The following is a 72,089-nucleotide window of genomic DNA, read 5'->3' on the forward strand; positions in this document are numbered from 1 at the left end:
GACACAGATCGGAAACAGGCTCCAGGCTCCGAGCCATCAGCCCGGAGCCTGACGCGGGGCTCAAACTCGCGGACCGCAAGATCGTGACCTGGCTGAAGTCGGACGCTTAACCGACTCTGCGCCACCCAGGCGCCCCCTAGAATCCCTTTCTGAAGAGATAGAAGAAGTAAAACCTACTCAGGATGAAATTAAAAATGCTATAACTGAGCTGCAATCTCAAGTAATGCCACAGTGGCAAGGACAGATGAGGCAGAGAAGTGAATCAGTGATACAGAGGACAAATTATGGAGAATAACAAAGCAGAAAAAAAGGGAGACTAAGACAGAAGAGCACAATTTAAGAATTAGAGAAATCAGGTGACTCATTAAAAGGAACAACATCAGAATCATAGGGGTCCCAAAAAGGAAGACAGACAAAAAAGGTAGAAATGTATGTGAGCAAATCATAGCAGAAGAAAACTTCCTACCTGGGGAAACATACATACATACAAAATCCAGGAAGCACAGAGGATTCCATTAGATTCAATAACAACCGACCATCAACAAGGCATATTCATAGTCAAATTTACAAAATACTCAGGCAAGGAAAGGACTTATGAAAGCAGACGGGAAAAAAAGTCCTTAACCTACAAGGGGAAGACAGATCAGGGTTGCAGCAGACCTATGCACAGAACATGGCAGGCCAGAAAGGAGTGGCAGGATATATTCAATGTGCTGAATCAGTAAAACATGCAGCCAAGAATTCTTATCCAGCAAGGCTGTCATTCAAAATAGAAGGAGAGATAAGTTTCCCAGACAAACAAAAATTAAAGGGATGCTATGACCACTAAACCAGCCCAGCAAGCGATTGTAAGAGGGACTCTCTGAGGGGAGAAAAGATGAACCTTCCCCCAAAAAAGACCCAAAAACAACAAGGACTTAGAAGGACCACCAGAACACCACCAGAATACTCCAACTTTACAGGCGACATAATGGCAATAAATTCATGTCTTTCAGTACTCACTCTAAACATCAATGGACTCAATGATCCAATCAAATGACCTAGGGTAACAGAATGGATAAGAAAACAAGATCCATCTATATGCTGTTTCAAGAGGCCCACTTTAGACCTAAAGACACCTTCAGATTGAAAGTAAGGGGATGGCGAACCATCTATCATGCTAATGGTCACCAAAAGAAAAGCCAGAGTAGCCATACTTAGGTCAGACAATCTAGACTTTAAAATAAAGACTGTATCAAGAGATGAAGAAGGGCATTATATCATAATTAAGGGGTCTATCCACCAAGAGGACCTAACAATTGTAACATTTATGCTCCAACATGAGCACCCAAATATATAAATCAGTTAATCACAAACATAAAGAAACTCATTGATAATAATACCATAATAGAAGGGAACTTCAACACCCCCACTTATAGCAATGGACAATCTAAACAGAAAATCAACAAGGAAACAATGGTTTTGAATGACACACTGGACCAGATGGACCTAACAGATATATTCAGAACATTTCCTCCTAAAGCAGCAGAATACACATTCTTCTCGAGTGCACATGATACATTCTCCAGAATAGGTCACATTACTGGGACACAAATCGGCCCTCAACAAGTACAAAAAGATCAAGATCATACCGTGCATATTTTCAGATCACAATGCTATGAAACCTGAAATAAACCACAAGAAAAAATGTGGAAAATAACAAATACTTGGAGACTAAAGACCATCCTACTAAAGAATGAATGGGCTAACCAGAAATTAAAGAGGAAATTAAAGAGTACATGGAAGCCAATGAAATGAAAACACACAGCCCAAAACCCTGGGATGCAGCAAAGGCAGTCATAAAGGATAGATATAGCAATCCAGGCCTTCTAAAGAAGGAAACAAGTTCTCAGATACCCAACCTAACCTTTCATCTCAAAGAGCTGGAAAGAAAAGAACAGCAAATAAAACCCAATAACAGCAGAAGACAGGAAATAATAAAGATTAGAGCAGAAATCAATGCTATCGAAAACAAAAAACAAAAAAACAAGTGGAACAGATCTGTAAAACATAGAGCTGGTTCTTTGAAAGAATTAACAAAATTGTCAACCCATAGCCAGTTGATCAAAGAAGAAGGAACGGACCCAAATAAATAAAATCAAGAATGAAAGAGCATCCAACACTGCGGAAATACAAAAAATAATAAGAGAACATTATGAGCAATTATTGCAATACAACTCGGCAATCTGGAAGAAATGGACTAATCCTAGGAACATACAAACTACCAAACTGAACAGGAAGAAATAGAAAATTTGACACTGACCCATAAAAGGAAAGAAATAGAATTTAGTAATCAAAAATCTCCCCCCCAAAAAGAGTCCAGGGCCAGATGGCTTTCCAGGGGAATTCTACCAAACACTGAAAGAGGAGTTAACACGTGTTTCTCTGAAGTTGTTTCAAAAAACATAATGGAAGGAAAACTTCCAAAACTCTTTCTAGGAAGCCAGCATTAACTTGATTCCAAACCAGACAGAAGGACCCCACTAAAAAGGAGAAATATAGACAATTTCCCTGATGAACATGGATGCAAAAATCCCCAACAAGCTACTAGCCAACCAGATCTAACGATATATTAAAAGAATTATTCACCACAACCAAGTGGATTTATACCTGGGATGCAGGGCTGGTCAATATCCATGAAACAATCAATGTGATACATCACATCAATAAAGAACGGACAAGAACCACATGATCCTCTCATCGATGCAGAAAAAACATTTGACAAAATACAGCATCCTTCTTGATAAAACACTCATGAAAGTAGGGATAGAAGGATCATACCACGAGATCATAAAAGCCATATATGAATGACCCACTGCTAACATCATCCTCAGTGGCAAAACTGAGAGCTTTCCCCCTAAGGTCAGGAACAAGACAGGGATGTCCACTCTCGTCACTGTTATTCACATAGTATGGAAGTCTTAGCCTCAGCAATCAGACAACACAAAGGAATATAAAGGCATCCAAATCAGCAAGGAGGAGGTCAAACTTCCATTCTTCACAGATGATATGATACTCTATATGGAAAACCCAAAGATTCCACCAAAAAACTGCTAGAACTTATCCATGAATTCAGTCAAGTGGCAGGATATAAAATCAATGCACAGAAATCAGTTGCATTCCTATACACCAACAATGAAGCAACAGAAAGAGAAATCAAGGAATCAATTCCCATTTACAATTGCTCCAAAAACCATAAAATACCTAGGAATAAACATAACCAAAGAGGTGAAAAATCTATACACTGAAAACTATAGAAAGCTTAAGACAGAATTTGAAGAAGACACAAAAAAATGGAAAAAACATTCCATGCTCCTGGATTGGAAAGAAAAACACTGTTAAATATTTATACTACCCAAAGCAATCTACATATTCAATGCAATCCCTATCAAAATAACACCAGCATTCTTCACAGAGCTAGACCAAACAATCCTAAAATTTGTATGGAACCAGAAAAGATCCCGAATAGCCAAAGCAATCTTAAAAAAAAAAAAAAAAAAAAAACAAACAAACAAACAAACAAACAAAAAAACCAAAAACACGACGCTGGAGGCATCACAATCCTAGACTTCAAGACTTATTACAAAGCTGTAATCATCAACACAGTATGGTACTGGCACAAAAAAGGACACTCAGATAAATGGAACAGCATAGAGAACCCAGAAATGGACCCACACATGTATGACCAACTAATCTTTGACAAAGCAGGAAAGAATATCCAAATGAATAAAGACAGTCTCTTCAGCAAATGGTGCTGGGAAAACTGAACAGTGACATGCAGAAGAATGCACCTGGACCACTTTCTTACATCATACACAAAAAAACTCAAATGGGTAAAAGACCTAAATGCAAGACAGTAAGCCACCAAAATCCTTCAGGATAAAGCAGGCAAAAACCTCTTTGACCTTGGCTGCAGCAACTTCTTACCCAGCACATCTCTGGAGGCAAGGGAAACAAAAGCAAAAATGAACTATTGGGACCTCATCAAGATAAAAAGCTTCTGCACAGCAAAGGAAACAATCAGCAAAACTAAAAGGCAACCGACAGAATGGGAGAAGATATTTTCAAATGACATATCAGATAAAAGGTTAGTATCCAAAATCTATATAGAACTTATCAAACTCAACACTCAAAAAACAAATAATCCAGTGAAGAAATGAGCAAAAGACATGAATAGACACTTCTCGAAAGAAGACATCCAGATGGCAAACAGACACAGAAAAAATACTCAGCATCACTCATCATCAGGGAAATACAAATCAAAACCACAATGAGATACCACCTCACACCTGTCAGAATGGCCAACATTAACAACTCAGGCAACAACAATGTGGCGAGGATGCGGAGAAAGAGGATCTCTTTTGCACTGCTGGTGGGAATGCAAACTGGTACAGCCACCCTGGAAAACAGTATGGAGGTTCCTCAAAAAAATAAAAATAGGGGCACCTGTGTGGGTCAGTCAGTTAAGCGTTCCGACTTCAGCTCAAGTCATGATCTTGTGGTCCACGAGTTTGAGCCTTCCATCAGGTTCTGTGCTGACCATTCAGAACCTGGAGCTTGCTTCCAGATTCGTGTCTCTGTCTTCTCTGCCCACTCCCCTGCAAGCACTCTGTCCCTCTCTCCTCAAAAATAAGTAAATGTTTAAAAACTTTTTTAAATAAAAATAGAACTACTGTACAACCTACCAATTGCACTACTAGGTATTTATCCAAGGGATACAGGTGTGCTGTTTCAATGGGGCACATGCACCTCAATATTTATATTAGTCCTATCAACAATAGCCAAAGTCTGGAAAGAGCCCAATGTCCATCAACGGATGAATAGATAAAGAAGATGTGGTGTATGTGGGGTGCCTGGGTAGCTCAGTCAGTTGAGCATCTGACTTCAGCTCAGGTCATGATCTTGCTGTCCGTGAGTTTAAGCCCCACATCAGGCTCTGTGCTGACAGCTCAGAGCCTGGAGCCTGTTTCAGATTCTGTGTCTCCCTCTCTCTCTACCCCTCCCCCACTCGTGCTCTGTCTGTCTCTCTCTGTCAAAAAATAAATAAACATTAAAAAAATTAAAAAAATGGGTATATATATACAATGGAGTATTACTTGGCAGTCAAAAGAATGAAATCTTGCCATTTGCAACTACGTGGATGGAACTAGAGGGTATTTTTCTAAGTGAAATTGTCAGTCAGAGAAAGACAAATTTCATATGACTTCACTCATATGAGGAGTTTAAGATACAAAACAGTATGAACATAAGGGAAGAGAAGCAAAGATATATAAAAACAGGGAGGGGACAAAACATAAGATGACACTTAAATATGGAGAACAAACAGAGGGTTGCTGGAGAGGTTGTGGGAGGGGGGATGGCCTAAAATGGATAAGGGGTACTAAGGAATCTACTCCTGAGATCATTGCTGCACCATATGCTGACTTGGATGTAAGTTAAACAATAAATTAATTAAAAATAAAACATAATACTTTGAACTAAAAAAACATCCCGTTAAGTTTCCAAGAATCCTTGACCACTGACCATCTGGAGAGAAGTTAGATATAAGGAATTTTTCCGGACTACAGGATTAAGGTGGGTATCCAGCAGCCAGAGAGGCATAGCTATAAGGAAAAGATTCACAGTCACCTGAAGAGCATTTTGGATCAAAATTCTCTCTTCCCAGTTGATGGCTTCACAATTGCCCAACTGCTAGAGTTCAGTGTTCCCGTGATGGAACACATCACCAAGATCGATCCCTGCTTTTCTGCTAGTCATATAACTGAGATTTCTCCCAGGTGGTTTGCCTTTCCCTGAAAATCTAAATGAGATTGTTTTGAGCCCTCATTCCACTTTGGGTAAGTCTACTTCCCACTCCAAGATTTCTCATAATCTTACATTCTCATGCCCTCTTCAGATTTCAACTCCCTGCCCAATACTGAAGCCTTGTCCTCTGCTCTGCCCTTCCAGAGCTGTTTCTTCCTCCCCTCAAGTATCAACCCAAATATGGAACTCAGCCCTCAGACGTTTATTTTTTAGAGCAGTTTAGGTGCACAACCAATACGGAAGGGAAAGCACAGAGAGTTCCCACATACTTCCCACCACCACATGTGCCAAGCCTCCCCCACTACGACGTCCAGCACCAGAGTGGTACATCAATGAACCTACACTGACACATCATTATCGCCCAGAGCCATCATTTACATTAGCATACATTCTCGGTGTTATACATTTATGGACTTCATAAGTATCATGACATGTGTCCACCCATTGTAGTATCATACAGGACAGTTTCACTGCCTTAAATCTTCTGTGCTCCTTCGATTAATCCTCTCAGAGCCCTGAGTTCCTTACAATCAATGGGTATTTTTTGCTGCCTCCATAGTTTTGCCTTTTTCATATAGTTGGAATCATACAGCATGTACTCTTTTCAGATTGGCTTTCTTGCACATAATACTGTGCATTTAGGTTGCTCCGTGTCTTTTCATGGGCTTATAGATCATTTCTTTGAGCACGGATAATATTCCACTGTCTGGCTATCCCAGTTTATTTATCCATTGACCTAATGAAAAAATCTTGGTTACTTTCAAGTTTGGACAATTACAAAGAGGCTTTTATAAACATGTGGTGCAGGTTTTGTGTGGACATGTTTTCAACTCCTTTGGGTAAATACCAAGGAGCACAATTGCTGGATCGTATGCTAAGAGTATGTATTGTAAGAAATTGCCAAACTGTCTTCCAAAGTGCCTGGACCATTTGCATTTCCACCAGCGACGAATGAGAGTTCCTGTTGCTCCACATCCTCATCAGAACTGGGTACAAGTGTTTGGATTTTAGCCATTCTAATGGGTATGTAGTAGTACTTGTTGTTTTAATTTGTAATTCCTTAGTGACATAAGATGTTGAGCGTCTTTTCATATGCTAGTTATCTGTGTATTTTCTTTGATGAGGTACTGTTCAGATATTTTGCTTATGTTTTAATCAGGACTGCTTGTTTTCTTATTGTTGAATTTTAAGAGGCGTTAGTGTAATTTGGAGAAGAGTCCTTTATCCAAGTATTTTTTTGGATATAAAACGTTTCTTTGCAAGTATTTTCCCTTGCAAATACTTTCGCTCTGTCTGTGACTTGTCTTCTCCTTGTTTTTGAGGTTGATCGCTATTTTTATTCTCAATTTTTCAAGATATAATTCTGTCATCTTCTGGTTTCTATTGTTGCAATTGATATAATGACTGTAATTCCTTTCTTTCAGTTTTTTAAGGTTTTTTCTCTTTATCTTTTGTACTATGCAATACTACAATGCACCCAGATGTTGATTTGTTTTATTTACCTTTTGTGGCACTATTGGACATCCTCATGTGGATTTAATGCTTTCATCCACTCTAGAAACTTCTTAGGCAATAGCTTATCAAATATAGTCTTTCTCTTATTCTCTTTTTCTCTTGCTCTGGAACTCCTATTACATATGTTGGTGCTTCTCATTCTATCTTCCATGTTTCTTACTGTTGTTCATGTTTTCTATCTCTTTATTTCTGTCTACATGTTGCATAATTTTCTCACTTCTATGTTTTAGTTCTACTTAATTTATTGAATTAAACCAGCAGTGATACTTGGGAAAAAGCCTCACAGATGAAGCCCTTTCATCTCCGAGTATTTTGAGGCATGACCAACCTGCAGGCCCTTCCAGGCAGTGCCCTCTGCCTCCGCACCTGCTTTACCCTCTACAGAGGGGAACCTGGCTAATCAGGAAAAGAAACTCCCTCTGAAGGTAAACGGGAGTAGAGTGTACATATGGTGGAAAACAAATGGTTCTTGAGTACCATGTTGTGGAAATTATCTCACTTGGGTAGATAAAGGAGAAGGGCGAGCTCGGGTGGCACTGTTGAGTCCCTCCTCCATACATGCCCCTTTCATGACGTGTGCACCAGTCTCTCCGAGGAAAACTCCATCCCTACATCCTGCACTCTCAGAACCGGGGTGTCCCTCTGTCGTGTGGTGCTCTGTGTCAACACTGCACCCCCTCATGGCCCGTGACTGCCTGCCAGGGCTTGGGATTCATAGTCTCACTGATTGGGATGCAGGCTCATCGCTGCCACCTGCATGACCAGTGGAGCACCCAGGACTTGTACAACAACCCGGTGACTGCTGTATTCAACTACAAGGGCTGTGGCGATCCTGTGTCCGAGAGAGCTCTGGCTTCACTGAGTGCCGGGGCTACTTCACCCTGCTGGGGCTGCCAGGTAGGACTGGGTGCCAGCCGCCTGCCAGGGAGACTGAGGCCACTGGCTGAGGCACCACAGAGGGACCACTGGGGAATGAGAGGCAACAGCTACCACCACCAGAGTCAGAACAGGAGCTCAGGAAGCTTAGGGAGAGAAGGTTTTGAGTGGTCAGGCCTCCTGTTCTCTAACTGGATGGTGCCCACTTTTCCCCAAGGGCTACACCTTTTCAATAACTCTTATGTGAGCAATGGCATTGGGACTCCATTACATACAGGAACAAGACTAAAGAGGCCCATACTTTAGCCCCTTTATTCCTTTAGCCCCAAGATTCCCCCTCCCTGAATTGGGGACTGTGAATCTTATAAACGGAGTTTCATCTCCAGGCCCTTTGGTGCCTGGGTCTAGCTTCCAGGGAAGTCTAAGCCCGATAGCAGCAACAGAAAGGGTCAGAGGAAGGAGATAGAGGAAAGAAAAAAAACTGAGTGCTGTGTTTCTCTGGGGTATGTCGGATGGGCCTCTTCTCTGTGGCTCTACACTCCTGACCTCCAGAAAATATTGGCTACATGGAATCAGATTCAGGGTGCTCTCTTGCAGAGACCTGTTTGGGGCAAGTGAGCTCTGCCATGCAGGCGAGGTATGTGGGCATTACAGCCCATCTCCCAGATTGGAGTATTAGCCATGCAAAGATTGTGCATTTGTTTGCCTAGTAGATTGGTAATTTTAACTTGAAGAAAATTCAAGTCTCAAGAGTACATTGTAAAAGTATATCAAAAAAAGAGTAAATGTTAAAAGTGTCTTTCACTCACATGGCAGAATAAGACAATGAATAAACTTATCATTTTTATTTTGTAATTTTTTATTCCTTCCCATAATATACATCAAAGTCTCGAGAGGGACATTGATCCAGATGGGCATTGTAGGGAGCACCAGAAACAGAAAATGGGGCTTTGCCCTCCATCAGCTTGCCATCTGACTGCAGGGCCAAGACTTAGACACACAGAGAAGGTGCTAAGTGAAGACTTAAGACACACATAGAATGGGGAGCTCATGTAACCTCAGGGCCTCTTGGGGCTAGCACCCTAAAAACTATGCAAGTGCACCCCAGGCTGGGTAGGACAGGACCACCAAGAGAGGCCAGAGGGCCAGTGCTGCAGAGGTGAGATGAGGATGAACTGCTCGGGAAAGGCTCCACTAAGAAGGAAAAAACCATAAATGACCTTTGAATGTCAGGTAGGGTTTGGAAAAGGGCAGCAACATAGAACAAAAACAGCATGAGCAAAAGCATGAGTCCTCGTTGGGAAAATCAAAGAGTGACCTTGGCTGGAGGAGAGGATTTGTGTGGGCATGGTGTGAAGGGGCATTGAATGCCAACCTTTGAGAGGTAGGGACTGGGTGTAACAAGGACATGAGCCAGTTCAGTGGGTGACCAGCTGCGGATTCAGTGGCGTCTCCCTCCACTAGAGACTGGAGGAAGAGAGCCAGCTACTCCCACGTCCCTGTATCCTGCTGACTCAACCTTAGTCTAACCATCTGCCCTTGGGATTCTCCTTCACCTCAATGCAAAAGCTCAAGATCTCCCAGAGGCTAGGACCTGGGCCCATGCAGAGCTAGAGGATTTGATGGAAGGAATCAGCCTAGAGCTGACCTCCGGCCACACAGAGGACCCTTGTGACATCTGAGGAGTTCATGCTGCTTCACAAAGGGCGGATACATGGTGGATCCTACACTAGAACTTGACTAAACAATTGGCTTGCAACATTTTGTGTAACCTCTGCAAACTGCCTGTGAGCTTGGTGCTCTTATTATCACCTTTTTAGAAACCAGGAAAGATTGAGTAACTTGCCCAAAGCCACATACAGATGGAGTCAGGGCTCATGCCCTGTCCTGCCTTCACCTAAGCCCTAGCTCATTGCTCTAATGTGGAGCCTGAGACCTCTCGGACTCGAAACAGAAATCTCTCCTGACCCAAAGCACAAATCCCCAGTGCAGAGGGCCTTCTTAGCCTCACCTCTTACCTAAGTCTGGTGCCCCAGCCCCACACAGACTTCTTCTTGGATGGGGGTGGGGGGGGGAATGTCCTGGAGTAACAACAGCTGTCAACATAACCCACACTTATTTTATAGACAGAGACTCAGAGGGGCAGAGCAACTCGCCCAAGCTCACAGAGTTCAAATTGTGCCAGACTAAAACTGTTAAGCTTTCTCTCAGAACGTTTGTAGTGTTGTGTGTGTGTGTATGTGTGTGTGTTTGTGTGTGTGTGTGTGTAAATCCTGTCACTAGATAGTTTGGAGAAGTATTTTTTAAAAAGAATTTTGTAGGAATCCCTTTTAAAGGAAAAAACCCTCTTATACCATCAATGTTGATTTAAATTGTACTTATTAACAGACAGAGATACAGCCTCAAGCCCAGTTTTGCATTTTACCTCTTTTGGTGTTTTGACTTCAATATTATTAACACAGATTCTCTACTTGCATAGGTTTGTTTTACAAAATGGTATTAATAAGTTTGAGGTACTCACATCTCACACTGAGCCACAACTCTGCCATGTCTGTGGTAAGGAGGTTTCTGTGGCTCGATAGCTCTTTGCAGTGGTCTTGTTCGTTTGAGGTAAGGTTGTACTGAAATGTAGCTATAAGGTTATCAACCCTATTGTTTCTGGAATTGGGGAGAGAACGTTCTCTGCTGTATACTTACTGCCACTAACTGTTGAAATCAGGTATGTGTAAAGACAAGACAGTGCAATGCTTGCTGGTGAAGGTCAAGTGGTGTTGCCCCCAAGGTACAGGTGCCTTAGCTTGGAGTGTCAGTACCACCAAGTGGGAAGAAATTCCCCTGACCTCGTTTTCTGTTTGAGAAAGAATGAACCCTTTGTTCATATAGCAGTTGAGAATATGACTTCACTGTCCTCTAGTATAAACATGATCCTTAACACCAACACAAACATGAACCATAAGAGGCCAGCCTGAGGATCTGATCCACACTTGTTTTAACTTCCCTTCCATTGTCATTGAAATGAAAGTATAGTTTTTAAATTTCCATTGAGAAGATACACACTCCCGAAAAACCCAAGCACAGACTCTCAGGCTCAGAGGGAAAAAGTCAGGCACAATCAAACCCTCCACAGAAACTCTAGGCATAGGGCTGGCAGTCAGCCTTCCTAGATAAAATCATTTCACTAGGCGCAACCTGTCCTGGGCTGACCCAGTTTGGACAAGGTCCCCTCAAAAAAAAGGTCTTCGGTCCTCTCCCACACCCGGAAATAATAGGAAAATAAATAACACAGCAATTGTGGTATTCGAAGGAACACTTATTTATTCAACAAACGCTTGTTGAGCACCTACTATGTCCCAGGCTATCTGCACATGGGGAACATAGTTATCACAAATCTAGAAAGAGACAAAGAGCAAACAGACCAATGCCATGCAACATTTCTCGGCCTCAGCATTATTGACATTCTGGGCCATATAATTCTTTTTTGTAGGGTACTGTTCTATGCATGATAGGATAGGTAGCAGCATTTCTAGTCTCCACCAACCAAAGGGAGTGGCAGCACCCTTTCCTACCCCAGTCAGGACAAACATGTCTCCAGATATTGCCCCATTTCATGTGAGGGCAAAATCAGAACCAAGGCTTCCTAAAGGAAATGAGAGCTGGGCTGAGCTACTAAGGACATGTATGAGTTACCCAAGAAGACAAAGAGCTAAAGGGTATTCCAGAAAGAGAGAACATCATCTGGAAAAGACACAGTGGCATGAGAGAGCATAACGTGTTAACAGAAATAAAGTACCTTAGTTTGTTTTTGTGATACGTGCTGAAGAGGGGGCAATACAGTACAATGATATGCATTAAACACTTAGGAATAATATCTTTAAATATTTGGCAACAATCGGGGCACCTGGGTGGCTCAGTTGGCTAAGTGTCCCACTTTGGCTCAGGTCATGATCTCACGGTTCGTGGGTTAGGGCCCCAGCAACGGGCTCTGTGCTGACAGCTCAGAGCCTGGAGCCTGCTTTGGATTCTGTGTCTCCCTCTCTCTCTCTCTGCCCCTCCCCTGCTTGTGTTCTCTTTCTCTCTCTCTCTCAAAAACAAAGATTAAAATTTTTTAAATTTTAAATATTTGCAAGAATCAAAATGAAAAAGAAGCTTTACTAAGAAAAAGTTGTCCTAAGTGGAATATATACTACAGATTCCTAGACAGTAATCTTATAAAGATGGGAATTTATGAAGATGTGAATTTGTCCCTAATTAATGTATAACAATAAATATGATTTAATTATTTTTATTATAATTATTACTAACAAAATTTATTGAGATTTTACTATGTGCTAGGTATTAGTTTAATAAATTAACATATAATAATATGCATAATTTATATAATTATATATTCATTTACATAAATTACCTATGCATACTTTAATTTTCACAATGACTTTATGAGGTAAGTAGTAGTATTATCTCCATTTTGTAGATGAGGAAACTGAAGCACAGAAAGATTAAAGAATTTGCCTAAGGACACTATAGTAGTCAAGGGGCAGGGGATTCAAACCTAGGCAGACTTTCTCTAGAACCTATGCTACATACCAAAATTCTAATCAAAATACCAGTGAGAGTTTTTCCTTCAGGAATTTGACAAAGTTGTTTATCTATAAGAAGCAGCAAATGAAATTAACTTTTAATAGTTTTTTTAAGAATAAAATAAAAATTGGGATACCTGGGTGGCTTAGTTGGTTGGGTGTCCCACTCTTGATCTCAGCGCAGGTCTTGATCTCAGGGTCATGAGCTCAAGCCCCACTTTGGGCTCTGTACTGGGGGTAGAGCTGACTTTAAAAAAAGAAAAAAGAATAAAATAAAAATAGTGGTCTAACTGCCAGATATTTAACCAAACTCTAAAGCTATGGTAATTAGGGGCACCTGGGTGGCTCAGTCAGTTGGGCATCCAACTTCGGTTCAGGCCATGATCTCATCATGGTTTATGGGTTCGAGCCCCACGTCGGGCTCTGTGCTGGCAACTTGGAACCTGGAGCCTGCTTCAGATTCTCTGTCTCCTTCTCTCTCTGCCCCATCCCCGCTCACTCTCTGTCTCTGTCTCTCTCAAAAATAAACATTACAAAATTTTTAAATAAAATAAATAAAGCTATGGTAATTAAAAGTGTGCTTTGGCCCAAAGATGGACAGACAGGTCAATGGAACAAAGTCTAAAATTAGAAAGACATATATGTGAATTTAATGTAAATAGAGGAGGTTTTACAAAAGCATTGAGAAAGAAAAGATTATTCAATAAGAAATTGCCAAAACTACACATAATATTAATTAGCTTTCTTGAAAGAAAAAAAGAATTATAGTAGCAGTCAACATATATATCAAAATAGATTCCAGATTAATTAAATGTAAAAATATATAAAATACTTTTCAGTCTTCTAAAATTCTAAAATAATTCTAACATTGCTTTTATCTCCTAACTGGAAAATAAATTTCTAAGCATAGAAATGATGGAGGAAACACAAAAGTAAACTCATTTGACTACATCATTCAGCAACCATTTATTAAGCATATATTATGCACCAGGTATGCTCATCATACGATTATGTGAAGCACATAAATGGAATACATAAGACCATGCAAAAATTTAAAAAGCAAATAATCAATGAGAAAAGATATTTTTGGTAATTACAACAGTATATTAAGATATTTAACAATAAATTATTTATATAAGTTGATAGGCAAAATGCGAAAATTCTAGTATATAAATGAGGAAGAAGTACAAACTGACAATTCAGGAAAAGGAAAAAAAACAAATGCTTCATAAGTATTTGTTTTTTATTTTTAAAAAACCTTTTAATGTTTTATTATCCATATTTGAGACACAGGGAGACAGAGCATGAGCAGGGGAGGGGCAGAAAAGAGAGGAGACACAGAATTCGAAGCAGGCTCCAACCGTGAGATCATGACCTGAGTCGAAGTCGGACGCTTAACCGACTGCGCCACCCAGGCGCCCTCATAAATATTTGCTTTTTAAAAAAAGTTTCAGGGGCGCCTGGGTGGCGCAGTCGGTTACAGCGTCCGACTTCAGCCAGGTCACGATCTCGTGGTCTGTGAGTTCGAGCCCCGCGTCCGGCTGGGCTGATGGCTCGGAGCCTGGAGCCTGTTTCCAATTCTGTGTCTCCCTCTCTCTCTGCCCTCCCCAGTTCATGCTCTGTCTCTCTCTGTCCCAAAATAAATAAACGTTGAAAAAAAAATAAAAACAAAAAAAAAAGTTTCAAACTCATTAGTAATCAAAGCAACGCAAATTAAAACAAATGATCATATATAACTTACCAAATTCAATAACTAGATAAGGGTGCAGTGAAACAAGGTCTTTCAAATATTGCTGCTGGAATAATATTCATGGGGGAAAAAGTCCAGTTCTATATAAAAAAGATTTTTTAAAACTTCACACCCTTTGTTTGACATCTTAATTCTACTCTTAGGAATCTATCCTGAGTTAACAGAAATGCCGGCAAATAGTTTTACAAAAAATCTTCATCATACCGTTGTTTTCACACACTCACACACACACACACACACACACACACACACGCAACTGGGGGAAGGGTATGATCCAAATTTATAAGAATAGATGCTGTTTAGGTGAACCTTTATGTAATGGAATACTAATATGCTAGCATTAAAATACTAATTTGTTCATAACAAATTAAATGTTTAATATTAAACATATTAAATGATGTTTACAAGGAGATTTAATTATGTATGCAATTAAGTAAAAAGTGCAAAACATCAAGTTATATAATCTCTTAATCATGTGAAAATATATATACAAAGAAAGGATAAAAAGGAAATATACCAAATATTTTGTCTAGGATTTGAAATTATGAGTGATTTGTTAAAATTTTCTCTACCTCCAAATTTTCTCTTTTTTAAATTTGTTTTAATGTTTATTCATTTTTGAGAGATGGAGAGCATAAGCAGGGTGGGGCAGAGAGAGAGGGAGACACAGAATCCGAAGCAGGCTCCAGGCCCTGTGCTGTCAGCACAGAGCCCCGTGCGGGGCTCAAACTCACAGATGGTGAGATCATGACCTGAGCCAAAGTCGGTCGCTCAACCGACTGAGCCACCCTGGTGCCCTTGTACCTCCAAATTTTCTATTAGAGTACCAAAAGGAGGAATCAGAAATTAGGGACATACAGTGTGGTAATACTTTGAGAGAAAGAAATTAATAGATGTATCAATTATTTGTCTCACTAGTCTACTCGTTTTATTGCTATTTGACCACCATTTTTGCCTAATTACCATAGAAGGTTTTATACATATTAATGTTCCTAAAAAGGTGTAAAGAAAAGGTGAGAAAATTTTTTTCTCCAATATCAGTAAAATAATATAAGCTTCTAAACATTTATAACCTGAAATGGTACTGCCAGAACCATATTTAAATGTGAACATAAGGATGATTTCCCCAAAGAAACCAGCAAAACATTTTGCTCCACTTTAACGGTTTTAAACAAAGCTATATCAACCCCATTATTGTTAAACAAAATCAGACCATGAATAACAATAATGATTATTATAAATAGTTATATAATGATATGATTATAATTATAATTATAATAAAAATAATAAATATTATTATATATTGTTATAGTCAGACCATAAATTATTATTATTATTATTAGAGACACATTTAATGTATTTTGACAAAGCCTCTTACATGAACGAAGAAGCCAGAATTTCCTCTGTGGACCCCCCATTCACTCTTTGGCAGTGACACTTAAAAAGCAGCGGTCCAGGAGCGCCTGGGTGGCTCAGTCGGTTAAGCGTCCAGCTTCAGCTCAGGTCATGATCTCACAGTCCGTGAGTTAGAGCCCCACATCAGGCTCTGGGCTGATGGCTCAGAGCCTGGAGCCTGCTTCTGATTCTGTGTCTCCCTCTCTCTCTGCCCCTCTCCTGTTCATGCTCTGTCTCTCTCTGTCTCAAAAATAAATAAACGTTAAAAAAAAATTTTTTTTAAAGCAGTGGTCCACTTTATAGCACAGAAAACCCACCAGAAAATGACAAATTACATCTTCCAAATGTTTTTAAACCTAGCAATATTTATTTCACATTTAAAAAGTATGTAGACTTACATTTTCTCTCTACTCATTCAGTATTCTACTAGGTAGAAGCACCTTCAGTTTATCCTTTAAAATTAACTTTTCTTGGGGCTCCTGGTTAAGGTCTGACTTGGGCTCAGGTCATGATTTCAAACCATGTGTTGGGCTCTGTGCTGACAGCTTGGAGTCTGGAGCCTGCTTCAGATTCTGTGTCTCAGTCTCTCTCTGCCCCTCCCCAATCATGCTCATCTCTCTCTCTCTCTCTCTCTCTCTCTCTCTCTCTCAAAAATAATAAATGTAAAAGAAAATTTTTCTAATTAAAAAAAAATAAATTGACCCTCTCTTCTCCCAAAAAATAAAATCACTGTCACCATTCCAAACAAGAAAGAAAGCTAATTCATTATTACAGAATAACTTTTTTTCCCTGTCTTGAAATCTCGCGTAAAAATATTCCATAGGGAAGGGGAGAGGAAAAACTGCCATGTGAGAGTAGATAACTTGTAATAACCTATTTTTTTTTTATTTTTCCATTTTCTTTTTTTTTTTTTTTTCCAACGTTTATTTGTTTTTGGGACAGAGAGAGACAGAGCATGAACGGGGGAGGGGCAGAGAGAGAGGGAGACACAGAATCGGAAACAGGCTCCAGGCTCTGAGCCATCAGCCCAGAGCCCGACGCGGGGCTCGAACTCACGGACCGCGAGATCGTGACCTGGCTGAAGTCGGACGCTTAACCGACTGCGCCACCCAGGCGCCCCTAAATTTTTTTTTTCAACGTTTATTTGTATTTTTCCATTTTCAATCGACTATTTCAGTGGTACTGTAGTCAAGGTATGGAGTGGGTGTTAGACAAATGTCATAAAATGAACATAAATGTTCCAACATAAATGTTGGAAACCAAACATCTACAGATCTCTTTATGAATAAAAAGCCGGCCTCTTGGTTGAAATAAGAACAAAATGGACTCTGTCCACAGAAACTGTGGCAGAATCATTCCAGAACTATTCCAATATTTTCCGATCTAATCCCCCTCCAGCAGCAAAGATCAGAATCACTTTTTCTGGCTGTTCCCTCCCCACCTTTTGGACTTGGCCTTGTAACTCAGCTTAGGGAAAACAGACACACCAACACTGTTTCACCCTAAGTGATGTAACTCTGGCTTACTCTCTTCTTTTGAGTTTTCTGGCTCATGATTCACTCTCTACACTGATCACAGAACCTAAAGCAAGGGATGCACTTGAGGGGAGTATTGCCTCCATTCATACTAGGGGGAGACCTTCCATATTTGCTTTCTGTGTTTGCTGGGTAAAAAGCTGTGGGAGCAGTGGCTGGATGCACTCAAGATAACATTGAAATGTCCAGATGCACAGGCTTGTTTCCTGGAGAACCTGTACAGGTTAGACATTGGTGGGTGAGTGTGTTTCCCAGCCTGGAAACCCAGAGTTGGGGAAGCCAGAATTAAAATGGTTCCGAATTCAGACACCTGATACACATGACCCCCCAGGAAGTGGCAGGTTAATCAATTCTCGAACAAAATCGAATTGGGTAGTCAAAATGCAATGGCTAATTTCTGGCCAAGTCTCTCTTTTTCAGGATTATATAATTCCTGATATTTTGACCAACTGTAGTGAAAACTTTTCTGCCAAGTGTGGAAGACAGTGTAGGAGATCCAGGAGGGCTCTGAAGTATTCTATTTAGTCTGCAAATGGAAAAAAGTAACTGTAACCTGTAGGGGCTGAGCAGTTTGCCCCAAATCACCCAGCACAAAGCGAATTAGTAACATTGTCAGGAGCAGATCCCAGGTCTCTCTGTAACCAAATCAGGGCTTTTGGCCCAGCCAGTCCTAATCCCTTCTTTGGCCTTTCTAGAAGCTTCTGTGTCTGCCACGTGGTCTTCACGTGGTTCTTGTGGCATGAGTGAAAAGGTAAAGTGGAGGTCGGCAGGATGTCTGGCTTCCTCTCATCCTATTTCCAACACCTGTAAAATGAAAGCATTATCTCTTGGATTTGACTTCCTGTTCCCAAACGTGGGGACAACCATGCCTGCTCCTGCCTCTCCACATGGAAATAGAGAAAGAGCACCAGACTGGAAGTGGGCACTGGAGCTCCGCCTTTACTGACTTTAAAGCATCTGTGGTTCAAGGCCCTTAGACAAGTTCCTTAATCTATTGTGCCTCACTTCACTCAAAATATATGGGTGTGGGATAATAATACGTACTCCACCCATTCCTGTAAGAGTGCAAAGGAAAGACGTGCAGGAAAAGTAGTTTATGAGCTGTGGAGGAGGAAATGTGAAAGTCTGGTTGAAGATGGAGACTCCTGGGGCCTTTGTTTTAAGTGATGTCAGCCTAAGGACATTACTCTCTGCCGAGCAGAGCCTAGAAGAAAAGGCTGTGGGGGCTGCCCGCGGCGCTGGACTCGTCACCTTTCTAGCCAGGCGGTGGCCGGCGTGCTCGTGTCACAGCCAGAGCCACGGACAAGGGAGGCTGAAGGCCTTCAGAAAGGGTGTCCACTCCAACCACTCTGCTCCCACACCAGCTGGGCCTGCGCAGCTCGGCGGACAAGTGCCTCTTGGGGCCGCTTCCCTAACAAATGAAAACATAATGCCCTTGAACCAAGAGTGAAACTGAACTATCTAAGGAAAACAGAGTGAGCAAACACCAAGAGCCGAGGGAAACCATCTGATTAGGGCAGCTCCGCTCAGGAGCACAACTGGCCCACGCACACCCTGCACAGCAGGAAGGTGCAGCTAGACCTCGGGCGGCGGGTGGAGGGCGCACGGGGCCGAGGCCATGTCCACCACCACGTGCCAAGTGGTGGGCTTCCTCCTGTCCCTCCTGGGCCTGGCGGGGTGCATCGCCGCCACGGGGATGGACATGTGGAGCACCCAGGACCTGTACGACAACCCCGTCACCTCCGTGTTCCAGTACGAGGGGCTCTGGCGGAGCTGCGTGAGGCAGAGCTCAGGGTTCACTGAGTGCAGGCCCTACTTCACCATCCTGGGCCTTCCAGGTAGGCCCGGCAGCACGGGGGCCCTGAGCAGGTGAGGGCCGGGGAGGGGTGTCTGTGCTCCCTGCAGCCAGGAGGGACCTCAGAAATCACACCAGGGACTGAGCCTCGCTCCCCACCTCTGGGTATGACCCTTGCAGCTCAGAATAAAAGGTGTGAATAAGAGAAGTTGGCTCCATGACAAAGAGGGCTAATAGTTGTCCTGGAGAAAATCGGAGAATTCATACTCAAGTCAAAGGAATTGCGGGTGGTGAAAAGAATGGGATTTGTTGTAAGGGTAAGCATGCTCATGATACTAGAATAGACTAATGGTCCTCAAAGGAGAAAATTGTGTGCATGTGTGTGCATGTGACTTGCTCTTGCCTGCACATACGTGGGAGCAAGGAAGTAGGTTGTGAATTATTTTCTTCTAGCCCAAAACGCTTATGGAGAACTAATTTCATTTCATTTTCAATTCAATTCAATTTTGCTTTGAAAAGCTGGAGTCTCTGAAAGTGTCAGAAAATGTATATTGCCATTAAATTATAAATATCCTTTTTTTTGCTTTGCGTTAAGAGGTTCTAGTGTGCACTCCTAAGAAACAGTGCATGCCAGAATAAGTTATAATTATATTATAGTAATTTCATAATATAAATATAATTATAAATGTGACATCTTTTCACCCCTGAAGATGAAGTTAAACCCCTGCTTTTAATACAGATAATTATTTCAAACATGCACATAGGAACTTTGCATTCTAGATATTATGAAAGCGACTCGTATTTAAAGAAAGAGGGTGGGCAAAAAGAAAATAAAAGGTCAGTCTAATCAGTGGCTCCAGGGAGTGGCCAAGATAGGAGTTTGGTGAGGAAGGGAAGAGTGTTTGATTTGCCACTCTGAAACTAACACCTTATGAACAGGTAGATGGAAATAAACTTGCACGAAACTGTTAAGAGTCTTCGAAGCACTTGAAATTGAATGATGAAAAGCAATTCAACTAATTTATCTTCATTTTTGGAAAGAAAAAGAAGATGGGTGACAGAGCAGAACTGGGGTTTTTACTGCATTTTGGAAGCCATTCCTATTGCAGGACCAGCAGGATCACTAACTGAGACCTGCTTAGGGAAGCAAGGCAGGTGGGACCTGGCCACAGGAAGACAGCGCAGAGGGATCATGCTCTCCTGTGAAGGGAGAGGTCAGAAGGGAGGAGGTGCAAGACCATAGACTGTCGAGTCACATCTCATTTTAACTATTAAAAGAAGATAAAAGGGGCGCCTGGGTGGCTCAGTCGGTTTAGCATCCAACTTCGGCTCAGGTCATGATCTCGCAGTTCATGGGTTCGAGCCCCGCGTCGGGCTCTGTGCTGTTAGCTAAGAGCCTGGAGCCTGCTTCGGACTCTGTATCTCCCTCTCTCTCTCTGCCCCTCCCCAGCTTGTGCTCTCTTTCTCTCAAACATACATAAATGTTAAAAAAAAATTGTTTTAATGAAGGAAAAAGATTGACCTCATATTCAAAATTGAGGCATGACATCCCATAACTTCATGCTCAATAACCTCAGCTCAGGGCCAAACCACACATTACCAATCTCTTGCTGATTCTGTTTCTTTCCACACATGGGGCCCCACACCATCCTGTCTGATCAGCCCCTATTCTTCTTGTCATCTCTCCTCCTCACTTAGGCTTATATCCTCCTTTCCTACAAGATCTTATGATTCTGATCATTCTCAAGTTCTGTCTCTCCCTGGGTCACTGACAACCAAATGAAAAGAATACATTTTACTATCACCTGTCACTCTTCGTCTTTCTCAGTCCGGTTTCTATCCTTCATCTCTCTAGAGTGTTTGCTCCTTTGACTATGGCAGATCGGGTAGAATCTTCCAATCACCGACTGCCAGTTCTCAGTTCTCATCTCTCAGGCATTTTAAAACTCAAACCCTCCCATGGTTCCCCCATTTGCAGCTTAATTAGGTGTAGACATGACTGCCTGACACCCATGCCCTCCTATCTCCCTCATCTTGCCTGACTTAACTCTTACAATTCCTCTGCCCCCCAGCCTCTGCTTCTCCCTGTCCATTTACTCTACCCTGGGCTTGATCCTGGATACCCATTTCTCCCACTGCCAAGTACCCCCTCCACCACTCCACTGCCATCTCCATGAATCTTCTCATATGCAGGGTCCAGCCCAAATATGACCTCCTTTGTGAAGCCTCCTCACAGCCCTAAATTGAATAGGATCCCCCAGATCTCTGTACCAGACCCAGGCACTCTAATAACATTGGGCACATTCACTCTCGTGACACTGCTCGCAAGTTGGAAGAGCTGAAAAGCTCCAGGCAGCCATCACAGAGACATATCCCAGTCCTGCCTGTCTGAGTCAGGGGAACAGGATTCCACCAAAAGCCAGGAAAAACATTTCTTGGGCCTGAATATGCAGAAATGGAGATGCTTGAAATCACTGTTAATGTATGGCCATGGAGAACAGCATGGATTTAAGCATAGCAAGGCTTCGGGTGCTTGGGTGGCTTAGTCGGTTAAGCGTCCAACTTTGTCTCAGGTCATGATCTCGCAGTGTGTGAGTTCGAGCCCCGTGTCAGGCTCTTTGCTGACAGCTCAGAGCCTGGAGCCTGCTTCAGATTCTGTGTCTCCCCTCTCTCTGTCCCTCCCCTGCTCGTGCTCTGTCTCTCTCAATAATAAATGTTAAAAAAAAATTAAAAAAAAAAAAAGAATAGCGAGGCTTTTGTGCAGCAAAAGTGACTACAATGTAAATTGGCATCCCAAAATGCAAATATTTGTTTGGTGACTTAAGATTTGGCTGACTAATGTAGGGGACGGGTGGGAAGACTGCCAGAAGGAATAGGCTAAAAAGACCCTCAAAACCTGAAGGCAGGAACATAAGAAGACGGAGCAGCCAGAGAGAAGGCCAGAGGGTGGCCCAGAGACACTTGTAGGGCTCCGGAGGAAGCTGAAAGGGGTAACATTAACTACTCAGGACCTGGCACCTAGAAGGCATTGAAACAGCTGCTGAGAACATTTTCTTGAGCATGACAAGGGGCCGAGGGAAGAGAGACTGAAGCAGAGGAGCTGGGTGAAACATCCAGAGACAGAAATGGAAGGTTGAAAGTTTAATTTTGACCTAGAGCTCAGGGGAGTACCAGCCTGCAGCAGAGAATTAAGCTTTAAAGTTACTATAAAAGCATGAGGCAGATACCATTGTAATACTTCAGTTAACAGTCATAATAATCACTTCCAATTATTCAATTCTTCCTAAGGATAAGCTCTTTTCTTGCAAAATCTCACATACCCTTCATTCATCTGATAAAAATGTATCACGTTTAGTTGGAACTTACAGCCATAGAATAATTTAATTCCATTCGACTAGCTATATTATGTAACCTACAGATAGATTAATGAGGTAAATGGTTGTAGTAGCAGGACTATTTACCTATATATGACCAGCTCTGTATAATTTATAGCCCAAGACGCCCTCTCATTGTATTCCAAACAGTCAGAGCAGCATGTCACTCTCCAAGGACAGTGCCCAGAAATAAAACCGACCATTTCTTGAACTGCACATAGACCTACCAGTTGAACCTTCACAGCAATACAGGGTAATGTGTACCAGCTTTGTTTTTACAAAAGTGGAAACTGCGGCTCAGATATGGAGACAAGGTAAGGTGCCCAAGCTCCCATGGACAGGAGATATCAGATGCAGGAAATGAACACAAGGCTGAAATGCTTCCAAGTCTGTGTCTTTACCCTGCCCATGCTCAGGCCCTGCTTCTACATTCCAGATACAAGGAGCTGCCTTTAGAATTGAAGAGACTGGCCTGCGCTTGAGCACGCTAAGAGTAGAGGGTACATCTGCACCTTGACCCATTTATAGCCATATCGTCACAATGCACAATTAGGAGTACCGAGTTTAAAGAGTGGATGACTTGTGTGTCATTTCTTCCCACCCACCCACCCCCTGCCCTGGAGACAGTGGGGGGAGGAGAGCAGAGGGCTGTCAATGAACAGGGTGGAGAGGAGGCAGAGACCTGGCAAATTCATGTCCCTGGTCCCATGATGACATCATAGGCAAGTGATATTTTTTCTAATGTGTTTGCAAATATTTGGATTGAATTTGGTGCCATGGCAGGGCCTTACAGTTAAAGGCAGGTGAACTGGGATCAAGGGCTAGCTTGGCCAGCTAGGTCTCTCAACCTTGCTCTCCCCATCTGTGAAATGCCTCACAATAAGGCATTTGTGTGAAAGGGCTTTGCAATCCATTTAGCAGATCTGGTTCTTGGTGTCAGTCAGTCATTACTGCCCTGTCTACACCACCCAAATCTCTCAAACAGGACATTTGATCTTCCAGGGTTTTTTTCTTCTCCAAAATCAAGCATCTATTATGAATCCAAATACCCAAACCAAATATTATTTAGGGTACTCTTTTCTTCTTTCAGTCCCCCATGCTACCCGTGTTCTGGCACATCAGTGATTCCCAGCGTCTTTGCAGGCACTAAAGGTCTTGAGTTTTCTTTCATACAACTGGCCACATTGGCCCCCTTTCTCTAGCAATGTGAAAAACCAACAGCCACTGAAGACCTAAAGAGTGTCCCATCAACCTGCCAATCATATTTACACACCCAGGAATGGGCGGTTTTAGAGAAACCACATTTAACCCAGGAAACAATTCTACAAAATCTAAAGCACAAATCCATAAAGGAAAAAAAAATACCAAACTGCTTTCCAGGACCCTTTCTAAAGGAGCCACCTGGTGTGTTTCTCCTTACGATTGGCTATTTGACATTAAGTCCAGTGTTCCTGATCCTGTGAAACCAGCTTGTCTTTCCCCGATGTCTGGTGGAAGAAACTGGCCCTAAGAGGTAAAGGGGTTATAAGTTAGTGATAAACTTGAAATGAAACTGGGGGGAGCCCCTTGGTTTTTGGTCAAGCTGCTTTCCCCTTTCTTCAAGAAAGAAAGCTATTTTGGCCCAAACATACCTTTTTAAATATGTGGACAGACATCCAAATGTGTCCCCACTAACATACATCCGAAGATCCCACAGAGAACTGAGGACACATCTGCAAAGCCGGAGAGGACCTGTACCTGAGACGTAAACTGTGACCGCTTGCCCTATGCAGATGCAGGAATCAGAACACGTCCTCAGCTTGTGATTGTGGTGGCGGTTGCATTGACAAAAGGGCAGCCACACGCAAAGCATCAGGCCCTACTGTGGACTAGTCAGTGGGGGGGTCTCCATTTCTTGGTGGAGACACACATGGCCAGAGTCACATAGCTGGACCCCACCTTAGAGTCAAAAAGGAAGGACAATGAAGACGGCGCCTCACCCCTCACTGTCTCACCTGCCCCTCCTCCTCGTTGCCAGCCAGATCTTAAGTCCATTTTTCCTGATCTTCTCTCTGCCTTGGCCCAGGACTTACGCTTCCTACTCTTCTCCAATCTGCTTCCCCTCTCGCCCCTCATCCTCCCTCATGCACGGCTTTTTCAAATCCTCAACCATATTCTATCACCATGTGAGAGGATTCACGTTTATACAGTTAGTACCAGCCAAAGTCATGTGGGGTTGAAGAAAGAGAACTTCTCTTTAGGGAAGGGGAGGAAACCGACATTGGTTGAGCCTGGCTTGGTTTTATGCTGGTGCCAAGCAGCAGCTGGTCCTCACAACATCTTTGTGCAAGAGATATCTCTATCCAGCTCCAGGGTTGAGGAAATGCAGCTTCAGTGAGGTTAAAAGATTTGCCGAATGCCACCTACCTGGCATCACACCGTTCTGTAGGATTTCATGGGACACAAAGGACTTCCATATTGGTTCCCTGAGATGTCAGGAGAAGCTAGGCCCTCTCACCCTTGTTCTGAAGGGCCTTTTCTCTGAGGCCTGGCCTCAGATTTCCCTTCTCTGGGCTCCCCTCCTTTGGACTCCTCCATCAGCCTCCCCTGCCTCCAATCTGAAGCCAAGCTGTGCCTGAGGTATGGGTCCTCTCTAACCACCACCAACAAAAGCCTCAGCTCCAGGCCTTTGGCTCCTGGTGATTTGCTGTCTCATAAGCCTCACACCCACACGCCAGCTAGCTCAGGGATGTCAGCCCCTGGGAACTCTTTCCTCTCAACTCCCTGCTCTGAGCACCTCCTCCTGAGCCTCTTGAGGGTTGTTTTCCCAAATTATTCCTTGAAATTTTATGTTATTGAACAATTCAATGAAAGTCTCTAGGGGTGGAGGCAAAACATTAATATTTCTTTAAAAGCTCCCCCAAGAGATGCTAAAGTGCAAGCAGGGTTGGGAACCACACCCAAAGGCACCTTGCCTGTCAGTCCATAGCTAGTTTGGGGGAATAAGATATTTTGCAACAGGGAGGGAACACTGAGTTCCCATTTTTCTGTTTGCTTCTGTCAGCTCTGAATCCTGCCCACCCTTCAAGTCTGATAATGCCTCATTGTTCACTGGAAAGAATGCCGTAGTCACACCTTTGGTGCAGGGAATCAGTCTATAGAGCCGTTGACTCACCTGTTATCAGCTGATAAGCTTATGTGCCTCTTGCTCAGAATAGCAATAAGAGACAGTGTGGCTAAAAGAGAAACCTACCCCCTTTGGGAGCAGTTTCTCTGGGTACCTATCTATGGAAGATTAGAATCCCAGATGGTAGATTCTTCCAGCTGGAAAGGAAGTTCAGGTCACCCCCATGCATCTCCATTGTCATTACTAGACATGGCGGGGGGGGGGGGTTCTAGCAATGAGTGGTAGAGAACATTTCTTCCTACTTCCTGGAACCTGCCCCCATCACAGCTCCCACTCTCAGAAGCACCCCTCAAGGGATCTCCGAAGCAAGGAAGAACTTGGTCTATGCATCCAGGCCCAGGATTGTGACTCTGACAGTGGTCCCACAAGTTATAAAACAATGTTGTGTCTTTTCCAACCACGGGCTAAGAGAAATGTGCTCAGGGTGAGGGTGGACCCCTGATTCAAAGCAGGTGCCAGTGTTCATCAGAAATCCAGAGGTCAAGAGATAGCAGGAAGGAGGGGCGCCTGGGTGGCGCAGTCGGTTAGGCGTCCGACTTCAGCCAGGTCATGATCTCGCGGTCCGGGAGTTCGAGCCCCGCGTCAGGCTCTGGGCTGACGGCTCGGAGCCTGGAGCCTGTTTCCGATTCTGTGTCTCCCTCTCTCTCTGCCCCTCCACCGTTCATGCTCTGTCTGTCTCTGTCCCAAAAATAAATAAACGTTGAAAAAAAAAAAATTTAAAAAAAAAAATAAAAAAAAAAAAAAAAAAAAAAAAAAGAGATAGCAGGAAGGAAATGAGGCCTTGCCATGCATACCTGACTCAGCAAAGACAAGAGGGCATCTGACAGCCTGAGGCAAAGGCTGAGCAGGACAGGCTGGCCCAGGCTCCAGTGCCCAAGGGCTCCTGTGGCACAGCAACAGCAACTCTCCATACGAGGCAAGTCCACAGTGATTTCACCTCCCACTTGCCAATCTCACAGCCCTTCTAATGGATGGGCTGAACGGATGGGATGAATGGACTGATTATATAGCTGCTTGTAGAATTCTCTTCTCAGCAGAGAAGCAAAGTTAAAATCAGAAGTTGCTTCAGGGGAAGAGAATCAGAATCAAGCGGCATAGAACTAGAGTGGCTGGATACCATCATCTCCACAGAGAGAAAGTTGACAGGCAAGACCATGTGCCTCAGCCACGGCCACCTCATGATGTGTTTTCAAGAACAAACATTAAAACTACTCAGTCTAAAGAGTTAATGACCCCACCCTTGCTGAGAGTCCAGGAGAAATGTTAATTTGTTATAGAATGAGGAAAGGACATCCTTTATCCTACTTAGTTAATATCGTTTATTTGGTTTTTGTTTGGTTGGTCGGTTGGTTGGTTGGTTGGTTTTGGTTGGTTGGTTAGTTGGTTGGTTGGTTGGTTTTGGTTGTTTTAACCAGATGCCTTGCCAGGTGTTTCCCAAAGGGGATAAATGATTTTGTTTTCTGAATAGCTTAAGGCTTAAAATGTCAGAACAAGAACAGATTTTAAAATCTCCAGCAAGTTTCTGGGTGGATTTGAAGTTCACAAGAGGCCCATGAGGACAAGATGAAGAGAAAGTCAAGCCCCTTCCTCTTTCCATATGTCCAGTTTTCTGGTAGTAACATACACATCAGTATAGCCTGGAGGATATTTCCTGAAGCCTGGGGCTGCCCAGCAAATGTCCTGTCCATACCTGTCCTGAACCAGGCTTGTAGTAGTATAATTGTATGTGTTAAAGAGAACTAGAACCACATCATAAGCAACTATGAGAATAGATACTCCCAAAGTGAAAAGAAATTTGAAGTTCAAGATTTCCAATAAAAATATGATCTTCCCAGATTGTAAACCGCTTGAAGGCAGTGACTATTTTTCATGAAACTTTATATCTTCTACAACATCTGACATAGGGTTTTGTAGAGAATTTGATGAATGAATGAATGAATTCATGGATGAGTTATATTATTATGTAACATATGACTATGAGCACATACCAACATGTGCTGAGTGAAAACACAAAAATATAAATGAATACACAAGTACATGACACACGCTTGCATTTGTTAATAAGGGAATGAACAGAATGTTTGTTCCCAGTATCCTGTGGGGCCAGCAAAACCATTGAGCAAGGCTTTAGAGAACAAAGGTGGCCCTCTAGAGCCCTCCTACATTAAGAGTGGATCCAAGGGCAACTCCAAGGCCCTCATTGGTTCTCTTTGCCCAACTGGGGTCACCACAGCTCTAGCATCAGAACTCAGCTGTAATCTCAAGATGCCAATGTTAATCGATTCAATTCTTCCAGGGATGAATGGTCAGATCCTGGAGGATTGATCCACACCATAAACCAATATATTTATCCTGCAAATATAGTTGCTAATAGGACCACGACTGATTATATAGCTGCTTGTAGAATTCTCTTTTCAGCAGAGAAGCAAAGTTAAAATCAGAAGTTGCTTCAGGGGAAGAGAATCAGAATCAAGCGGCATAGAACTAGAGTGGCTGGATACCATCATCTCCACAGAGAGAAAGTTGACAGGGCCTCCATTCCTCAGACAATGCCAAAGGCTCTTTAACGAATTCTGAATGATCTGCCTCTCCTTTTTCAGTATACTTCATTGATTCCCAATTCTTCCATCATGACAAGTTGCTTTGTGATACACACCTTAGAGTGAATAAGCTGGCAGCTCCATTGATATTGGCCATATTTGAGATGAAAATCTTCCTGGAGAGATTAGAGAGAAATTCCTCCCAGGACGTCCTTGTCTTGAGAGTCACATTCACAAATAAAATCTCCTAGGACATGTTATTCCCTGAGATGATTTTTAGATAATATTTCTTTATACATTTTTAGCGTCCATTTTAGAGGTTGATATTTCATGGCTGAGTCTCCGAGTTTGGAGGATACATTCTCTTAGGTGCTTACAGATCCCTGTACCCTGATGGCAGCCTGTTTTTCCAGGATTAGGTACCTCAAAGGAATGTACTGTGATGGGAAAAACAATTTGGAGATAGTTCTGGGTTTGACCCCCAGCTCTTGCTTGTCCCTCAAAATATGTCCTCGGGCAAGTTCCTGAATCTCTCTGTCTCGATTTCTTCAATTATAAAATGAAGGTAATCATATCACCGACATTGCAGGGGTTTTTTAATGTGGACTGGATTTGTTCATGTCTGAAAAGCGACTTATAGCTTTCAATCAAAAGTAGCAATTGGCTATGATAACTAGGGTAAGACAGAGCTTTCTGCTTTGCTTCACACAATTCTTCAGTTCTGCTCCACCAGAAATACCCACACTTCGGGCCTTTCCCTCTGGAAAACACCAAGACTCATTTGTCTTTCTTTTGTAAATGCATTATGCTTGTAGCGGGCATGTTTAATGACTGTCTTTCCCCACTTCGACATAAGATCCGTGAGCGGAGAGACCATGGCTGACCTATTAATTACTGTCATCCCTGTGCCTAGTCATAGGGGCTCAGAAAAAAACTGTTGAGATGAGTCAGTGCACATTAAGGACACACTAGAAACCACTTTGGATTTATCTGGAGGGGAGGCACTGGGGGAGAGTCCCAGCAGGATCTACAGCTCCCATTGCTTCCTGAGAAGGGAACTGCTGATAAACTGGTCATGTTGAAAGGCCTGTGAGTGATATAGCAGTCTGTTATATATACCCAAAACCTACAGCCTACCCTGACTATAGTAGTCCCTTTGGAAACAAGCAAAAACGTGGTGCCCTTAGTATATCACCTAGTAACCTTGCTTCATCACACGCTATGAATGAATATCGGGTTTTTCTAAAGCGGACGCAACAATATGAAGCAATGAGCCCATATGAAAAGACTAGAGGAGAACGATGTTTGGGATAGAAGCCAAAGTCACGCAGTTTTACTATAAGCTCTATCAGTAATTTTTCATGTCACCTTAATCAAGCTATTTCCTCTTCCTAGACCCCAGCTTATCAGGCTTTAAAATGAGGAAATGAAATAGCTATCCATTGGTTGTCCCTACTCCCAACAGTTCATGATTTTTGTCATTCTACAGACAACTGTGTACATGCAGGTCCTTCAACAATCAGAGGATTGTATGTGGTGGTTTTGCATTTCTCACAATTCCACATCCCCTGGCAATGACAAGGTTCGCATTTTACGGACTTGTTATTTCTCAGGAATTGGATGCTGGCTGATTGTGGTTGCTTTATTTTGTTAAACTAAAGCCTGGTGGTCATGCAGAGGTGGTCTCATCTGTCTGCTGTGTCTTGCCTCTTGCCCCACAGCCATGCTGCAGGCAGTGCGAGCCCTGATGATCGTGGGCATTGTCCTGGGTGCCATCGGCCTGCTGGTGTCCATCTTCGCCCTGAAGTGCATCCGCATAGGCAGCATGGAGGACTCTGCCAAAGCCAACATGACACTGACCTCTGGGATCATGTTCATCATCTCAGGTAAACAAGCAGCCAGGGTTCCCTCTCTCAAATGCTTTTCTGGGAATGTCAAAGTAAAATTATTCTGGCAGAGGAAACATGGTTTCTCCCTATTGAACATGGTTTGAACATGGATCAGAATTTTACGCACTGGGATTCAAGATCTGAGGCTAGAGCCCAATTATGCTCTACAGAATGATCATGAATGTTAAGGTCCCCCTTAGCTGCCATCTGATTATTATAAGAAATTCTCAGTCCTAAGGTAGCCATGTGACTCAGTCCCTAAAGACATTATTTTGGCAAGATTCTTGAAAATGATTTTAAGGAAAGAGCACTTGACACCATCGAAGGACCAAACCCCAAATATTTGTATTACTAATCCTTTGTCCCAAGATGCATGGAAAAACCCCTTTCTGCACACATACAAATCCCTCCACAATTAGAGAGATAAGAGAATCTAAGCACTCTAAGAAGGTCTAACATAATGTCTAGCACATAGTGGGAATTCAATAATCAATGCTTGGATTAGCTATTCTGTTATATGAATGGAATGTTCGCAGTCTGCTCATCTAAACTCATTTCAGCGTACATTGCCTCAGAAACGTTGTGATCCCTTTAAAGCTGACTCTGGAGCTTTCTTGTATTTTGCCCGCAGGTCTCTGTGCAATCGCTGGAGTATCTGTGTTTGCCAACATGCTGGTTACTAACTTCTGGATGTCTACAGCGAACATGTACACTGGGATGGGTGGGATGGTGCAGACTGTTCAGACCAGGTAAGCTTCCAATCTAGTCTTAGTACCCCGTGGTGAATATTGTTATAAAAATCCTATTAAACACATATGCCTAATGTGACTGTCAGTGCCTGAAATAGCAAAAATTTATCAGAGGCAACCATGCCATATTGTAAATCAACAATGATCTGTAAATTCATAAACTTCATTTCAGTGAAATATCCTTGGTGCTATGACTTGAGGCTGAGCTGACATTTGCATTGAAATACAGCGACAGTTCACAGTATTTATCTAACATGCTTACACAGGCCCCATTGTGGTGGCAATGAAACAGGCACTATTAGCCCAGGCATGTAAATGAGCATCAACCCACATCCCCAGACCATGACGGGAACCTGACTAGGGACAGGTGAAAGCTTGAGTAGAACTGAGAAAGGTGCAGTATAGGTGAGAAGTAATGTTATGTTTCTTCCTTGTACAGCTGCCTCTTCTTCTCATTCATTCATTCATTCATTCTACAAATGTATAGAGCACCTGATGTGAGCCAGGAGCTGTTCTGAGAGCTGGGGATAAGACAAGTTCCCCATCCTCATGGACATTACAGTCTAGCTGAGGGAGACGAAACCCCACTATAATTTGGTGTCTGAAGGAGGGTAGAACTTTTAAACGCTGGAAGAGCAACTCTAACACCTATATTCATTTAGCCACTTCAAAGGGACATATTTCAAAGCAAGAAGCAGCAGTAAATTCTTGATGGAGAAAAAAACCTTCTTCTGAGACAGTGATGTAAATATCATATCTAAGTGACCCATCATCTCTGGAGTGGATACACTTGGTATTTCTCCAGCCACACCATCATGGGATACAGACAGGGGATGAGGTTGTATAAATCCATTACTTTCTGCCTCCCAGGAACTCCAGTCCCCATCCATGTTCCTGCTTTGTTTCAAGAATGAGAAGGAAGTGATCCCCATAAGCTCCCCTCATCCTCTCTGTGATCTTCCCACGGTCTCTTGGTTATAAGGGCAACTTAGAAGTACGCTGACCATGTTTTCCTGGGACTTTACCAGTTTTAGCACTAAAAGTCCCACATCCTGGGAAACTCCTCCCTCATGGGGGCAAGTCAGGATGGTTGGTCAACCTACTTAGAAGAGCCTACCTTACCCAGAGTATCTGGGCACCTGTGTCACTGCCCCTGCCAAGAGGAGTCACCCACCCCACTGGCACACAGTGCTAATACCCACATCATCCTCTCACACCATCTCCCTAGAACCTACACCATCCTTCAGTCAGGCAACTTCAGTCCTGAGATTGAGACTATAGGATTCTAGAATGTTCACCGAGTGCCTTCCTCCATAGATGGGCAGCAGTTTTTCCCTTCTTTCTGTTTTCTCATCCTCTCTACCCAGAAGTCACACAAGACAACACAGCTGCCACGAAAGGTCTTGACAGTGAACTGATGGGCTTTCTGGTACCCCATTTGGTCCCAGCATCCCATCCTCTGCCAATGCCGTGTTAAGGGTACCCAGCTACAAAGTGCCTGCTATCATGCTATTCAGAGCTTGTGAGGTGTTTTGTATTAGCCTAAACACTTCATTTTATAACTTGAATTATTCACTACTTTTTAAAAATTAGAAGTGTCATATGTTGGGTTACTCAAACACAGAGCCTGAAAAACAGATTCTGAGGTTTCATGTGCAAGTGATATATTAAGGAAGGGGAGACCGGGTAGGGAGTGAGGCACCCAGGACAGAGAAGAGGGTAATTGCAATGAATTCTGGGACTCAGCCCAATCCTGGGGAGCTGTAGGGCATGAAACATACCTCAGAGTTGTCTTGACTCCCAAACTTTCATACTTCAGCGCCAATCAGCCTCTGTGCACATGGGCAAAATGGCTCCAGTGGCTAAATCAAAACCTGACCTCCAAAGGAAAGCATGGGGGCCAGCAGGCAAAGGCAAAGACCACAGGAGCTGAAGAAGAAACACAGAAATGGTGAAAGGGACATAAGGGACACGGGCAAAGCACCATTAGTGTTTACTACAAGGATATTTCACACCATACACACATACATGCACACACACACACACACACGTATGCAATCCGTTTTTCCAGCTCCTTGTAAAAGAAAAACATCAGATCCAGCAGTACTGGGCCCTCGCTCTCTATGGCAACAATCTCTGCAGCTGCAAAATAGTTGCCCTCTTAGCAAGAGCTCACCCTCTCCAGTTTATCCCCACCACTCTCAAATGTCCCAGCGCTGAGGCCATTTATCATTATGCTTGTGGGGGTTTTCCCCACTTCACTCATTTAAATTTCTTAGCTGTCCTAGTTAGGTATTTAAGTTTGCTAACCTTGACCAAGAGGATCTAAGTGAAAGAAGGAGACCTCAGTCCTCATGTTCCCCTTGCCCAGAAGATAGTATTAGCTTAATGATGAACAATGAAGGCTTTGGAGGCAGAAGGATCTGCATTTGAATTTCAGTAGCTCCTGTGTCCTTCCTGGGTCTTTGGAAAAGTTACTTAGCCTCTCTAAACCTCAATCCCCTCCTCTGTAAAATGGGAGTGAGAAATCCTGCAAAATGAGGCTGTTGGAAGAATTAAATGAGATTGTGATAAAGGTGCCCATCACAGTGTCAGTAAGGGCTCAATAAATGCTAGTGATGGTTGTCATCATTAACATTATGTGGCCACTCGACCATCTTTAGAGGTATCAAGGACAGGGGTTCTGTCTGCACCAGGGCTGAGGGACCAAGACTTCCCCCAGGAGATTTACGCAGGGGCCTCTCGGGAGGACGCCCAGGAAAAGGTTAGGTGTTAAGCCCCTAGCCATGCTGGGGAGGGCCAACAGGGTGGGATGGGGTTCTTCATTCCAAGCCAACAGCTTTCAAAACAAATGTCTGTCACTTCCAAGTCCAAAGGAAGTAAAAACTGCCTGCAGATAAATGTTCTTCCAGAACTTTTTCAAGCCCTGAGCTCAGTCTGCCAGCTTTGCCCTTTACATTACGTTTGGTCATCAGGCTTATATTGCTTACTTTGATCCTGCTAAAATGTGTGTACTTTTAAAGCACATCTAGAGGATCTTATTTTCTTAGGTTGTGGAGGTCTGCACACACATTGCTGTCTTCCAGCTACTGGTATAATGTTCTTAGTTGGTGACTTTTAAACATACTAGTGATTCATGGTGTTCCACAGACAGCCCCATGCTCTTTGGTGGACACGAGGGGACAACCTCCAAGGGCAGGTATCCGCCATGCTGAGCTGTCCTTTTCTGTGGGGCTCTTGGAGATGAAGGGAAAGTTGGTAACTTTCTAACCAACGGAAATACCCAGTGACATCCTAAAAGTTTTTGGCCACTCTCCCCACTGTCCACAGAGGTCCGTGTGGAATCAGAATTATTCTATTCTCAGGAGACTTGGTTCTCGGACAATCCCAGTCAGATCTAACTGAGTCCCATGGAGGGACTGAGTTCCCCTGGGAGGGAAGGGCACCAGCACTGGAGTCAGACCGCCACAGGTTTGAGTTCCAGTGCGAGCTGGACTAGAAGCACCATGAAAGTGAGGGCTTGGTCACCCCTGCATCCCAGTGTGCCAGGGCAGTGCCAGGCACACGGCGGGAGCTCAACACATACCTGCTGAACAAATGAGTAAACAAATGAAAGAATGAATGGTCACTTCACATTAGTTCTTCCTGACGATAATGCTCCTACCTGCGTGGACGGCTGCCAGGGCTACTTGAGTTAGGTAAGATGAGAGCTTACTGGCCCACAGTAAGAACTCGAGGGGCCAAAATTCCTTCAGAAATAATAACTTCAGACTGCTTCCATATCTCTCAGATTTCTCTTGCCAAACCTTGAAGACACCCCCCACCCAATGCCAATAGGGAGGGAGGGGGATTTCCAGTGATGTTTCTCTGAGAGTAGAGACTTATAATTAATTCTATGCCTGAGTGATGCCAGGGGCCGGAAAATCCCACAGCCGTTTTACTGACTAGCTTCAGTCCCACTTCTGTTCTCCAGGGTCCCTCGTTCAGTCAGCTGTGACCCAAAGAAGCGTTCAGCGGCATGGTCAGGGATAGGTGTGGAACCCCCAGGAGGGCTGACAGAGAGGATGGGCATGGCCAGGCACAGCGGGTAGGGTCTGAGAGTGGAGTCACCCATACTCATGGCCTCACTTCCCCCCTCAGGTACACCTTTGGTTCGGCCCTGTTCGTGGGCTGGGTCGCTGGAGGCCTGACGCTAATTGGGGGTGTGATGATGTGCATTGCCTGCCGGGGCCTGGTGCCTGAGGAAACCACGTGAGTCTCCCCATCCCAGTGCAATCAGACATTTCATCCGAGTCCATTTTAAAGTATAATTTGCAGCCAGAAGGATCAGTCTGGGTTTTTGAAGAACTTTATTAACTGAAGGATCCTGAGCCTTCTCTTTTATGGGGGACCTAAAGAACAGAATAGGAACATTTCAGCTGAGCAGATTTAGGAATAATCCTGTTTGAGAGAGAAAAATATCCCTCCAGGTTCCCTCAGACTCCAGGATTCTGTAACTCTGTGGTTCTCAGCTGAAAACAATTCTGCCCTCCACGGGGTATTTGGCAACAACTGAACACTCTTGATTGTTGCAGCTTTGGGGTGGGGTGGGGGTGATCCTGGCATCTAGTGGGTGGGGCCCAGGGATGTTGCTAACCCTTGCCCAGTGCACAGGTCAGGCGCTCACAACAAAGAGGCATCTGTTCCAAAATGCCAAAGTACTGCTGCAGAGAAACCCCACTGTAACCCCATAAAGGGGCTCGGAGCTGGGAGACCTCAATCCTAGTCCAGTTCTGTGCTAACTAGTCCTGTGAGTTCTAACAAGTCATTTGCCTTCTCTGGGCCTCTGTCAGCTTACCCATAAACTGTGCAGATTAGAAGAGATGGGCTCCATGTATGCACCTTCGCACTCACAAATTCTTGGATTTTTTTTTTTTTTTTTTTTTTTTTGGCCTAACCATGTTCCCCTGGACATTGTTTCTGGTTCAGCTTCATTTTAATTGATTAACAGCAGGAACTCACTGGTCACTAAGACTGGCTTAATACAAGGCAAGAAATTCTGCTCCAATGCAGAGGCAGAAAAGCTGGTGTCTCAAAGCCTGGGGGTGACCACCTGTCTCAGTTTGCCCAGGGCTAAGGGTTTCCTGGGACACTTTCAGGGCTAAAACAGAGATATTCCAGGGGAAATGGAGTGGCTTTGCCTCTTATCAAATACATCTGTGGTCACGGAATGTTTCTTTTTCTCTCAGCTACAAAGCCGTGTCTTATCATGCCTCGGGCCACAATGTCGGCTACAAGCCGGGAGGCTTCAAGGCCAGCACTGGCTTTGGGCCCAACAGCAAAAACAAGAAGATATACGATGGGGGTGCCCGCACAGAGGATGAGGTACAGTCTCATCCTTCCAAGTACGACTATGTGTAACTCCAAGACACCTCGGCATGGGCAGAAGAACCCCCCCCACCAATTAGAGTGCACTCGAAAAACAAGGAGATTTTACCTTGACTCCTGATTGCTTTTGACTCACAGTTGGAAGTTAGAAAAGCCTTGATTTCATCCATGAAGAGGCTAGATGGTCTGGGCCACATGTCTCTGTCTCTAATGCTCCATCACAAAAACAGCCGAGTTATCAGATATGAATTAGAGGCTATAGTTCACAGTTTCCAATCCTCTATTTTTTTTTTTTAATTTAACCTTCTTCATCTGATGATAGAATGTGGTTTGAATTCCTATCAGACAATAGCCCATCAATGATCTATTTCCCAACTCATCCCCAGAACAATTCTGAAAGGAAAAAAGGAGAGTCGATCAAAAGACATCATTTTCTGCTATTTGATTTTAACCTCCCCCGCCAACCTGGCTACTAATAACACTGATTGAAGAAGAAGTGATGGCGAAAGAGATATGTAATGTCTCCAGCTCATTATCTGAGTTTTCTTACACTGTGATCTTGAACATTACCTGGACCAAAGTGATTTCAGTTTGAAGAAAGCTCTCTGCTTTTGTTGGCATCTGCTAATTCCAGCAAGACACCCCCCAGGGGTCGCCTGACCTCTCCACTGCAGGGCATCTTTCTGTCGCAGGCCAGAAAGTGTCCCTAGAAGAATGAGGAAAGATATTTGTGGGTAATCTGAGTATATTTGGTATTCTAAATATAATTAGAATAAATAATATATTAGTGAAATGATACACTGTCTCTGTGAATTAGCCTCACCCCTGCACTTGAATAGAAGAAAAAGAAAAAATAATGGCTTTTGATATTGTCAATAAGGACTTTGTAAAATCGCACTTAAGTTTGAATTCCATGAAATGCTCACTCATCCGAATTGTTTCCCTTGAGCTCTCCAGGACTGTGACGATACATGATAAATACAGTGTAACCCTGTAAAAACCAAAGGATGAAACCTAGGGAGTGAGTTGAAACAAGTTCTTTTGAAAAACAAGAAAACGTGATGACCCTGAATGTAATGTTACATTTCCAAATGACACATGCCCACACTTGCATGGCCAGAGGTCACATACTTGGCATTGTGGTTACCTTTGTTACTGTGAGAGCTCTTCCCTTCACTAAATTTACCTACAATCGTTGCCACATTGGATGTTCAAGAACCAAAAGCTCTTTGCAGCTGCACACCTTCCTGGTGTTCACATCACTGCTGTAGGAAGCCTACACTCCTTCCAGGTTACCAGAATTCTATCCCGACACCAGAGCCAGAATAGTTACCCTGGGAATTAAGGTGGGGGGGGGGGGGGGGAATCTCTCAAATTACCTAATCAGGGAGCAGCAGGCAATGGGGGAATCTCACCACTGGGTTATTATTTGGGGGAAAAAGTCCTCACATCAACGTGCATATAAAAGTGGCCTCTAAGGAGATGGTGAATATTCATAGGGGGCTTCAGGTGGGACGGATTCTGTCTGGGGAAATGCAGATCACAGCCCATTCAACAGAAAGGAATTTTGTTCACCAATGGCCAAAACAAACTCAGAGACCCTGCTCACTGAGACAGCAATGGTTTGAGGCTATCTCAGATAGAGTATTCATGGAACTCATTGTCTGAGACGGGATAAAGGATGAATAGATAATCAAGAAACAAACCAAAAAAAAAAAAAAAAAAAAAAACAACAGGGATGGGGAAGACAAAACTGAACAACCTAGAGCATGGAGATTGTAAAGAGTTCTCAGTATTTGACTTGAAAGCCATGGGCACAATGAGCTCTCCTTCCTACCACCAGAAAGCCGTGGTCAGGTCTGAGACACTGAGGTGTGTCTCAGGTGGGTTTTTAATTAGCACATTCTCTATCCAACACGTCATTTGAAAGCCTCTATGGAGTTAGACTGTGCCTTGTAATTTTGTTGTTGTTGTTGCTCTGTCCTATTGTATATGCATTGACTATTGACCTGCATGTTTTGTTAACTATTAAAAATACTATGATCTCACATTTGAACAACTGCTGCTCTTTTGTCCTGAGCTTCAGGAAGTGGAGATGGAAGTCTCAGCACCTCAAAGCTGAGGGTATCTTCCTGGAGTGTTTCTCATTGCAGAATCTGTCTGCTCAGCTGTAGCCTGGCTGCCTGGAGGCCAACTAGATCTGATCCAGCCCAGTTAGTGGTTTCTGAAAGTTGAGAAGCCTGAATAAAAAGGGATTTCCTGAGCAGCCAGGCATGTGGCATGGGATCCAAGAACCACATTTAGCCTGTCTGACCCTTAGTGCACCAACCTGAAGCGTCTAATGTCATTGGCCTCCCCATGAGCTAGTAAAACAAGAGAGCCAATGCCTGTCCTCTTAATGCTGTCAAGAACTGGGTTCACCAGCTCAGTTAGCTGTACTCACTGAGGCTGAATCAAGCTTTGGAAGCAACATGAGCTATAGAGTCAGAACAGCCCAACCTCAAATCCAGGACACACCACTTGTATTAGGTTGAGCAAAGGACTTAATCTCTCTGAGGGTGGGTTTCTATGGAATGGGGATGATAAGCATAATGGAATAATGCAGGTATAAACACTCAACTTGCATAACTTTAAGACAAGCTGGGTATTGACTAAGGTAACTAGGATACCTGAGGCCAGCGTTGGCTTCAGACACAGCTGGATCAAGGAATATGACCAAGATTCTACTTTTTCCTGCCCATACTTCAATTCTGCTTTCCTCTCTGTTGGTTTGCTTCTGGAACAGGTTGTCCCCACAGGATAGTAGTGATGGCTGCTCATATTTCTCAGCCTATGCCATCTTTCAGCGAGGGTGCCTTGCCAAAAGGATGTATCTCCTCTCTGATATCTGTAGGAGAAAAAAAATCCTGATAAAACTTATTGGACTATTTGAGTCATGTAGCCACCCCTAAATATCTTCATATAACCAGAGCAGTGGTATTTAGCTTAGCCTAGCCTGGGTCCCACAGTCAAAATGTAGAGACTTGTTATATGCCATTAAGGACCAAGAGTCCTTAGAAATCAGGCAAACTCATTGCTTTGCCTCATTTTTTTACACCTTTGGTTGAATCTGAACTCCAAGAAAAGTTCAGAGGCACAGCGTCTGAAACCTTTCTGACCAGTTACCAAACAGCATATTTATAGCACAGAGGGAGGATCTGAGAGATTACTCTGGTTCTCACAGAAAATGGATAATTTAAAACCAAAAAATGGCAAAAATGTGACATTCAACTTTAAACCAATGGGATTACAAAACTGGTTAGTAGAAAACTGTCCTCGGTTATATAATTTTGAGCTATTCGAGTTTAGATTTCCTAAGATTAGGGACATTTTGAAGACTCTCATGCAAAGACATAAATGAAGGAATCAAATCATAACATACATGTTCAAAATGTGACTCACTATCATTATCCATAAAATTCCCTGGCGAATCCCAAGCTATGAACTACTGAGTATTCCTCTGTCATCACCTTGAGGCCCAAAAGGAAGGAGGTATAATCAATGTCTCCATGGGATGGCCAATTCTTTCACCTTTTTCTAGGGTAATACTCAGCCCCATCCCGCCTCCACAGAACATTACACAGGGTCAACCATTGCAATGACCGCAGTTTTTGCCAAAGCACCTGGCATTTCAGAGCCAACACTTTCCACTGGACAGAACACTGAGCTTGGAATCAGAAACCCGAACTTGTCCTGACTCCAAGGCCAAACAGCAGTGTGAACTTGAAGGATCGACAAGAATTCACAACATGCTTTCATTAATTTTGCATTGATTCTTTGTGATCATCAGTACTGCATTTAATTCTTTTACATGCTTCATCTCTACCCCTCCAACAGTCTTGATCTCACTAGCCTCCAACCTGTGACCAGTCTGAGTGAGGGGCCCAAAGCTCCCAGACACGGGTCCGCAACCACACACACACACTCACACACACAAATGAACACTCACAGATACACACAGTCAAACACCTGGTTATGTTTCTGGATCCTCGGCAGGGTCCCTAATTTATCTGATTTTTTTCAACTCTTGGGCATTTACATGTGCCTCAGAACTGCTTTTGAACTATTCCATTCCTTGAGCTGAAGCCTGGCTGATTTTTCCTACTTACCAACCCACAGTTAGAAAGGAAAGAGATTATTCTCTTTATAATAGCTCAAATTATGGAGCACCTGGGTGGCTCAGTCCGTTTAGGCGTCCAACCTCAGCTCAGGTCATGATATCGCGGTCCGTGAGTTTGAGCCCCACGTCGGGCTCTGTGCTGACAGCTCAGAGCCTGGAGCCTGTTTCAGATTCTGTGTCTCCCTCTCTCTGTGACCCTCCCCCATTCATGCTGTCTCTCCCTGTCTCAAAAATAAATAAACGTTAAAAAAAATTTATAATAGCTCAAATTAGTATGAAATAAGCATTAAAATAAGCATTAGGAGTTGAAGATAAACCTTTTGTTTAATATTGAGTGCCAGATACTATATCATGGGGACAAATGTCCACTAAAGTATTTAATTTAGATACCAAAAAAAAAAAAAGTTCTAACAGTGATCGCTTAGTGTGCATACCACCACAATACTCCAAAGTAAAAGCAACTACTACCTAATGAACAAATAAAATGAAATCTCTTAGCCACCCCTACCATAGGGGTTGCTAAAAGAAACCAGACTTCTTCCTTAGAGAGCCTTCCAAGGAAAACTGGGTCCTGTGTGGAAACAAGGAACATACAGGTCCCTTCCATAGAAAATAACATATTTTGTTCTGTCAACCTATATTTTTGGAGGACTATAAAGATAATGTTATATCTAATATAAAATAAGGCTAAAAGTATTTGTCCTTTAATCCAGCAATCTCCCTTTCTCAAATTTCCCCTAAGGAAATGATCATAAATATTTATGCCTAAAAATATATATCATTTGTTTAGAATAGTAAACCTGGATCCAAAGAATTTTTTAAAGTGGTTGCTTCTGGTTAGGGATATAATAATACTTTTTCTTTATATTTTTCAGACTTTTCAAAAATTTTCAACAATATTTTCATTTTATACCCAGAATAAACTACCATTTCCTGAGCAGACATTAAGAATGAAGAAGAAAGCATTGATGGCAGAAATGACTGCTAGAGAAACACTATTTTGAACCTTTAAAAAAAATACAGATAATTATAAATGTTAATATTACTATCATTATCATCTGTTTAGATCTAGCAGATCTCAGAGATAGGTTCAGGCACTTTCTGTACACTGGCTCCAATCCTCAAAATAATCCATGAGACAAGTATTATTATGCCTGTTTCACAGATAAAGAAATCAAACTCAGTGAGGCTGAATCTTGCCCAAGTGATGATCAACTGTCCTGGTTTGTCCAAGATTATCCTCGGTTTAGACTGAAAGTCCTACATTTCCAGGAACACCTCAGCTCCCAGCAAACCAGGATAGCTGGTCACCCTATGTCAAGGCTACATAGCTAACAGAAAAGCATGGCTCCACACCTCACTCTCTTTCTAATATGCTGGAGTGAATCTCACTAAACAGGTAAAATACATACAAAGGAAAGAAAGAAAAAAGGAAGGAAGGAAGGAAGGAAGGAAGGAAGGAAGGAAGGAAGGGGCAGGAGGGAAGAGCAAATCAACTTTAAAGAAAAAAATATTTGCCTATGAATCCAACAAGCATAATGCTTAAAACAGCACATAGCAAATTCTATTTTTTAATTAATTTATTTATTTATTTGAGAAAGAGTGAGCATGAGAGAGAGGCAGAAAGAGGGAAAGAGAGAATCCCAAGCAGGTTCTGTGCTGTCAGCACAGAGCCTGACACGGGGGCAAAATCTCACCAACTGTGAGATCATGACCTGAGCTGAAATCATGAATTGGACACTTAACCAACTGAGCCACCCAAGGCACTCCTGCAAATTCAATTTTTAATTCTCAAGTTAAAAAAAATGTCAAACAAGAGCAAATCTATTGTAAATGGTGGACAGATGGTAGGAATGGAAGAGAACATTAGGTCCCTTCTGAGCTGTCACATTCACCTCAGCTAAGCTCTCAGGGTGTTAGGCAACATGTGTGCACAAAATTTTAAGGGTTCTAGGGCCAGAGAGGACTGTGGTGTGATGCCACCTGAAAGGCAGGGAAAACCCCAGGGCCCCCCAAAGTGCTGTCTGCAGGTAAAAATCCTCCAGTGGTAGCAGCTGAAGGTCCCCAAGACTGGGTTTGGGCCAAGGCCCATGTCAACTTAGCACTAATCTTAGGTTGGGGCCCCCAACACTGGGGTCTGAGTCAGTCTCCACCAACCTTTGAGAGGCTTCCCATTCCTTTCTTGTCTCAAGTGGAGCTGGATATGACTGGTCTTAGGTTTGTGACCAGTCCAGTCTTCCCCTCTTATCAAAGCTGCCACCCTTAGTCCTTGTTGACGATAAAAAAGCTTATTTGTTTTACTTGACAAGCCAACTTGAATTTCCCCAAAGTATTTTTTAAAAGGTGAAATATCAAACATATTAGGCACGTAGGACTTTGCTACCTATACTTAATGGTCGAAGGAGGACAGTTGCCATAGCAATGGCTCTGATAAGAATGATGGAGTGAGACTGGAGGGTGAATAAAATACCATTATGGGGCACAGGCTGCCCAGCCAGCCAGCCTCTTATGATACTGGGAGTGTTTGCCCAAGTCTTAGGAGTTAAGTCATAATTGAGACAGAGAGAGAGAGAGAGAGAGAGAGAGAGAGAAACAAAAATGTCCAGTTGTAAACAAACATTTTGAGGGGTGGGAGGTCAGAATATGGATGGAGATATTTTGAACATCAGCAGTGAGTGCATGTGACTGTCTTGTCACTAGGACTGGCAGAGCCCTCCCTCCAGTGGCTTTCTTGCAGACAGATCGTCCCATCTACCTGCAGAGGGGCACAGCTGATAGAACACAGAGAACCCGATAAAGGTTCATGGAGAGTTGGCATCACAATGACCCTGACAGCTTCCCTGGCAACATCCAGCAAGATTCTACCTGGCTCATTCTCTGAGACCCAGTAGTTCCATTCCTGGGAATCTGCTCAAAGGAAATCGTCCTGACCACGGTCCTGCCGCTAAGGGAGTCCTCGACAGAAGAATGGTGTACAGAAAATGTGAAAAGAAACTTGATACTGCTATCACTCCAGACACGTGTCTTTGCACATCCAAATACACAAGCACATCCACATACTACAGAAAGTGGTAAAAAGAAGCTGAACAAAAATAAAGCCCTGACTTCAAAAAAGCAAGAAATCAGTCACATAGAAAGAATGAGTTCTCCACTTGGAGAATTTGTAAAAGTTCTCTGCACTACCCAGGTTCCCATTCCTGGCAGGGCTGTGCCTACAAAAAGGGCATCCGTATGATGTGGGGAAAATAGGTTTTAGACGCCAAAAACTACCAGAAAACATCTGTCTAGATATATTGGTGAAGTTTCTGTCTTTCTATAAGATTTTACTTTCTTCTTGGACTTTTGAAGGCATAACATAGATGTTCAAGTTACAAAATAGCATGTTGTAAAACAAATAGTTAAGTTTAAACCAGGGAAGTTGATCAGTGTTCATTCTTTTACTCTCAGGAAGTTTCTGAACAACAGCAATAGAGTCTTCCGCCTTGAATTGTCATTTTCCTTACAAGCATTTTATTGAAGTGGAATAGGTGGCAAATTTAATGGAAAATAAGATGTCCCTGTTCTGTATGTACTTCTTACTTAACCTTATTCAGATCATTCTTATTATCCTCTACTTTGTAAGTATTGCACAAGTGAGATCATTGACATTTGCCTCTGAACTTGGTGTCCAACTTAAAATTCTTCTCTCAGTCCCTGTTGGTTGCCTAGCTCTTAGAACCAATAGTCCCTCAATTCATTGCAGTTTCACTAAGTATTTAAATACTTGAGACTATTATTGCTGAATGGGTCCTTAGTAATTAGTCTGAACCCAAATCAAACAGACTGTATTTCTTGGAACCAAAACACCAATACCTTTCATCTGAGAACAAGAGCACACAGAACACCCCACATACGTGCAAATGAACACAGATTTCAGAAAAACATATTACACATGTTACCTTGAATTCAAACTGTCATGAAAGCCCAGAGCACAGTGGTCATCCATGATGATATGTAATACAAATGGATCACCACTCTTTGGAAAAGCTCTTTGAAGCAAAAACCAAACTTTTTTTTTTACCTTCTCCCCCCCCTCCTCCCCAAGAAAGAAAAGAAATACATAGAACAAAGGGGCAAAAGATGGAAGGCAGAAAGAAGTTCCATGCAGGGTTGTTTTTAATTCTGTAAAATCAGAAAAAGGGGGAAAAAACCCTTCTTAATCCTAACAGCAGGAAAGAAGTTAAACTATTGCACAGTAGCATAATGAAATACAATGCAGAAGATAAAATTATGTTTAAGAAATTGTCACGGCAGGGGCACCTGGGTGGCTCTGTCGGTTAAGCGGTTAAGCAGCCGACTTCAGTTCAGATCATGAATTCATGGTTTGTGAGTTCAAGCCCCGCATCAAACTCTGTGCTGACAGCTCAGAGCCTAGATGCTGCTTCAGATTCTGTGTCTCCTCCTATCTCTGCCCCTCCCATGCTCATGCTCTGTCTCTCTCTCAACAATAAACATTTAAAAATTAAAAAAAAAAAAAAAAGAAAATCATCACACCAGTGGAGAAATTCTCATCCTTTCATGTTATAAGAAAGGGAAAAATTCATCATTGTAAATATACTATGACCCGAATCATGGGGAAAACAGACAATCTGAAAGGAAATGCATCACACTATTAACAGTTCTCAAGTGTAAGTGCCGAGACTTGGGTAAGTTTATTTTCTTCTATTCTGTTTTACTAAATTTTCTGTATGGAGCATGTAGTTTTTATGTTTGCAATAACAGCCTCATTTTTAAAGACCTACACATGTTCTCTTACCTCGTAGCGTTCCCAGCTCTCTTTGCTCTTGCCTGTTTCTGCTGTAGAGGCTGGAATAGTCACTTATCCAGCCACATTTGTCCTAGCAGAAGCCACATGGCACAGTTCCAGCTGTGAGATGTGAGTGGAAGTCTGAGCCCTGTCTCTGCCCTTTCTCCCTCTTCCTGCCTAGAACGCAGACGCAGTGAGCGAGTGAGGCCGTGGCAGCCATCTGGGAACCAAAGCTGAAAAGGCCAAGAGAATCACAGAGATGCTGATGGTAACACCGTCAGGCACTGAGCCAATGGTAGCAGTTGAGGTTGTTAAGACCCTGATGAAAAGCATTGGAGGAAGCTGTGTGGCAGTAAGGCCAAGAGAAGAGGTTCTCAACCATTACAATCACGTGGGCAGGTTTTGTAAATATTGATGCCCAGGTCCTAATCCTGGAAATTCTGATTTAATTGGTCTAGGCGGTCACCTGGACATGGGGATTTTTAAAAGCTCCCCAAGTGGTCTGGCCGGGGTTGAGAACCAACTTCTGGAGGCATACAGAAAAAGAGGTCAGAGATGACACCCCAATCCCCAATGATTCAGACTTCCCATTATGTGGAACCAGTCAACCCCACTGTCACTGGATTTTCTGTAACTGGAAGTTGGATGTATTCCCAACTGATGCAATTGTTTCTTAAGACTGGCCTAAGTGTGTACATACAGGAGTTTAAACCTGGTAAAGTTCCATAGCTCATGCTGGTCACATAGAGATTTCTGTTTCTCAGTGTGGACTTCTCCCCCTTTTGAAATCAGACCCGAGCAAAAACCAGATTTATGAAGTATATAAAAGTACAGTTTTGTTGCCAAGATAGAGACCCCAAATTTAAGATGTCATGCCCTCTCATTCCTTCTTTGCCTCCACTGGTATTGTCCCACTGTGGCAGAGACCATGAAGTATTGGAAAAATCTCAGATGGCATTCTGCCCCAGGGCCCAGACTCCCTCCCCTTGATGTTAGTTCCTGGCTATACCTCTAAACTGTAGGACTTTGGTACTGACAGACGGGGACAAAGGAAGGACCAGCATGTTTGGTATTACCAGGGAGCTTTTTAGAAATGCCATCCCAGACCTATTGAATCAGAATCTGAATTTTAACAAGACCTTCAAGTAATTTGTGTGCTCATTGAAATTTGAGAAGCCCTGTCTGCAAGAAATAGCTGGAGTTAAGTGTTTAAAGCAGTTCTCTCTCTCTCTCACTCTTTTGGTTTCTCTTTTGCTGGTCAAAAAACAAAAAACAATAAAAAGCAAAAAACAAAAAACAAAAAAAACAAAAAAAAACAAGTGGCACTTGTTGGGATGAACACTGGGGGTTGTATGTAAGCAATGAATTATGGGAATCTACCCCCAAAACCAAGAGCACATTGTATTCACTGTATGTTAGCTAACTTGAAAATAAATTATATTTTAAAAAAAAAGTGGGACTGTTGAGGAAGACAGAGCAGAGAGGCAAGGTTGTACTAAGGCTGTGGTGAACAGCCAGCAGGATGCCCTGCCTATGTAACCAGCTGGCTTTTTCTCCCCACCCCTACTCTTCCCAGGCCAGGGCTGGGACCGCTCTCAGCTCTCTTCCCATTGGCATGCATATCCCAGGTGATGACTCCACCCACCAGCCAGAAGACATGGGAAAAGGAGCAAATTAAATTCCTTCTGTTAACCTTCTTGCTACAGCAAATGTGCCGATCCCACAGCAATCTCTTTAGGGAAGAAAATTTCAGACAGCTTTGAAGGGAAAAAATTAATTACCACATTTTGTGTGTATAGAGAAAAAAATAGGGCCTTGGGGGAAATGAAGGGACAGGGAGCGGGGAGGAGAGGGTGGGAGAAGTGGAGACTATATGCCCTCCTTGGGAATTGTCACACAGCAGAGCACACCACCATGAGGGAGATCTGTTTGCAGGAAGATCTGGAAGAAAGATTGCAGACGTCTGTGCAACTGATGCTTGGATCATGACACACAGGTTAAGGCTTTAGCAATAAGAGAGAACAAAGTCTGCTTCCAAAATTAGAAGGGGGAGGTCTATACTTGGAGGGAAGAAAGCCACTCTGAAGCAGGAGAGAAGCAAGGTGCCCCAGTGTGGTCCTAGAACACTGGTTCAGCAGATCTGGTATAGAACATTTTAAAATCAAACACAGGGTGGCATTTCTCAGCTACCCCGTCTCAGCCCCTGGAAGCATATGCCAAGATTTGGGGCAGAGTCTGGAACTGGATGGGTGGTATTCCTCTTGGATGAGAGCCTCCCCTCCTCCCAGCCTCAGAGAGAAGACAGCTAGGCAAATGGGACCCTGAATCATCAGGAGCTTAAGCAGTTACCTCCCAATCAAGGCAGCAAGCTAAGCTGACACGGGAACCCTACCCCCACCCCATGGTTAGTTCAAACACATACGAATGCTGGATAAAACTGAATAAACTTTTTTAAAAAAAATCTTTAGCCAAACTAGAGCATGGCAATCACAAGTGCTGGAAATGAAGAAAGAACTTAAAGCCAGAGCAATGAGTGGAAGTTGATGCCACATGGCCCACAGGAGATTTCCACTAGACATACATCATGGGTTTATATTTTAACCCCCTTTGAGAAGCATCAGACCCCATGCATGTAGATATTTGAACTGAGCTCACTACATAAAGAAAAATGGAAACACTGCCTTCACTAGCCGACAAACACTGAACAGAAATGTGCTACTGATTGTGCACCAGGGATGGGAAAGAAATCACCTGTGAGGAAAATGAACCCACGTTCCATGCTGTATATAAGACTTCATGGTCTACAAGCAGTGCTTCTACCAGTTTTTCCTGGCTTGGAGCTCTTGCATAGCACAGAAATTATTACCAAAACTAGTCTGGAGGAACTCAACTTCTAGTATGACTTAGAAAGTTCCTGCCAGACTAACCCTCCTGCAGATAACAAATATAAACTCTAAAACAGCCACCTGAAGCCACTGGAGAGTAAAAAAAGAGAGGGATATTCTGAGGATAGATGACACTTGGAAGAAAGGAAAGGCATAAAGCCATTCTAGTGGCTTCTGGCCCAAATGAAGGTCAAAGTCAAGCAGCATGGAGCAGCTAAAACTCAGTGAGAAAACCTGAATTCTTTATGGCCTGAAGAATGAAAGAACAGAGTTTAGGGAAACCAGAGCCACCATAAAATGAGAAGGGAATCTTGGAATAAACAGACTGAGAGGAGTAATGTCCAAATTTTGTATGTAAACTTTTCCCTAACTCTCTGATTCAACCCTGAACTATACAAGTACAGGGCTGACTTGTAAACATCTGGCTTAGGATAAAAAACTAAATGGAGATTTGAGATGCCCTCAAGACACAGAGTTTGTGGTAAGAGTACAAGCAAGTTAATTGTTTACACAAACAAATAAACAAACAAAATCAACACTATTTGGAAGAACACAATAGAATCCCATCTCTAAAATATAACATTCACAACACACAGGATAGAATAAAAATTATTTAACATGTAGAGGACATGACCCATTATTCATAGAGAAGGTAATCAGGGAGACTAACTTCAAAATAACTCCAGTGAAAGAATAGCAGATAAGGATTTTAAAGCAGCTATTGTAACTATGCTCAAACACAAAAAAGAAAATGTGCTTATAATGAATGAAAAGATAAGAAATCTCAGCAGAGAAGTAGAAACTACTTTTTTAGAACAGAAACTCTAGAACTGAAAATATGATTTCTGAAATTTATAAAAATGTATTATATGAACTTAAAAGCAAAATGGAGAGGACAGGAAATCCTCAGTTAACTTGAAGACAGATCAATAGAAATTATCCAAGAACAGAGAAAAAGAACTTTGAACAAAAACAAAACCTCAGGGACTTATAATATCAAAAAGAAACAAGGGAGACCTGGGTGGTGCCTGGGTGGCTCAGTCAGTTAAATGTCCGCCTTAGGCTCGGGTTATGATCTCTCAGTTCATGAGTTCAAGCCCCACATTGGTCTCTGTGCTGACAGCTCAGAGCCTGGAGCCTGCTTCAGATTCTGTGTGTCCCTCTGTCTCTCTGCCCCTCCCCCATTCACACTCTGTCTGTCTGTCTCTCTCTCAAAAAAAAATTATAATAAACAAACATTTTTTTTAATTAAAAAAAAAAAAAAGAAAAGAAACAAGGGAGACCAGAAGACATTGGTATGATACTATTAAGGTCTGAAAGAAAAACTCTCAACCTAAAAGTCTATACCCAGCTCAAATATCCTTCAAAAATGAAGGCAAAATATAGTTTTCCAAGAAAAGGAAACCATGTATTTATTTCCAGCAGATCTGACTACAAAAAAAAAAAAAAAATGCGAAAGAAAGTTCTTCAAACTGAAGGGAAATGATGTCGCATGGAAACAAGTATCTTCAAGAAGAAATGAAGATCTTATTAAATAGAACATTGTATGTCACTAGGTATAATGCAAGGTTCAAAGCCTGAGAATCTGAGAGTCAGTCACAGTATCTAGTCTTCCACCATAACCACCACAGCAATTCTGGGCAGCTGTCAATATTCCACACTCCCCCACATAACTGGGAGTATCAATTGAGCCACATTAAGAAGCAAATACCTGTTTGAGAATAATAGTAATGGGCAAATCTTGGCAGTCTCTAAACACAATACTAAACCAGGAAATTCTTAACTTTGGGAACCAACTGAACTGAAAGAACAATTGTGAAAATGTTACTCTGCAGACACTTGATATAGAAGTGAAGTTTCCAGGAGGCAAATTTCCTCATGAGCCTCATATCTCAAAGGCATCTCCTAATAGGTCTTAATATGATCAGCAAAGCCAGTACAAAAGACAACAAAATAATCAATGGTCATTCTCTGCGTGTCTTGGCCCACAGTAGGAAGTAGAGTCAGCTTTAAAAAAAAATCTTTTTTCATTTCATATTTCTCACCAAGCTATCCATTTGTTAGACCTCTCTAGAAAGGAAGATTTCTCAGCTTCTGAAAGAATAACAGCAGAAAAACAAACAAACAAACAAAGGGAATTTATGCCTAGCACACTGAATTGATTCAAACTACTTGCTAAAATAACTTCTCCACATTAGGGTGATAGTGGGGGAATTGTGTGTATGTATGAAAGCTGTAGGGAAGATACGATTTTAAAAGAAATAAAACTAAGTCCACTCTGCTTTTAATCAATAGTGCTGGAAACTATTCACAGAAGGATTACATCGTGTCAATTAGTCATTATTGTTAATGGCAAATAGTTCAACTCTCCCCTCTCTTTAAGCATATTTCCCCTCCTGGATGTGGAGGAAAAGCCTTTCCAAAGCAGCAGTCTTTGGGCCAGACTGTCTCAAGGGAATGATCATGGCTTCTGCAATGGACAGCTTAACTTCAGAGAGCTGCTGAGGAGTGTGGTTTGCAGAGTAGGGCAGCACAGACAAGGAGTAAAGATGAAACTGTGAACCCCACAGCTGCCTTCCCTCCAGTTCTCTTCCTCTGCTCTGATTCATGCTGCAATAGAGTGGAAACCCTAAAAAGAGGCTGAATGTGAGGCTCCTCCACTTACGTGCAATCCTTTCACATCCTCTTTCTTACATGGAGGCTGGCTTTCCTTTTTCTGAACACAAAGATTGGCACTTACTTCACTGTTTTCCAAATTGAGTTTCATGCACGTAGTATATTTTCAAGACTCACTGTATTCACTTACTGAATAAGTATGTTTTTAATGTCTATTTTACAGCAACATAAAGATAATTTGCTATTAAAATACAACATTTGGGGTGCCTGGGTGGCTCAGTCGTTTTAGTGTCCAACTGTTAATTTCGGCTAAGGTCACAATCTCACAGTTTGTGAGTTATATCTCTGCATTGGGATCTGTGCTGACAGCATGGAGCCTGCTTGGGAGTCTCTCTCTCTCTCTCTCTGTCTCTCTCTCTCTCTCTCAATTTTACTGTTAGTTAAAGCCAATGCATGAGAAGAGCTAATCAAAACTAACTTGGACAACCATGCCAGGTTTTCATCAAGGACCATGGATGAATACAGCTCTTCCAGAAATTTCCACTGTGCTACATGGGTTTGGTGAACATGATAAACATGAAAACTGAATGTCCTAGGACATCCCATCCCAAGAGAAGAAAAGTGGGAAAGAACAAGGTTACTTCAAGGATGAGCAGGGATGATTCTGGATACAGAGTCATGGTTTCATTTTGATTGTCCTCTAATCTACTGCAGATTGACTTGTATCTGAATTCTAGGGCAAGCTCACTACAAAAAGAAGTGAAAAATATTAACAACTACTTCACTAAAATCTCCATGACATACTTTGAGAGGTACTAGTAACTTTAGTACCACAACCCGGCTGATAAGCAGATGCGACTGACATTTCCCGGGGAGGAGGAGTGGTCTTCGAATCTTGGGTACTAAACTTACATAAAGTCTCCTTGTTTGGAGCCAGGGACAACAAATGGCTGGATCTTAAATGCCAACTCGGACAGATTCCAATTAACTGTTGTTAGGACTCAGGTATGAGAGAATGTCGTGATCAATGAGCAATGTCTGTCATGGAACCAGCTGGGGAATGGTAGTACACTTGCCACACACTCACCCCCCCTGAATCCCTCCAAGATGGAAGTCAGCCAAGCATTCCCCGTATCACACTGAGGATGTGCTTCTTTCAACATCCCATGTTATGCGTTCAAAAATCTTGTATTTATTTTTTATCTACTCTTAAGCAAGGATATACTTATAAAAGTGCACTGTCTCCAACCAATCTAGTCATTGTTGAACAATCCGACAAACCCAAGAGCCATTCTCATCACATTTATTGTCCCTTATGCTTCAGAGCACTTAACAATCCTCAACTATTGCTATTTCTTAAAAAGCAACAGCACTCCACCTAGTGAATTTCACTTCAGAATCGTAGTACTATTGTTATTTTTAGGATTATTCTTGTCTTCCTGCTTCGTGCTAAAGATTTTAAACATGCGTACATTTGACATGCTTCAAAACTTCTTTTGTTCTTTCAGGGAGCTTTTGGAGAGGGTCCAACTTCATAATGTCCCTGTGAAGCAAGGCCATGCAAAATCCTTTGAATTTACTTTCATAAATATGTCTTGAGTACCTACTCTGTACCAGGGGCCATGGCAGGTACACAGATGAATAAAGAAGAAAGATAAAGTATCATTTGTTGAGACCCTGCTGTGCTATGCAATGTACCAATACCACGCTGGGGAGGTTGAAGTGTTTCAGCTCATTTCATTTCCATAACAACCTCCTAAAGCATCATTATCACAAACACAACTGAGGAAACTGAGGCTCATGGAGGTTACCTGACTTGCAGACTCATGCATTGAGTGATTACTGGAGCTGAGATTTGAATCCTGTCTGTCTAACTCAAAGCCCATGGTGTTTCACTGCACAATGACAAAGACCAAATTAGAAGTATGGTTCATAGGAAAGTGAAAGGAGGGGTGCTGGGAAATTTGGAGTCAGAGCACTTCCTAGCGAAATGTGTGAAAGTGGGCCAGTTACTAACCAACCCTAGCCTCAGCAGCCCAGTCAACATGGGGTAATTCTTACCTTGCAAGGTAGTTGCAAGGAATAAAGATGATATGTGTAAAGCACCTACCACATGGCAGTCTATAAAGAATAGCTACTGTTATTCCTATCCTTGTAAATTACCATTTCTCAAAGAGGCAGGAGCCATTTTCCTACACACTGAATTCTCAGAGTTTGCATTGGGTACAAATCATGAAATCTAGGATCAAAGTTAACAAGATTTTGTTATATGACTTTTAGAAAGTATATAGTTGACTCAAGAATCTCAGGAGAGTCGGCAAGAAGAGAAAATCCCAAATCAGAGGCAAGTTCAAAGACTGCTTTCCTACTCCCAAGTCCTCCTTCAGCCGAACTACCGGCCAGGAATGACAAGGGGACTCACCATTGTTGAGTCTGCCTGTGAATTTGCATGACAAGTGATAAGCGACATAACCACCAAGTCTGGCCCCCTGGAATAGCTACGGCATCTACAGTGAGAGGAAGGCCATTATCTAAACTGTCTGGAATCCCAGGCAAATCATTATAGAAAGGCACAAATTCACACTGGATCAGGCTTTTGATGGTCTGTGGGGGGAGGCTGACTTTGTTTGTTAATGCCACGACAAATGTGTCCTTGAATGAGGGAATTGACAGGACACCTGTCTCTGCATTGAAACCTGATCGGAAGCAAATCCAACCTCTTCGATTCTCTCAGGAGTCTCCACAGGTTCTAAGCTGCTTAGTCCTTTGTGATTCAGTAATTTCTACGGCAGGAAGAATCCATCCTTGTTTCTTCTAGAGATAATCCATCCATAATGCAGCATGAACACTCAAGGAACGGGCTGCCTCCCAAATAGAGAAGGCAGTTGCCTGAGTAGAAGGACTTGAGAGGAACTGAAGATGCATCCCCATGATACCCAAAGCACCCCCCAACCACCACCAAATAAAATTGTTTTCCTACCTCCTGTCACTGACGCTGCAAATTCTACTTTGGAGAAGTGGCAAAGAGCACTTCCCAAACTTTTTCACCAAAAAAAAACCTTAAAAACAGAGTAAGGGTGGGGGTGGCTGTACAACATTGTGAACATACTATAAACTACTGAATTGTGCATTTTAAAGTGGTAACATTTATACTACATGAATTAAAAAAACACATTAAAACAAAACAAAAGCAAGGGAAATAGCCTTGGGAAACTTGTCTTTGTGAGGCCTGAAGGGCCTGGACTCAAGTAGGGACTCTCTCGTGCTTGTTGCATTCTGTACCATAGAATACCTCTGCGTGCTTTGGTATTTGAAGGGTGTTAAAAAACAAAATTCAAGCAAGTAAATTTGAAAACCTAATTGGTTTTATTAAGCGATTCATGAGTTGAAAGTAGAGAAATGCTCCTAAGAGCTATACAAAACGGAAGGGGGATGGGCAAAAGTAATAAACAAAAGAAAAGAAAGGATTGTTTTGGGCCAGAACTTTTTCTTTTTTTGGTGGGGAAGGCGGGGCTGCGGGTTTTTATCATATAGGTTATCTCACTAGTGCTAATCAGGATATTTCAGATTGACTTTTAAAAGATCACATTCCTGGGATAGGTTGAAACTGTAATTAAATCTTGGTTTGCTGTTGTGGGGGACAAACGACTGCAATTTGGGCTTCTTTTCAAGTTATTTGCCAAATAAAATGTTTACCTTTCATCCCCTCATTTTCAAATAAAATTGAAACCCCAGGAAGATGCGCCTTAATTTCCTGGAGGTTTCAGAACCTCGTGGCAGCACCACTCACTTGTGGGCTGGAGAAGCATGAAAGGAGAACCAGGCTTACTGGGGTGTGATCCCAGGGTGTGGATTCTAGGGTGTGATCCAAGGGTATGCTCCCAAGGCATGGGTCCCAGGATGTGATCCCAAGGTATGATCCAAAGGTGTGGATCCCTTGGTGTGATACTATAGTATTGTCAGGGAGGAAGACCTTCCTCTGCCCTATTCCTAGCTGGACTTAGAATCAAATTGACATGAGACTGATTAACAGGAGAAAATCAAATTTAATAGTGTACAGAGGGAGAATCCACACAGACATAAAATCTCAAGACAATGAAGCAACAAGAAGTTTACATGGGCTAAGGAAAAGGGTAAGGCCTGAAGACAAAAAGGGGAGAAAACTCATTAGCAAGAAGGTGAAAGAGGATGTTTGGAAAAACAAGGTTGTTCTATTATGCAGATGTGTTCCTTCTGTAAATGGGGCTTCTGTGAATACTTTTCCTGTTGCAGGCTCTCCTTTCCGACGTAAATGTAGGCGGTTATGGGGGAAGCAGAGCGTCTTTCATGCATCTGCTGGGTTTTTATTACTTCTAACTCTAAATAATCTTTATGCCAAAGTGGCACATTTTGGGGTGTCTCATCCTGCACCTCTTCAGTGTAATCTCAAGGTGTGAGTCCCAAGGTGTGGTCTCAGTATGGTATCCCAGGGTGTGAGTGACAGGGTGAAGATTCAATAGGGTGATCCCAGCGTGTGAACCCCAGGGTGTGAGTGCCAGGGTACGGACCCTTGCTGTGAGACCGTGGTGCTGTGAGACCGTGGTACACTCAGACCACTAAGAGCATCCACTTCCTCCTCTGTTAAATCAGGAATCCAGTACCTACTGCAATATGAGGCATACTCAAAAATGTGCTTTATTTCACAGGACTAATTGGCAAAAAAACAAAACAATAACTACAACAGCTCCCAAACACCACATATACAGACATTCTTACTCACTAGGGGTTATTTCCCGATGTGAAAGAGCTTGTCCAAGTCTGAAGACCTGAGGTAAGCAAAGAACAAACAAGCAAACAAACAAACAAAAACCCACGAACATTTCATGAAAGGTTTCCAGGTGAAGCCAGAAAGAAAAGCTCCTCCCCCTAGTCATAGAGATTCCTTAAGGCCAAGGTTAGGACAGACTTCTGCAGATGGAAGAAATGTCTTTTCCTCATTATGGGTTCTGACTGTATGGTTAAGAACAAAATGAATGTCTTCAGGACAGTACTCACTTTAAGAGATCAATTGGTAAAAGAGTATCAAATAGGAGACTAAACTTGGAGGACTCACATACATCATCGCGCATTGTAAGAAGCGAGATGATTCATTTCCAGAAACACCAAATAAAAGCTGTGGTGTCTAGTTAACAATAAGTTTACAACCTATTAGAAATATGTACAGCACCGCCGCCCTCCTCCCGCCCCGGGCAACAATGGAGTCCCAAACGGTTAGACACTTCACTTCCTGGTTCTTCTTCCCCTCTCCTTTTCTTGAGCTTATTTTTCAAGAGCTTATTTTTCACGGGCTTTGCAATGAGCATGCCCCAAAGAAGTGAAGTCTCTGCGTCACCTCAAGGAAGGTACATTTGTTCGAATCAGACTACTTTTTGCCTTATATGGGCATAGGTGACTTCCGGGTAAGGCTGTAACCTCTGTGGTACTCAACCAATGAGGAATCAGGGGAGGGACTTCCCGCTTCTAGAAGATAAATTGTCTGCTGTAGCTGCCCCAAGTGTGCCTGTCCATCAGACACCCACTCTTGCAAGAACATTGATTAAAGCCTTACTTCACTGTGCTCCAAGTCTCTGCATCCCTCCTTTGATTGGGTCAGTGGGCTTATTTCTCACACCCATCAAGCTGAAACTCACCACAGCCTCACCTCCTGTGCCCAGTGTGCACAGGCCTAAGACTCTCCTCTGCCTCTGCTAATAGCGTTATGGTCATCTTAATGAGGAGAAGGGCAGGAGCAATATAACACTTTGACACAGGCAGGCAAGGGGCCCAGGCCTCAAGGGCCTCTGCTCTTTCACATGCCCCCATTGGGATTTTCAAAGTCCCCTCCAGGGCCTAGACTAGCCAGGGCAGCAGTACCATCTGATAGGGCTCCTTAAGCCCAGAGAAGGGCACAGAGAACTCAGCCCCTGTTTCTCTCCTTCTCAGTGCGCTATGATTCTCTACCCTAAATGAGTGATCAATCAGATGCCCAAAGGGATTCTGGGACTTGTGGCAGCCAGGCAAGCATTTCACTCTTACTAGTCGGTGCGTTGTTTCTCTGAGGGATCATGCTGGCCCCCAAAATGGTATTAACAAGCTGATTTAGAGTGACACATTTCTTAAGAATAAGTTTGGGGTTCTGAGCTATGCAAAGTCCACTGCCACATGTATGGGCCATGCATTAACTCTCACCCTTCCATCCTCAGTGCCACCTCAGAATGACACCGTTGGATAGCAGCAGGTATCATTAATCCTGTGTGTCCCTCATGGCTGGCACCCAGGGCAGTCCTCCAAGCCCTCCATGCCATGTGTCCAGCAGTCCTCTGGGGGTGGTCCCTTCTATACCCCCTGAGGTGTTTTGAGACTATCATTATGCAACACAAATGAGTTCTTCCAATTGATGTCCTCTCTTGCCTCCAATTGATGTGGTGGCATCTTGCTCTCCTGAGTCAGTCTTAAGCCATGGTCAAGAACATATGGACATACTTTACTTAATGGACATACCTTGTTCTTCCCCACCCACAGCCCCTCCACCCATCCTCACTACAGGAATCTCTCTGTGGAAAGCAAGAGTATGGTCAACATGGAAAGGGATCACATTCTAGAAATGCAGCAATTAAAGTCTAAAAATTTCAAGAGAAGGGGGCCTGGGTGGTCCAGTCAGTTGGGCATCTGGCTTCAGCTCGGGTCATGGACTCGTGTTCTGTGGGTTCAAGCCCCGCATCAGACTCTGTGCTGACAGCTCAGAGCCTGGAGCCTGCTGGAGATTCTGTGTCTCCCTCTCTCTCTGTCCCTCCCCTGCTCATGCTCTGTCTGTCTTTGTCTCTTAAAAATAAATAAACGTTGAAAGAAAAATTTTAAATAAAAATTTCAAGAGAAGACATGAACAGAAGATGTGTTATTCTATATTTATGTTATAAAATTCTAAATTTTATAAATTTGTTATAATATACACTATATATAATTTGTATATGTATATATATATAATATATGATATATATTGATATATCATATATATTTATATGATCTATAAAGTATATAATTTGTTAAATTCTAGATTTAACAAGACCAAAAAATTACCACCCTCATTTTCCCATATACTCTGGGAAAGATTTATATTTATGCTCATCAACAACAAAGCACTGCAACAATATTTGAAAGAGTCATTGGAAGAGGTATTCACAGGTTGCAAGATGCAAATGTGGCAGCATTGTAAGCAATGACATAACCAGCATTGAATAACAGATATCAGGGAATTGCAGAGACAAGTAGATCTATATTGCTTCAATACACACAGCCAACAGCTTTGGGAGTAATAACAGTGTTGCTACCTTTTCCTCATGATGAGGGAGATGAAATTAGTGGGGAATGGGGCATTTGACAATAAAGAACATGAAGAGATGGTTCCTGGACCTGAACAGGACGAGATAGTGCGAGGACACTACCAAGGGTCTTCACATGCACTGACTAGACAATAAATAAATCCAAAAGTCCCTCTTCTCCACCGATTTGTCTGTGTTGCCCTGGATAAATCACTATATCACACATGAGCCCATGAGTTTTGTAATTCTTTGTTTTAATAAAATTTCTTATGTAGAGAGCCCCATGAAAAATACTTGCCCAAGGCCCTGCACACCCTGGAGTTTCCCTGGGCAGGGGTGTCTTTCTGAGGCAAGGGAATGGGATTTGTAGTGAAGAGCTGGGCAGAAGCTTGCTTGGGAAAGTGCACTCAAACCTGGGCACCTGGGTAGCTCAGTCCGATAAGTGTCCAACTTCAGCTCATGATCTCATGGTCCATAAGTTCAAACCCCACGTCAGTCTCTGTGCTGACAGCTCAGAGCCTGTAGCCCATTTGGGATTCTGTGTCTCCCTCTCTCTCTGCCCCTCCCCCGCTCACACTCTGTATCTCTCTCTCTCTCAAAAATAAGTAAAAACATTTAAAAATTTTTTAAGAAAAAATATGAGGACAGGAGAACTTGGTTATGAGCGGAGGGTTTTGTATCTTTCAAATAATCTTTATTAGCCTCCCCAAAGCCTCCCCCAATATAAAAAAAAAAAATTGTAAAAAATAAAATTGGCCAAAAATGAAGGTTTGAACACTTGAGGTTAATGTCAGAAGGAAGTATAGCAGAGTGGTTAAGAACAGTAGCTTCCAGGGGAGCCAAGATGGCGGTACAGCATGGAAGTTTTTTGTGTGTCTCGCATCCATGAAACACACACAGATCAACACTAAACCATCCTGCACACCTAGAAAACTGATTTGAGGATTACAAAACAATCTGCACAACCTGAAACACAGAATTCAGCAGGCACACGGCACAGAAAGGTGAACTTGAGAAGCAAGAAGCTGCAGTGGGCAGGGAGCTGCTTTTGTGGGTGGAGAGGATGGAGACAAGGGGGAGGGGATATGGGAAAAGCACCCCTCCCCAAAAGCATCTGGAGAAAAAGTGGAAAATTGGAAACAGCTGCAGGGACTAAACTAAAAAGGGAGAAAGTAGAAAGGAGAGGGTTTAAATTCCATTAATACTGTAAACCAGGGGAGCACAGTCTGCAACTCCGCAGCTCGATAACTGCCGGTGCTCTGGTGGGAAGGGCGAATCCCCAGGAGCAGAGTGGGGTCCGGGAGGTTCTCAGGCTACACGAGGAAAAGCAGTTCCACTGTTGGAAGGACATTTGGTAGAGACTGTGAGGCAGCCTGGGCCCAGCAGTCCCCAGAGAATGGCCACATTCACTGGTGCTGAACAAGGTCGTTAAGGGTGGAGCTTGGTGCCAGATGTGTGTTGTGATTTTCCACAATCCCTGAAATCCTGCTGCTACACTATCTCTCAACTTTTTCCAGGACAGGCTGGCACCTGACCACAGTCTCTGGGCTTTGGCAACATCATGATCCCGAGAACATTCCTGGGTAGGGCCAACATTCGGCCATTGCTCAGGTAGACCCTCCGCAGAGGGGCAGAACAGGTCAAATCCGCAGTCCCTCAGAAGTAAGTGGCCAGGGAAAACATCTGTATCTGAGACAAAACTCGGGAGAGAGGTACTACCTGGGGCTTGGTCATGGACAGTGTAAAAGCGGGGAGTGGATGAAACCTGAAGACAAGGACGGGTGTGCGATTGCTGATTGGGGAGAACAGGGTTCCGATACTAGAGACTGGGTATCTGGGTGGCGCCATTTTCACCACTCCTTCACATGCGCATATGCACGAATGAGCGTCCAAACAACCCACACCAGTAGGCTAGCAGTGCCATCTAATGGAGAGTGGAGCCATTACACTAAGCCCTGCCCAACTGGGCCAACCTTGCTCTTCAAGAACAGAAGTCTCACAGCCTGTTTAGTTTATGGACTATAAAGCACTTCATAGTCTGACTTCTAGGGGAAAACGAAGTAATTTCAGTCATATTTCAGTCTGTTAGCAGGTCCATCTATTCAATTTTCTTTCTTTCTTTCTTTTTTTCTTCTTTTTTTCTCTTTCATTTCTTTTTCTTGAATACAGAAAGAGAAAAAATTCATTTTTATTTTTAATTTCCATTATAATATTTTTCTTTAATTTTTTTACCATATTTTTTACTTTTGTGTAAATTTTTTCAAATTCTAGTTTACTTCCATCATTTCATTTCAGTCTACTTCAGTGTACTTTAGTCTACTTCATTTTTTAAAATTTTCAAATGATTTCCCTTTTTTTTCTTCTTTCCCTTTTTTCTCTAATGCATCAAGTCACTTTCTTTTTTTTTAATTGTTTTTAACATTTATTTATTTTTGAGACAGAGAGAGACAGAGCATGAACAGGGGAGGGGCAGAGAGAGAGGGAGACACAGAATCTGAAACAGGCTCCAGGCTCTGAGCTGTCAGCACAGAGCCCAATGCGGGGCTCAAATTCATGGACTGTGAGATCATGACCTGAGCTGAAGTCAGACGCTTAACTGACCAAGCCACCCAGGCGCCTCTCAAGCCACTTTCAACACCCAGACCAAAACACACCTAGGATCTAGCATCATCTATTCGATTTTGTGTGTTTTTTTTTTAATTTTAATATTTTTTTATTTTTAATATTTTTTATTTTAATTTTTTCTACCTCATTAATTCCTTTCTCCCTTCAAAATGATGAAATGAAGGAATTCACCCCAAAGAAAGAGCAGGAAGAAACAACAGCCAGGGACTTAACCAACACAGATACAAGCAAAATGTCTGAACCAAAACTTAGAATCATGATAATAAGAATACTAGCTGGAGTTGAAAATAGATTAGAATCCATTTCTGTGGAGATAAAAGAAGTAAAAACTAGTCAGGATGAAATAAAAAAATGCTACAACTGAGCTACAATCACAGATGGATGCCGTGGCAGCAAGGATGGATGAGGCAAACAGAGAATCAGTGATACAGAAGACAAACTTATGGAGAATAATGAAGCAGAATAAAAGAGGGAGATTAAGGCAAAAGAGCATGATTTAAGAATTAGAGAAATCAGTGACTCATTAAAAAGGAACAACATCAGGGGTGCCTGGGTGGCTCGGTCAGTTAAGCCTCTGACTTCAGCTCAGGTCATGATCTCATGATTCCTGAGTTTGAGCCCTGCATCAGGCTCTGTGCTAACAGCTCAGAGCCTGAAACCTGCTTCCGGTTCTGTGTCTATATCTCTCTCTGCCTCCGTCCCACTCACACTCTGTCTCTCTCTCTCAAAAATGACTGAACATTAAAAAATCTAAAAAAAATAAAAATAAAAAATAAGAACAACATCAGAATCATAGGGGTCCCAGAAGAGGAAGAGAGAGAAATAGGGGTAGAAGGGTTATGTCAGAGAATCATAGCGGAAAACTTTCCTAACCTGGGAAAAGACACAGACATCAAAATCCAGGAAGCACATCGTGAATGGGATCAGTTTCTTTATTTGATCCTGAGAAACTTAACAGAAGACCATGGGGGAGGGAGAGGGAGGGGAAAAAAACCAAAGAGGTTAGAAAGGGAGGGAGCCAAAACATAAGAGACTCTTAAAAACTGAGAACAAACTGAGGGTTGATGGCGGGTGGGAGGGAGGGAAGGGGAGGTGATGGGTATTGAGGAGGGCACCTGTTGGGATGAGCACTGGGTGTTGTATGGAAACCAACTTGACAATAAATTTCATATTTAAAAAAAAGGAAAAAAAGACCTTTATTAAATACAAAAAAAAGAAAAAAATCCAGCAAGCACAGAGGACTCCCATTAGATTCAATAAAAACCAACCATCAACAAGGCATATCATAGTCAAATTCACAAAATACTCAGGCAAGGAGAGAATCATGAAAGTAGCAAGGAAAAAAAAGTCCTTAACCTACAAGGAAAGACAGATCAGGTTTGCAGCAGACCTATGCACAGACACTTGGCAGGCCAGAAAAGAGTGGCAGGATATATTCAGTGTGCTGAATCATAAAAATATGCAGCCAAGAATTCTTTATCCAGCAAGGCTGTCATTCAAAATAGAAGAAGATATAAAAGGTTTCCAGACAAACAAAAATTAAAGGAGTTTGTGACCACTAAACCCGCCCTGCAAGAAATTTTAAGGGGGACTCTCTCAGGGGAGAAAAGATGAATAAATAAATAAATAAATAAATACCAAAATCAACAAAGATTAGAAAGAACCAGAGAACACCATCAGAATCTCCAAATCTACAAGCAAAATAATGGCAATAAATTCATGTCTTTCAGTACTCACTCTAAACATCAATGGACTCAATGATCCAATCAAATGACCTAGGGTAACAGAATGGATAAGAAAACAAGATCCATCTATATGCTGTTTCCAAGAGGCCCACTTTAGACCTAAAGACACCTTCAGATTGAAAGTAAGGGGATGGAGAACCATCTATCATGCTAATGGTCAACAAAAGAAAGCTGGAGTAGCCATACTTATGTCAGACGATCTAGACTTTAAAATAAAGACTGTATCAAGAGATGAAGAAGGGCATTATATCATAATTAAGGGGTCTACCCACCAAGAGGACCTAACAATTGTAAACATTTATGCTCCAAAATGGTACCACCCAAATATATAAATCAATTAACCACAAACATAAAGAAACTCATTGATAGTAATACCATACTAGTAGGAGATTTCAACACCCCACTCAAAGCAATGGACAGATCATCTAATCAAAATCTCAACAAGGAAACAATGGCTTTGAATGACACACTGGACCAGATGGACTTAACGGATATATTCAGAGCATTTCATCCTAAAGCAGCAGAATATACATTCTCTAGTGCACATGGAATGTTCTCCAGAATTGACCACATACTGGACACAAAGCAGCCCTCAGCAAGTACAAAAAGATCGAGATCCTACCGTGCATATTTTCAGACCACAAAGCTATGAAACTCGAAATCAACCACAAGAAAAAATTTGGAAAGGTAACAAATACTTGGAGACTGAAGAACATCCCACTAAAGAATGAATGGGCTAACCAAGCAGTTAAAGAGGAAATTAAAAAGTATATGGAAGCCAATGAAAATGATAACACCACAACCCAAAACCTCTGGGATGCAGCAAAGGTGGTCATAAGAGGAAAGTATATAGCAATCCAGGCCTTCCTAAACAGGAAAGAAAGATCTCAGATACACAACCTAACCTTATACCTTAAAGAGCTGGAAAAAAACAGCAAATAAAACCCAACACCAGCAGAAGACAGGAAATAATAAAGATTAGAGCAGAAATTCAGAAATTAATGCTATCAAAACCAAAAAAACAGTAGAACAGATCAATGAAACCAGAAGCTGTTTCTTTGAAAGAATTAACAAAATTGGTAAACCACTAGGCAGTTTGATCAAGAAGAAAAAGAAAAGGACCCAAATAAATAAAATCAAGAATGAAAGAGGAAAGATCAAAACCAACACAGCACAAATACAAACAATAATAAGAGAATATTATGAGCAATTATATGCCAATAAAATGGACAATCTGGAAGAAATGGACAAATTCCTAGAAACACATACACTACCAAAACTGAAACAGGAAGAAACAGAAATTTTGAACACACTCATAACCAGTAAGGAAATCGAATTAGTAATCAAAAATTTGCCAAAGAACAAGAGTCCAGGGCCAGATGGCTTTCCAGGGGAATTCTACCAAACATTTAAGGAAGAGTTAACACCTATTCTCTTGAAACTGTTCCAAAAAATAGAGTTGGAAGGAAAACTTCCAAACTCTTTCTATGAAGCTAGCATTACCTTGATTCCAAAACCAGACAGAGACCCCACTAAAAAGGAGAACTATAGACCAATTTCCCTGATGAACATGGATGCAAAATCCTCAACAAGATATTAGCCAACCAGACCCAACAATACATTAAAAAAATTATACACCACAACCAAGTGGAATTTATACCTGGGATGCAAGGATGGTTCAATACCCGCAAAACAATCAGTGTGATTCATCACATCAATAAAAGAAAGGACAAGAATATATATCCTCTCAATAGATGCAGAGAAAGCATGTGACAAAATACAGCATCCTTTCTTGATAAAAAAAAAAAAAAACCCTCAAGAAAGTAGGGATAGAAGGAATCATACCTCGAGATCATAAAAGCCATATATGAATGACCCAGCGCTAATATCATCCTCAATGGGGAAAAACTGAGAGCTTTCCGCCTAAGGTCAGGAACAAGACAGGGATGTCCACTGTCGTCACTGTTATTCAACATAATATTGGAAGTCTTAGCCTCTGCAATCAGACAACACAAAGGAATAAAAGGCATCCAAATCAGCCAGGAGGAGGTCAAACTTTCACTCTTCACAGATGACATGATACACTATATGGAAAACCCTAAAGATTCCACCAAAAAACTGCTAAAACTGATTCATGAATTCACCAAAGTTGCAGGATATAAAATCAACGCACAGAAATCGGTTGCGTTCCTATACACCAACAATAAAGCAACAGAAAGAGAAATCAAGGAATTGATCCCATTTAGGGTTGCACAAAAATGATAAAATACCTAGGAATAAATCTAACCAAAGAGGTGAAAAATCTATACACTGAAAACTATAGAAAGCTTATGAAAGAAATTGAAGAAGACACACAAAAAAATGGAAAAAGATTCCATGCTCCTGGATAGGAAGAACAAATATTGTTAAAATATTGATACTACCCAAAGCAATCTACATATTCAATGCAATCCCTATCAAAATAACACCAGCATTCTGCACAGAGCTAGAACAAACAATCCTAAAATTTGTATGGAACCAGAAAAGATCCCGAATAGCCAAAGCAATCTTGAAAAAGAAAACCAAAGCAAGAGGCATCACAATCCCGGGCTTCAAGTTATACTACAAAGCTGTAATCATCAAGACTTATGGTACTGGCACAAGAACACACACTCAGACCAATGGCACAGAATACAGAACCCAGGAATGGACCCACAAACCTATGGCCAACTAATCTTTGACAAAGCAGGAAAGAATATCCAATGGAATAGACAGTCTCTTCAGCAAGTGGTGCTGGGAAAACTGGACGGTGACATACAGAAGAATGCATCTGGACCACTTTCTTACACCACACACAAAAACAAACTCAAAATGGATGAAAGACCTAAATGTAAGACAGGAAGCCATCAAAATCCTCCAGGAGAAAGCAGGCAAAAACCTCTTTGATCTTGGCCACAGCAACTTCTTACTCAGTACGTCTCTGGAGGCAAGGGAAACAAAAGCAAAAATGAACTATTGGGACCTCATCAAAATAAAAACTTCTGCACAGCAAAGGAAACAGTCAGCAAAACTAAAAGGCAACTGACAGAATGGGAGAAGATATTTGCAAATGACATCTCAGATAAAAGGTTAGTATCCAAAAGCTATATAGAACTTATCAAACTCAACACCCAAAAAACAAAGAATCCAGTGAAGAAATGGGCAAAAGACATGAATAGACACTTCTCCAAAGAAGACATCCAGATGGCCAACCAACACATGAAAAAATGCTCAACATCCCTCATCATCAGGGAAATACAAATCAAAACCACCATGAGATATCACCTTACACCTGTCAGAATGCCTAACATTAACAACTCAGGCAACAACAGATGTTGGTGAGGATGAGGAGAAAGAGGATCCCTTTTGCACTGCTGGTAGGAATGCAAAATGGTATAGGCACTCTGGAAAACAGTATAGAGTTTCCTCAAAAATTAAAAATAGAACTACCCTACGACCCAGCAATTGCAGTACTAGGCATTTATCCAAGGGATACAGGTGTGCTGTTTCAAAGGGACACATGCACCCCCATGTTTATAGCAGCACTATCAACAACAGCCAAAGTATGGAAAGAGCCCAAATGTCCATCGATGGATGAACGGGTAAAGATGTGGTATATATATACAATGGAGTATTACTTGGCAATCAAAAAGAATGAAATCTTGCCATTTGCAACTACATGGATGGAACTGGAAGGTGTTATGCTAAGTGAAATTAGTCAGTGAGAGAAAGACAAATATCATATGACTTCACTCATAGGACGACTTTATGACACAGAACAGATGAACACAAGGGAAGGGAAACAAAAATAATATAAAAATAGGGAGGGGGACAAAACATAAGGAACTCTTAAGTATGGAGAACAAACAGAGGGTTACTGGAGGGGTTGTGGGAGGGGGGATGGGCTAAATGGGTAAGGAGCATTAAGGAATCTACCCTTGAAATCATTGTTGCACTCTACAGTAACTAATTTGGATGTAAGTTTAAAAAAATAAAAATAAATAAATAAACAAACAGTTGCTTCCTAAGCCAATTTCCCTGGATTCAAATCCCACCTCTATCATTTATAGTCATGTGACCTTGAACCTGTCTGAGCCTCAGTACTCTGCTCTCCAAAATGGGGGAATAATAGTAACTCTCACTGACATGCCATTTGTATAATAAGTACCTCTCAGTTATATACTATTCATACAATAAATGCTCAATCAGTGTAAACTACTATTATTTGTTTGTAGAGGGAACACGTCAACCATATACAGAAAAAAAAATATCCCAGATCTGCTTCTATAAAATCCAGATAATTATCCCATTTATCTTTATATTTAGCACACTTCAATTTTTTAAACGTGTTTTTAAAAGGATATGAATTCTCCATTTTAAAATCACACTCTATCCTAGTAAGGATAGACAAAAATCAATTCATACCTACAAACACTGTGTTTTTTGTAGAACTACAGAGATAAAAAGAATACCTTAAACTTAATCAAGGTAAAGATTGACTACAAAGCAACAGCATTTGGAGTAATGACAGACGTTTCCAGAACACAGAGGAATCATGTCTTAATGTAAAGATGGAAAGCAATTATCATCCTAGTATTCCATACCTAAATAGTCTATCTTTTAAAAAATGAGAGTGAAATCGTCTTATTTTCTATTTTCACTTAGTCTAATGGCACACAATTCAAGTAAAAGCATACAGCATCCCTAAATGTGTGCAACTATAAGACAGGTTTTCACGTGCCTTATCCTCTAGTCAGACTGTCACCGCGAAACCCCTTCAATATGGAGACAGGCAACCACCTATGTGAGTACAGAATGTATTGAGAATGCCTGAATCCACACTCCAGAAAGAGGAAAATATACAAGTTAATGGGGTATTAAACCCAAGTATATTTGCCACCTAGGCTGTAGTGGCTGATGAGTAGAAATTATGTGATCATTCATATACAGCCACATTCCAACTATTGAGGCTCCAAGCCCCTATAACTTTGAGTAATAGAAAGTTCCATCTTTGGGGACACCTGGGTGGCTCATTCAGTTAAGTGCCCAACTTCTGGTTTTGGCTCAGGTCATGATCTCACGGTTTGTGAGTTCAAGCCCCACATCGGGCTCTGCACTGACAGTGCAGAGCCTGCTTGGGGTTCTCTCTCTCCCTCTCTCTCTGCTCTTCCCCTGCTTGTGCTCTCTTTCTCAAAATAAATAAATAAAACTTCTAATTTAATAAAAATTCCATCTTTTGCCACAGTACCCTCCCTAACCTTTTCAGATCTCTCAGAATTTATATGCAAAATGCAAATGCACCTAGATCTGCTCACCTGTGGGTCCTAAGTAAGGTCATGCTCCTTCCTGGGGTGGCCAGAAGGCCCCACATGAAAACAGCACTTCTACCTGTACCCTCCCTCAGCTCATACCCTCCCTGTGCCCTGCCATCCCTGCCAGTCTCACAGGTGAGCCTCATCCCCTTCCCTACAGAGCCCAGACTACCATTTTCTGGCTTCCTCCAGGCTACCCTGAAACTGTCTCACCACTGCAGAACTGCCTCTGACCTGGGCAGCCTCTTTCTCCCCAGAACGGGGCTGTCTTCCCTCCTGAGACCCAGTTCTTTCCCAGAGCTGTGTGGGCCCCTAGTGATGCAGCCCTGAACCCATAATTCCTAAAGGGCTTTTTCAAAAGTCATTTTGTTTCTGCTATACATTAACCACAAGAGAACTAATTCTAAAGCAAAAAAAAAAAAAAAAAAGACAATTATGTGAAAAACGGCTCAGAACCATGAAATAGATGCTGATTATAAATATAGGCTTTAGGCATTATGAAATGAGGCAGCTCTAAATTTTCAAAGAACAAAGAGAAAGCAAGAGGATTTTTTAAATATCAAAAGGACTTTCAGGTTATAATTAGTAAATTGACTAACCTTTTTAAAGGTAAAAGTGAATTTCTAAAGCCTAAGGCGTTCATGGAATTCTACAACATTGTAAGTGTGGGAGATCGCCTCTGCCAACCTCCTGACTTCACAGGTGAGAAAACAAAAGGTGACGTGACTTTCCCAAGGCCCCCAAACATGGTTGTGGCTGTCAGGATTCTAATCGGGGCTCCTGACTCCCTTCTTCAGGTTCTTTCCCCTCAAGCGTATGGTAGAAGGTGTGTTCACAAAGTGGCAGCAATCCCCAGAATTATATGAACAAATACATGGTGGTGTTGCTTGTGGGTGGGAGTGGAGGTGATGGTGGTGGAGGAGCCAATGGTGTTGGCAGTACGTATATGTGCTGAGGAGTAGGGGACAGTTCAAGGGCAACCCAAGGGCATGCGGGCCAAAGCTGAGATCCAGTCACAATGGGGTGCACCTAAGAAATTGATGGACTGAGGAACAGGATGAAGCAGGTATACACAAATCAATTCGATGTATCCATAAACAAAATGAGAGAAATAGTACAGCCACTGAGGAAGCAACAAGGTCATGAGGGTTTTGCAGCGTGGGATCGCCGTGCGCGTTGGTTATTCCCAGGACAAGCAACGCCTCCTAACAGTGAGACTCCTTGAGAGCACACAGTGTGGAAACCCATTATCTGTTGACTATTCTTTCCACGCGAGTCTCTCGGGTAGGCTTTGCCAACATAACGGTAAGCAGGAAAGCAAGAAAAGTCCCTGCTCTATACCCTATCTTTAAAGGTTTTGCTTTTTGGTTTTTGTGTTTCAATCACAGGGGAGTTGCCTGGCTGAATGAGACAGTTTGCCAAGTCCTGCCCACCTGTCCTGGAGAGGTGGTACAGGCTGGAAGAACCCTGGGTATAGTCCACACATCCTTAGTCTGTGTGTGGCCATCCGCTTTGTGGCCCACAGCGCCACCGTGTGGTGGGCGCTGGCTGGCTGATCCTGCATAAAATCTAACCAAAGGAGTAGCAGCCTTACCCAGCTTGTCACTTCTGATCAGGGAACCCTAAGCACTTTCCTCTGTATGGCTGCTGAGCTGAACCAATGCCGAAAAAAGGCTGTTGAGTCTTAGGGTGCAAAAGAACTAAGTGACCAGCTCTCGGGCTCAAGTTCTCACCCATCTCCTCTGTAAGGTGTGACTGATCAGAATCATGGAATCAATGAGCAGTGGGCGATGGCTCTCTGCTCCTTCAGATCACCCATCTTACCCAGTCCGCTGATGAGAATGAAATGCACCTTCGGCTTTCACAAGAGCCTAGCGATGACCAGCTGTTGGAAGTGGCAGGACAGTTCAGATCATTACCTCGCTCTGGATCAGGTCTTTCTACTTGCCACGCTTTCATCTTTATTTTAAGTCCCCTCTACCCCTTGGAAATATTTTTCTTTCTGGTTCCTTGCTTAGGTTAGCTCTACTGTCTTGTCATTAGGTAGAACAATGTATGAAGACACTCCTGGCACAGAAACTGACTTGGAACCGGCCCAGTTCAGCGTATGGGATGGCAAGTGTCTGCTCTGTGCACATTCGAGTGATACAAGGGTCAGCAATGCACCCTCCTCCAAATGTTAGCGCCTGGCAGCTCCCTTTTCTGCCTGTTCTTCTAAAGGTAGAGCCTGCAGCATTGTCTCCTGCAGGAAGGCAGACTTGTAGCCATTTGTAACAGCCACAGGCATGAAAACAGATGGAGAGCAGGCCATGTGGGTGCAGGAGGATTCCTTCCACATTCTTTCCTCCTAAATCTAGAGCACACTTGATGTGTCTTTGTAAAACCCCTCAGAAACTGGCTGAGAAGCGGGGTGGGGCGGGGGTGGGGGTTGGGAGGAAGGCTAGGATCCCACTGGAGGTTCTGTTGGCTTTAGAGGTTGGTTTATTTGAATTCCCTATCAACTTAGAGTTTGATTATAGTTTGTAGATCAACTTATGATATGTTATTTCATATTAGATTTTCCAAAGCTGAAAAATGGTCTTAATTTTCATCTCAGCTATATACTACTACCAGGTTCCAGCCATGAGACCAAAGCGTCTTCTACTCCCTAAACTGTGGGTTTATATTTTTATTGGTTTCATGTTGTAACCGTAAACTTATTACTAACTCCCAATCAATGTCATCCCTATATGTTTAAGTGGACTCATTTTTTTTTTTTAAGTAAGCTCTACGCCCAACATGGGGCGCCACATCATGACCTTGAGATCAAGAGTCACATGCTCTTCCAACTGAGCCAGCCAGGCGCCCCTAAGTTAAACTTATTTTTGAAGTTACTTTAGAAGATATGACTAATTAAATTTAATTTTTTCATATTGAATCATGCAATCATAGAATGTAAGAGCTGGTGTAGTCCGCAGATACAAATCAGTGCAGGGATTCCCAAGTGCCAGGCTGTGGACCAGTTTCAGTCCACAACCAGGTTTTCGTTTGTCCAAGGTGAAATGAGAAAAATGAGGGGGGGTGTGTCCTTGTGAGAGGCCAATGATCTGTTCTTGGGAAGTTCTGTCTTTTACTCTAAGATTAACTCAAATCTGACTCTTGTAGTATTTAAGATGTCTTTTATAAAATAATAGTGTGCTAGTGCGTGCCAACTGTTGCATACTTTCTTTCATGTTCTTAGTTGGCAAAATATAAGTTGGGAACCTTGGATCACTACCAGGGGTTTATACTCCCACTTTATTTAAAAAAAAAAAAAAAAAAGCCTGATGAGAATCCAGAACAGGAAGAATTGTGAGGAATGAGACATTCTGCTTAGAAGTATTCATAACATACCCCAATTAAGGTCCAAGTAGTTTCTGTGGTTATACATCAACAAGTTAATCACATCACCTTGGAGTGGGAGGAGGGCTAAGAATAGGATCAGAAAATTGGGGGGGGGGGGGGGGGGGGGGTTTTTTTAAGTTTGTTTTATTTTTGAGCAAGAGAGAGACAGAGTGCAAGTAGAAGAGGGAGAGAGAGAGGGAGACACAGAATCTGAAGCAGCCTCCAGACTCTGAGCTGTCAGCACAGAATCCATGAACCATGAGATCATGACCTGAGCCGAAGTAGGATGTTTAACAGACTGAGCCACCCAGTTGTCCCAGGATCAGGCAATTTGTAAAAACAGAAATAGAAATAACTGATGTGAAAATGAAAAAGAATCTTAATAGGACACTAAGAAATGTCAATTTCTTTGAAGTGAGCTTTCATTTCTCACTCATTCCATTGTCCACAACATTTAAAGAGGAACGATTCCCCCTGGTGGCAAGGGAATGTGCAAATGAGCAAACACTGCAAACATTAAGCTACACTGGCTCAGGTTTTCTGGAGAGCATTTGACCATTGGTAACAAAAATCCCCAAAAGCACACGGTCAGAAGCCGGGGTCCAGGGCTAGCCGGCCTGGGTCAGATCCCTAGCGTACCCTTGCTGGCAACAGGACTTAAAGTTCTGTGAAGACCTGGTCTACAATGTAGTCATCGTACAATGACTGTAATAGTTGCACCTGACTGCTGTGAGGCTCGACCAGTGAATATTCATAAGCACCTTGGACCAGTGCCTGGCATATAACACAGCTTTCATTATTATGTTGGTCCAGCAACCTCACTTCGAAGTATTTATCCTAAGGAAATCTTAATTAAGTGCACAAAGATGTA

The 72,089-nt window shown here is 42.4% G+C and overlaps 1 protein-coding gene and 1 pseudogene across 1 annotated transcript; both read left to right on the top strand.

The window, feature by feature from the left end:
* Positions 1-18,979: 18,979 nt before the first annotated feature.
* Positions 18,980-38,422, top strand: CLDN18 (claudin 18). The gene is made up of 5 exons (XM_030330267.1): positions 18,980-19,330; positions 30,089-30,253; positions 30,888-31,005; positions 35,146-35,256; positions 36,234-38,422. The coding sequence occupies exons 1-5, from the start codon at positions 19,111-19,113 to the stop codon at positions 36,403-36,405; spliced, it is 786 nt and encodes a 261-aa protein (XP_030186127.1). The 5' UTR covers positions 18,980-19,110; the 3' UTR covers positions 36,406-38,422.
* Positions 38,423-43,498: 5,076 nt separating this feature from the next.
* On the top strand, positions 43,499-43,819 carry LOC115522760 (annotated as a pseudogene).
* The last annotated feature ends 28,270 nt before the right edge of the window (positions 43,820-72,089 follow it).

Source organism: Lynx canadensis, chromosome C2, assembly GCF_007474595.2.
Source record: "Lynx canadensis isolate LIC74 chromosome C2, mLynCan4.pri.v2, whole genome shotgun sequence".
In the NCBI taxonomy this organism is placed as follows: domain Eukaryota; kingdom Metazoa; phylum Chordata; class Mammalia; order Carnivora; family Felidae; genus Lynx; species Lynx canadensis.

Bases quoted from the DNA above. Each gene is read 5' to 3' on its own strand.
- CLDN18 (XM_030330267.1), top strand. From the start codon at position 19,111: ATGTCCACCACCACGTGCCAAGTGGTGGGCTTCCTCCTGTCCCTCCTG. The intron at 19,331-30,088 runs GTAGGCCCGGCA...CTTGCCCCACAG, and splicing joins CACCATCCTGGGCCTTCCAG to CCATGCTGCAGGCAGTGCGA. The intron at 30,254-30,887 runs GTAAACAAGCAG...TTTTGCCCGCAG, and splicing joins GATCATGTTCATCATCTCAG to GTCTCTGTGCAATCGCTGGA.